This window comes from Lathyrus oleraceus, chromosome 5, assembly GCF_024323335.1.
Source record: "Lathyrus oleraceus cultivar Zhongwan6 chromosome 5, CAAS_Psat_ZW6_1.0, whole genome shotgun sequence".
Taxonomy (NCBI): Eukaryota; Viridiplantae; Streptophyta; class Magnoliopsida; order Fabales; family Fabaceae; genus Lathyrus; species Lathyrus oleraceus.
Window position 1 is genome coordinate 95,256,815 of NC_066583.1, and position 60,948 is coordinate 95,317,762.

Genomic DNA, 60,948 nt, shown 5'->3' on the forward strand with positions numbered 1-60,948 from the left:
TGGGTGAAACTTCCATTATCCATCTTGTAAACCCCATTATGTGAGCTTCCATTCTTCTTTGAAACTCATAAGCTTTTTAGCCTTGGATTTATTGTTGTTTTTGTACTTGTGGTTGGTATAATCCTTCATTATTTCAAGCTTGATTGTCTTCTCGATCATTTTGAGCAGCTTCTCCTTTATGCATGTTTTGCAGCCTCCTTATGGCCGAAGCGTTGGGAGGTGCTTTCGGATTGATCATCTCATTGTAAGAGTAAACTGGCACACCTGCTCTCCTGCACAATTCATTTATAAAACAAAAAGACCCACAAGCTTTTTGTGCAACCTTAGCCATACATTTGATATTTTCAGCAATTAAACACTCCAAATTAATAGGTTCCCCCTCAAAAGAGCTAAAAGCCCTAAACACCATTTCATAATGAATTGTGATTGGTTAGACGTGGCCTCTAAAGTTTTCACAAAAAAATGAGGCCCAAGCCCTCGAAATTTGGAGGGATTCAACGGTTTTGAGTTGTAGTACTAAGCCACGCTCTACCACCCATTCTGCCCCTGGCCTACAAAAAGTTTCTAACTTTACCTGGGACATTTCCTTATTTATTACTTTGTGCTCATGTCTATAATTCATAAGAGCACACACAGGAGGAGGTTGAAAATTAAAAAGAGAATTTGTAGCAGAAGGAGAATAGTCAATATACTTACCTCACACATAAGAGGTGTATGTGCTTACCTTGCCAAATGCCACATTTGCATAAAATTCTAGGCCGGTGTTTTTATTTGTTTCATGAATCATATTTTTGAAACTTACCCAACGAATTTGTTGCAAAACCTCAACCACTTCGCCAAAACCTTGCAAATCACCACAAGCGAAGGCTTTCTCCCTCACAATATGGTAATCCACCAATTTGAGATATTTTTCAGCATGAGCCTCAGAGAGAAATTTGAGATTGGGGAAGGTAGGGGCGTTAGACTTTGCTCATCGAACACATTATACATCCATTGTGCGTGATGGAAACCGTCCTCTCCAACGTTTTTCTCTAACATTCATATCGTGCGCGTCATGCCCTCATCACGCATGGGCTATTTCAACGATAATCAGATTCTCCCCAACGTTTCTAACATGCGTGTTATGTACATATAACGTGTGTAATGTATACCTATCATGCACGTGATAACCTACATGATTATTCTAGGGGCGGAAGCTTTTTTTCTTCTCTCTTTTTCCTTTTTTCTTCTCCTTTGCTTTTTCTGTCTTTTCTTATTTTACCTGTTTTCTCTTATAGAAAAATAACACACAAATTTAACATGTTTAAAAATTACAAACTAATGCACAATTAAAATAAATTACTATTGATGGGTTGCCTCCCATGAAGTGTTTCTTTTCCGTCATTAGCTTGAAGATTCAGGCCTAAGGAACATCAGGAGCAATGGATACCCTCACGCCGGGCAACTCACTTATTTCTTTTCCTTTGTCAACCTTAATACATTTTTCCTCTAGATGATAGAAAGTATCCAAGTCCTCCATATACGGTTTTTAGTCATACACCTTGAAAACCACTTTCTCTTTATTGAACTTCAAGACAAGTTCACTCGTTTCCACATCTATCTTTGCGTTCCAGATTGCCAAGAATGGGCGTCCGAGAATAACCAACCCTCCTGAATCTCATTTTGTATCAAGTACCACAAAATCTGCAAGAAACACTAAACCATTGACATGTACTAACACGTCCTGTAAGATACCAAGCAGATGAGTGACAGATGAATCAGCTAAAGTAAGAGTCATATTAATCAGTATGATCTCTCCCAAGTTAAATTATTTAACTCTATTCAATGGCATAACATTATACTAGATCCTAAACCACATAATTCATGTGGGATATTTACTCCACCAATATTACAATAAAGAGAAAACTTACATGAGTCCTTTAGCTTTGGTGGCAATGTATGAGGCATTGTCGTCCCATCCTTCTCAGTCATGTTCACTTGTTCTTTGACCACTTTATCTTTCATTCCCTTTAGTAATGACTTCATAAATTTAGCAAAATTAGGCATTAGTTATAAAATCTCATGGAATAAAATACTTACCTGAAGTGTAGTCAACATCTCCTTGAACTTTGCAAACATCACTGCCTCATCATCCTGAACCGATTTCTTCTTAATTATGGGATACGACGGTTTGATGTAATATGGTAGTTCCGGATTTAGATCATTCAGATTTGGTTCTTTGTTCTTCTCCAAGGGGAGTTTTTCTCTATTAGTTTCTCAATGGTGACTCATATTTCCTCTTGGTCACCCTGATTATTACTCTCCTCTTTTTCAATCCTCACTTCTCCTTTTTCCATCACATCCTCTTCAACATTTCATCTTCACCCTTATTGTTGGCCACCACAAAACCTGTTTCTACAGCCTTGTAAGATTCATTCTTAGGATTATCTACAATGTTACCTGTAAATACTTCACTTGAGCTTGGTAAAGTAGTTATTTGTCTAGATAACTGACCAATCTGCATCTCCAAATTTTTTATAGACGCATAATGGTTTATACTAATTATGTCATGGTTCTTATTCACCTGATTAAAACTACTTTGAGTGACTTTAATGAAATTTGGAAAGGTCTCTTCACCTGTGAAGGTTTCATTTATATTGGAGCTTGGTTGCCTTGTTGCATACCTTTATTAGCACTTGAATTTAGGCTATTGCTCCAATAGAAATTTGGGTGATACTTCCATCCTAGATTATAGGTGTTGGAGTAAGGGTAATTCTTATAAAAATTAGAGAATTGGGCTTATTCACTTGACCCAATGCAGTGTGAGTAGCAACAGATAACGTACCTTTGGGTGTGCCGACTGTTTCAATTTTTACCGACCTTTCACTTTTTGAACGATACTGTTAGCTGGAAATTTCTGACCTTGATAGCATGAAGCCAGGTCGACCAATTGGAGGTCGGAAGTAGAATCTATGAAGGGGGAAACCAAGAGAGCTGGGTCGACGAAGGTGGTGATTCTGTCGAAGTCGAAGGTAAGCTTACCATAATGGGAACTGATCGTGGGAAGTTACCAGCAACGTGGGTGACAGGCTCTGACACGTGGCGCAATGTGAATGGATCATAACCTCATAGTAGTTATTTCTTATTACTATTTAAGTAGATGTAATTTTCATTTCATGAGGGGGAATTTGTAACATTGCAATAGGAAAACACTTACTTCCATCTTTATTTTCAAACTATTTAACTTATTAAGTTATTCTCATTTGCTTTGTTCATTTACATATTTATTTTGTTTTTATCCTTTCTTACTCTTACTGCATTTCTCTATTTTACAAACATTTCGCTTATTTATCTAGTGTTCCAAACACTTTACAAACACAACCACCATATACTCAACACTTATCAGTCTAGGACTTTGTAGCCTGTCCGGAAAGTAAACCTCGATAGGAAGGCTAGAGATTGTTGTGAAAACACATTGGCATACCTAGTAGGACCCGTTGTGTTTAGTATATGCAACTACGTAGTGACAAGATGGTGTCACCACGACCAGACGAAGAAACATCTTCGGGGGGAGACACAATTGCGTCACAAACAACCGATGTTGGTTTCGGCGCTATACCTGCGGTTTCGACTGTATATAATGGGCCAATTCTAACACCGCATCAGCCTTAAACGTTGATGCCGATGACGATGGGAACTTCTGGGAAATATATGCCCAGTTTTCTGTTGAAAGAAGCTAGTGGTATGGTTGACAAAGAAGATTGGAATGCTTTCAATGTTGTTCTAGCTTGTTGTATTTATGGGATTGTGTTATTTCCTAATGAAGTTAATTTTGTTGATGAGAATGTTGTTGCTATCTTCATTCAAAGGAACCCTATGCCAACTCTCTTAGGAGATGTTTACCATTACATACACTCTAGGAGTTTTAAGGGGAAAGGTGGTGTCGTTCATTGTTGTGCACCGCTTTTGTACCATTGGTTTAGAAGTCATCTCCCATGCCAAGGTGCTTTTGTTGATACCCAAGACACCTTGAAGTGATCCCAAAGGATGACGGGACTCACCTCCAAGGACATTGACTGGTACAAGCGTAGTTTGAGAGGGATGGAAAGAAAAGAAGTGAGCTTTAGCTGTGGGGAGTTTCCCAATGTGCCTCTCATGGGGATGAGGGGTGTCATTAATTACAACCCAACTCTTTCCCGAAGACAATTAGGGTATGCTTTGAAAGATCCCCCTGAGGACAGAGATATGCAAGAATACTTGTTTTATAATGTGCCTGATAGTATTGGATGGATGGAAATAGCTTCTAAAGCATGGGGAAGTATTCGTATGAAAGAAGGGACATATTTTGGGAAGAAAGATTTTGCAGTCTATTCACCTTATGTTAAGTGGATTGAGGATAGGAACAAAGATCGTCACTAGCCTTTCTCTCTAAAGGCTCCTTTGTATCCGCAAGAGCCTGATCAACCAGATGTCGTGCCTAAGGGATCCTATGACCAAATTCAAGCTCAGAATCTCCGACTACTTGCAAAGAATGAAGAGTTAGGGGTAAATCTTCTTGTGGCCAGCCAAGGGAAAGCTCAATTGTCTCACAATCTTAAGAAGGTTCAAAGAGAAATTACTGGGGTTGAGAAAGTTAAGAAGAGATCAAGGTTTGAAGATGGTAGAGGAAGCATGTATGTTTCTATTGAAGTTCATAAGAAGGTTCTTGAAGAAGCTGAAGAGAAGATCGAGCGAAAGCGCTGAGCTTATGAAGTCCTTAAAGCATCCAAATCTAATATGGAGAAAAGATATAGAACCAAGATTGAAGAGCTAGATAAGCAACTCCGAGCTAATGATGTCCGGTTTGAAGAAGAGAACACTCAGAGGCTAGGGGTGGAAACTCAACTCAAAGGAAGCAACATTCAGTTGGGAAAAGTTGTAGAAGAGGTTGCAAGTCTCAAGGTTCAGTTGGAGGGAAAAGATGATGATCAGATTCCGCTTCCAAAATGCAATGAATGTGAGAAGTTGATTGAGCAGTGTCAATACTTGGATGGTATGATCTTCCGAAAGGATGTGGTTATTCAAAGTCTTGTTCTAAGGCGTGATAAAGAAGCAACAAGGAAGCTATTCAAGGAGTCCAAGAGGTGGAGTTTGAAGTACTTCAGGAATGGAGGGCATTTCACCTATGTAGAGTGGGAAAAGTAGATTCTTGTCTTATATTTTTCATGTAGTGATCACCATCAGGGTTGATGGGGTCTATTTATTTTGTAATGTTTCCTTTGGCTAGTTGTTTCTTTTGTGTGAATTGTTTGTATTACACTTTATTTTGTTTTAATGAGTATGGTGGTTGATTTACCAGTGTTCACTATTATCTTCTTTTCTCTTGCTTAAATAACTCGAATCGAAGTTCTAGATCCTTGGAAATATTTGAACATGTCATTACATACATTGCATGCATCACACATTCATGTCCTATGCATAACAGGTCTTTTGGTCGGTCTTCTTATCTTGATTTTGCTTTTCTTAGCAGAGACTGAAAATCCAACTTTCCACTGATATTCCACTAGAAGTAACCAGTGTCACCAGATGAAGCAGATTTAGGATGACCTTTCAGATATGAGGACTCAAGTAGACACCAGAATGACCCAGTTTATGGAGGTTATCACCAACTTGGCTCGTGGTCAAGAGGAGTTGAGGGCTCTTGTTTAGAGACCTCGAGTGGTTCAGAATGAGAATGAACATCATGAGTTTATGTTTGAATATATTTATGTGGGGAAGCCTCATCCCAATGCCACTGTGAATTTCCTAGAGCAACATGCCAATGGTTATTAGAATGTCATCCGTAATCAAGGTTTTCACGGCAACCAAGGCCATTTTCCACCACCTCCACCATATAATCATGGACCACATCTTATTGCTGGAGAGATGCTGGAACATCCAAATGGAAGAGGGAATCCTCAGGTACAAGAATTGGAGATGGATCATAATGAAGACATGTACTCTATGCACAACAATGATTTGGGTTTCCCTGCTGAAAATAGGAAGTACCGCATGATGGAAGAGAGGTTGAAATTAGTAGAAGGCCAGTGAGTTTTGGGGATGGATGTCAATGACCTGGGGCTGGTACCAGGAGTAAGATTTCCACAAAAATTCAAAGTTCATGTTCTTGACAAGTACAATGGCACAACTTGTCCTAAAACTCATGTGAAAGCTTACTACCGCAAGATGTCCGTGTATTCGGAAGATGAAAGGTTGTTGATGCATTTCTTCCAAGATAACCTATCTAGGGAATCCCTGGAGAGGTATATGCATTTGGAAAGAACCTATATCCGGAATTGGAGAGATTTGGTCGAGGCATTTGTGAGGCATTATCAATACAACATCGACATGGCTCCTAATATGACCCAACTACAAAGCCTGCCCCAGGGCCCAAATGAGTCTTTCAAAGAGTACGCCCAAAAATGACGTGAATTAGCTTCTCGAGTTCAAACTTTGATGATGGAGAGAGAACTTATTAATATGTTCATGTGAACTCTTCAAGGTCCATATTATGATATAGTGGTGGGAAGTACCTCCATTAGGTTTTCTGAATTAGTGGTGGCGGGGGAAAGAATTGAAGTTGGTTTGAAGATGGGCAAAATCAAGTCTGTAAATGTTGATAGGACTGCAGGCGAAAGTGGTAAGAAACCATTCAGTGGGTATCCTAAGAATAATGAGGGTGATTCTAGCGCTATGTACTCAGAGGGGTCGAGGAAGAACTCAACAACAACAATAACAAGTGAATGTTTATCCTGGTTGTTTTCAAGAATGTTATAAATGCATGAGTTAGCCAGAAGGTTGCGAAGATCTGAAAGCAGGAATTCAGAGTTTGATTACTGAAGGATTCTTACAGTTTAACAGAATTGTGAAAGATGAGAAGATTGAGGAGACAAATGTTGTTGTGGTCTCTATCCTGTATACTCCGATTAATATTCCATCTCCGACTAGACCAACTCCCTTGACTATTACTTTGCCTGGTCCTATTCCCTACTCCAGTGAGAAGGTTGTACCATGAAATTATGGTTCTGATATTTACTATCATAGGGTGAAGCAAAAGGAAAAACCTTCTGAAGAGAAGCCGTGTGTGGATTATATTTTGAATGTTGATAATCTTGCTGGTACAGGTAAAATTACAAGAAGCGGTAGGGTCTTCCCTTCACCAAATACTCAAGATAACGATGATGCATTGGCGAAAGCTAAGGGTAAACAAGTGATGGCAGATAACCAAGAACATGTGAAGATTAATATTCCTCAACAGAATGCAGCTCCCGGTGCTTCCTCCTCCCAGGAAGTTGAGGAGTTGTTGAGAATAATCAGAAAGGGTTATTATAACCTGGTGGATCATTTAAGTCAAACACCGTCCAAGATTTCAATTTTGTCTTTACTGTTATGTTCCGAGACCTATAGAAATTCTCTCATGAAGTTGTTGAGTTCTGCTTTTGTCCCTCAATACATTATAGTTAACCAGTTATAAGGAGTTATGGCTAGTATATCAGTAGATAATGGTTTGGGTTTCACAGATTTCGATCTCCCCCCTGAAGGGAGAAACCATAACAAAGCTCTACACATTTCCATGGAATGTAAAGGTACTACTTTATCCCGTATGCTTGTGGAAATTGGGTTATCTCTGATGTGCTACCAAAGTTAGCTTTGATGAAGATAGATTATGCGGGTGTTGAATTACGCCTGAGTGACTTGACAGTCAGGGCTTTTGATGGATCCCGAAGAGCAGTGTTTGGTGAGGTGGACTTACTTGTCAAGATTGGATCTCAGATTTTCGGTACAACATTCTTTGTCATGGATATTCAACCTGCTTATTGTTGTTTGCTTGGTCGACCCTGGATTCATGGGGCAGGGGCTGTAGCATTTACTCTACATCAGAAGATAAAGTTCCCAATAGGTGGTAAGGTGATTACTATTTGCGGTGAAGAAGAGTATATGGTTAGTCATCTGGCGTCTTTCCGTTATGTGGAGGTTGAAGGAGAGTTCCATGAAACTCCTTTCCAAGATTTCGAAGATGTTCAAGTGATCAAGACTCCTCGTCCTGAGGAAAAGAAGCCTGCAGTTTCCATGTCGTCTCTAAAGGATGCTAGAGCAGTTGTTGAAGCTGGTCACCCCGAAGGTTGGGGCCGTGTATTGGATCTCCCTCCCAAATTTGACAAGTTTGGTCTCGGTTTCAGTCCCGCCGGTCAAGGTCCAGCTCCCAGAGCTCCAATTGCTTCAACTCTGGTGAAGTTTTCAAGTGCTGGTTTTGTTAAGGATGGTCAAACTAATGTTGTTGGTGACGACGTCGATAATGATTATGATATTGACAATTGGATCCGCCTAAGTGTTCCAGGGGAGGAGCTCGGAAACTGGACTTCCGAGGATATCATCCAAGTCACACTCAATCAGAAGTAAATTTCTGTTTTGTTTTCTTTAAATCATGCAATAATTCATACGCTATGCCTAAGGCGTAGTGAATCATGTAGGGCCACCATATTTTTATTTTCAATCTTTATCATTAAATAAAGGACGTTTTGCATTCAAATATTTTGCTCTTTGTCTTTCTTTTTATTTTGTTTTTCTTTTAAAAAAATGGCAATATTTTCTTTTTTATCACACACTTCCTAAAAAACATAAAAACATCATTAATGAAGATCCACATCCACCCTAGATTCTATTGATAACGATTTTGCTATTGCTTATTATGACTTTGATAATCCGATCTACCAAGCCAAAGAAGAAAGTGAGGAACACTGTGAACTCCCTAAAGAGTTAGCAAGGTTATTAAGGCAAGAAGAAAAGGTCATCCAGCCGCATCAAGAGTCGATTGAGGTTGTGAATCTCGAAACTGAGGACGAAGTGAAAAAGGTCAGGATAGGGTCCGCTTTAGAAGAAAATGTGAAGACAAGGTTGATAGAAATGTTTGTTGATATCTTTGCTTGGTCTTATCAAGACATGCATGGGCTCGATACAGATATTATGGTGCATAGGCTACCTTTGAAAGAAGAGTGTTCCCCTGTCAAGAAGAAGCTTCAAAGGACGCGCCCAGATATGTCCAAGAATATTAAAGATGAGGTTTAAAAATAGTTTGACGCAGGTTTTCTGGCTGTTACTTCTTACCCTCTGTGGGTAGCTAATATCGTTCCTGTGCCTAAGAAGGATGGCAAGGTAAGGATGTGTTTGACTATCGGGATTTGAATATAGTGAGTCCCAAGGATGATTTCCCTCTTCCTCATATTGATGTATTGGTAGATAACACTGCTCAATTCTCGATATTTTGTTTCATGGATGGATTCTTCGGTTACAATCAGATCAAAATGGCTCCAGAAGATATGGAGAAGGCCACATTTATCACGCCTTGGGGAACCTTTTGTTATAAGGTAATGCCTTTCGGTTTGAAGAACGCAGAGGCAACCTACCAGCGCGCTATGGTGACCCTTTTCCATGACATGATCCATAAAGAGATTGAGTGCTATGTGGATAATATGATTGCAAAGTCCCATACGGAGGAAGAACATCTAGTCAACTTGCAGAAATTGTTTGAGAGATTGAGGAAATTTAGACTGAGGTTGAATCCCAACAAATGTACCTTCAGGGTAAGATCCGGTAAATTACTTGGCTTTCTGATAAGAGAAAGAGGAATTAAGGTTGATCCTGCGAAGATAAAAGCAATTCAAGAGGTGCCTGAACCAAAGACAGAAAAAGAAGTGTGTGGTTTCTTAGGGAGGTTGAACTACATTTCTAGGTTTATCTCTAATCTAACAGCCACTTGTGAATCAACGTTCAAGTTACTAAGAAAAGATCAGGCCGACAGGTGGAACGAAAATTGTCAAGCATTCAAAAGGATAAAAGAATACTTGCAAGAACCTCCAATTCGTATGCCTTCAGTGGAAGGAATACCGTTAATCATTTACCTCATTGTTCTCGATGAGTCAATGGGGTATGTATTAGGCCAACATGACAAGTCTGGCCGAAAAGAGCATGAAATATACTACCTGAGCAAAAAGTTTACCAGTTGTGAAATCAAATATTCACTGCTCGAGAAAACTTGTTGCGCTCTGGCATGGGCTGCTTGTCGGCTGAGACAATATATGTTGACCCATACTACCTTGTTGATCTCAAAGATGGACCCGATCAAGTATATTTTTGAAAAGCCTGCTCTCACAGGAAGGGTTGGCAAATGATTTTAACAGATTATGATATACACTATACGACTCAAAAAGCCATCAAGAGTAGTATAGTTGTTGATTATTTGGCTCGTCAACCTATAGGGGAATATCAATCAATGAAGTTTGAATTTCCTGATGAAGATGTGTTATTCCTAAAAAATTATTATAATAGACCAGACCCAGATGAAGGCCCAGAACCAGGATTGTGATGGACGCTCGTGTTCGACGGTGCTTCAAATGCTTTGGGAAATGGTGTTGGAGCTATCATTACTTCTCCCACGGGTTTTCATATTCCCATCACCGCCAAAATCTGTTTTGATTGCACAAACAACATGGCCGAGTATGAAGCTTGCATCTACGGGATTGAAGCAACTATTGACTTAAGAATTAAATTTCTGAAGGTGTATAGGGACTCCGCTCTGGTTATCAGCCAAACCAAAGGAGAATGGGAGATAAGGAACCCATATTTGATTCCATATCGGGAGCGTGTATTGAAGTTGATTCCATATTTTGAGAAGATCATGTTTGACCATATCCCGAGGGAAGAGAACCAATTAGCATATGCATTGGCTACTCTAGCATCCATGTTTAAGGTTAAATGGGTGAACGATCCCCCCTTCATCAGCATTATGAGGTTGGATAAGCCAGCATTTTGCTATGCTAATAATGAAGTGCAAGATGATAAGCCTTGGTTTTATTATATCAAAATATACCTCGAGAAACAAGAGTACCTTGAGGGTGCATCTATCCCATATAAGAAAACACTGAGGAAGTTGTTTTCCAGGTTTTTCTTGAGTGGGGATGTGCTGTATAAGAGGAATCATGATTCTGTTCTGCTCATATGCGTGGATAGACATGAAGCAGAAAGAATTACTGAGGAGATTCATGAAGGTTCATTTTGAACCCATCCCAATGGTTATACCATGGCTAAAAAGATTCTGAGAGCAAGTTATTACTGGATGACCATGGACACCGATTGTCATCTCCATGATAGATCGTGTCACAAGTGCCAAATTTATGCTAATAAAGTGCATGTTCCTCCCGTGCCTTTAAATGTGTTGACTTCTCCATGACCCTTTGCAATGTGGGGCATTGACATGATCGGACGCATTGGGCCCAACACTTTGAACGGACACCGTTTCATCTTAGTAGCAATTGATTATTTCACCAATTGGGTGGAAGTTGCTTCCAATGCAACGTGACTGGGCAGGTGGTTGCCCGCTTCATCAAGTAAATTATAATTTTTCGTTATGGGATCCCCGAAAAGATTATTACAGACAATGGGTCCAATCTCAACAACAAAATAATGATAGAACTATGTTAGAATTTCAAAATTCAGCATCATAATTCCTCCCTGTATCGCTCGAAGATGAATGGAGCTATTGAGGTGGACAATAAGAATATTAATAAGATTGTACAAAAGATGGTTGTAACCTACAAGGAATGGCACGAGATGCTCCCATTTTCTTTGCATGGTTACCGTTCTTCGATGCGTACCTCGACTGGGGCAACCCCATTCTCGTTAGTATACAGCATGGAAGCAGTTTTTCCTGTTGAAGTTGAATTCCCTTCTTTAAGGTTGATGACAGATATGAAACTCGACGAGGCTAAGTGGGTTCAAAATAGATTCAATCAGTTGAACCTCATCGAAGAAAAGAGAATGACTATTATATGTCATGGGCAGTTATATCAATAGTTTATGAAGAAGGTATTTGATCAAAAGGTCTTTCCTTAGAGTTATAAGGCTGGTGACCTCATTTTGAAAAGGATTATTCTTCCTCAGTCTGATCCTAGGGGCAAGTGGACTCCGAATTATGAAGGGTCATATGTCGTAAATAAAGTTTCTCTGGCGGAGCCATGATGCTTGCAACTATGGATGGTGAATATGTTCCACTCCGTGTGAACACAGACGTAGTCAAAAGACACTTCGCATGAAAAGGACTCACTAAGTCGACGACTTAGGCAAAAATGGGAATCCCGATGAACCCAAAAAATGAATAAAAGGTTCAGGAAAAAATTAGGGATACAAATAAAAAAATAAGTGAAATTCTAGTAACAGACTATCGATGTCACACTGGATGTTATGACATCCAATTCTGCGCAGACAGGTAATTTATGCAGAAAGTAAATGTAAAAAGCAGTAAATGACACAGAGAATTGTTTACCCAGTTCGGTGACAAACACACCTACTCTGGGGGCTACCAGGCTAGGGAGGAAATCCTCTATAAGAGGTATTAATTCAGGACTTAAACCACCAGTTTAATCCTATCACGTAAGACCTACCCAATGCAATTTCAATCTAAACTAAGACCTGAGTACCTACTCACTCCCCCTCAATCACAACAGTGATTACAACCATTAAGAATTTTAAAGTTAGTGGTGAAGATATACTTCAAACAACTCTTGATTGTGCTTAAAAGCTTTAATCAAGAAACACAACACTCACGCTTAAAAGCTTAGAGTGACACAACAATTACAACTCAATAAACACCCTAGTCCAATGCAATCATCTAGGTGATAATTGCTTGGCTCACAAGTAAAACCTAATTCAAGACACAATGAAAGTACATCAAGGATATATAATGATATATTAAATTCTTCATGCTTCAAATCCCTGAATTGCTGAAAGTAGGATTGCCATCCTTTTATAATGTAGTACTTGGGCCTTGAACTTGAATTTCATAAAATTAGGGTTAAGCAAGTTAACCTAATTTCCACACATTATGGTGCTAACAAATAGGCTATATGCTAGGTCTCTTAATTTTAGCACAGCTGTTAGTTTCCTGAAAATCAGCCTGAGATAAATACTGAAACAAAACAGAAAAATTAGCCTATACTTTAGCATCTGCTGTCAGGGATGAATGTCATAACATTCAGTTTGACATCTAGAAAATGCTGTCATGAATGAATGTCATAACATTCAGTTTGACATCCAGTAAATCCTGTATTAGCTAATCCTGCAGCATACTACTTAAGCATGTCATGACATCAGTCAAGACATCTAAGTACAGTAAGTGTTTTAACATAAAATGCAGCCAATCAAAAACATCTACAATAAGTACACCCGCTAAGTTAAAAACCCGAAAGGGCAGCTTAGGAAAAAAAGGGTATCCCGGTGGATTGAAAACCTGAAAGAGCGATCCAGGCAAAAGTTAGGGATTAAAAGCGAAAGGCTACGTCTTGCGAAAGATATTTGATTTCATCTTGTTGTTACAGTTGGAAACCTCGAAGTGAAGGAATCAATCCAATCATCTTCTTCAGAAAGAAAAAGGGATGAGAGCGTTGAGGTCATAAGAGTTATAGCAAAATCGGAACCTGATGGAAATCCATGTTCGCATTGCCATTCTTGTAGTACTCTTTTGTTTTTGTTTTTGCAATTAACTTTTTATAGGAATTGCTTCCCAGTGTAAATGCCTATTTACGGACCAACTTTCAATCAATAAAAATTTCTTTTCACTCAAAACCTTGCTCTTTGTTTTTATTTTACTTTACTATTTTGTTTGCAAAAATGTTCGAATTTCTGATAATCATTGCATCTAAAAATTCGAAAGGCTTTACATAACATGATTAGAAACATTGGAAGTTGCTTGCGATTTTTTGTATGGTTTGGTTGGTAGACAAAGTAGTCATGTTATACCTGGGGCACTTTGGTGTGTTTTGTTTTGCATGAGCCTTTATTCACTCGCAGATGTACGACATACCTGATTGTTTTCCCAACAAAGAATCCTTGGCTTTCGATTGACGAGATTTCTCGATAAAGAATCCTTGTTCCCCAACAGATATTGTTAAAGTTATGCTTATTGGAGAACGTTTATGCCTGAAGCAGAGTTTCATCCCCAGATTATGAGATCTATCTTATTTCCCATATGAGGGCATTTGTGTGATGGCTATTGTAAAGGGAATTGTAATGTTTAGTTGCTTCAGAAGTTCAACAAATTTCCTAAATTGCCCTGCAGTTTTAGAATTTGCGAGTCTTTGAGGATACGAAATGGGTGGTTTATAAGGTGGTGGAGGCACATAAGGTTTTTCTTTCTCTTCAGCCTCTTGGGTATTATCTCCCTTCTCTTTCGATTCACTTACCTTCTCAATTGTTGTTCTTGTCTGGTTTTTGGTACATGGCAGGATTTTGGAGTCTTGGGTCTACGGGTCCGTCTAGTTCTTTTCCACTCCTCAGTATAACGGCATTTGCATGTCCTTTTGGATTAGGTTGTGGTTGTCCAGGAAATGTGCCAGCGGGAGCGGCAGTAGATGCTTGTTATTGAGCCACTTATGAAATATGTGTTTCAAGCATTTTGTTGTGGGTGGCTAAGGCGTCTACTTTGCTCGCTAATTGTTTAAGTTGCTCGCTAGTATGTATGTTTTGGTTCAAGAAGTCTTTGTTTGTCTGAGCTTGGGTAGATATGAAGCTTTCCATCATTAGTTCAAGGTTGGACTTCCTAGGCATGTTAGGAGCATTATTAGTTGGCTTTTGATATCCAGGCGGAACAGCGGGTGCTTGGCCAGGTGCATACAGAGCGTTGTTATTCTTATAGGAAAAGTTAGGATGATTTTTCCAACCTGGGTTATAGGTATTCGAATAAGGATTTCCTTGTGCGTAATTCACTTGATCGGCTGGGACTCCTACTAATATCTAACATTCTGGTGCAGTGTGTCCAAGAGTTCCACATAACTCACAGTTTGGAGTCACGGCAGCCACAATGGCTGCGGGTGGTATGGTCAAGTTGTCTAACTTTTGAACAAGGGCATCTACCTTTGCATGGACGTGGTCAAGGCTACTGATTTCGTACATTCCACTTTTTGTTTGGGACTTTTCTACTGGAGTTCTTTCACCTCCCCATTGGCAATGATTTTGGGCCATGTTTTCAATGAGTTGACAGGCTTCGTTGTATGGCTTGTCCATAAGTGCACCGCCCGCAGCAGCGTTTATTGTCAGTCTTGTGTTATACAGAAGCCCATTGTAAAATGTGTGAATGATCACCCAGTCTTCGAGACCGTGATGTGGACATATCCTCATCATATCTTTGTATCTCTCCCACGAGTCGTAGAGAGATTCTACATCCTTTTGTCGAAATCCGTTGATTTGAGCTCTCAGCATAGCAGTTTTGCTTGGCGGAAAATATCGGGATAAGAAAATGTTCTTCAGTTCTTCCCATGTTGTAACTGAGTTGGATGGCAAGGATTGCAACCAAGCCCAAGCTCTGTCCCTTAGAGAGAAAGGAAAAAGACGTAGTCTTATCACATCTTGAGATGCACCATTCGCCTTCACAGTGTCTGCGTACTGCACAAACTTGGTCAAATGTTCATTAGGACCGTCCGTAGGATTTCCAACAAATTGATGTTGTTGGACGGCTGATAATAATTAGGGTTTCAGCTCGAAATCGTTTTGATTGATAGCAGGGGCGGCAATGTTGCTGTGAGGTTCTTGTTGGGACGGGGTAGCGTAGAACTTAAGAGGCTGATTATGTGGATCTACTGCAGCCATGGTTGGTTTTTCAACTAGTTCAACAATAGGAAAGAAGATATCGGGAATATTGTACCTTTGTTGGTACTCTAGTATTCAGCATCTTAAATATAAGAAACACTCTAATTCAGCGATTGGTGGTGCTAAGTTATCGCCTTGTGAGCGAGCACTTGACATACAATCGGGGGAAATAAGGGAAAAAAGATTAATTTTTACCTTAGTCTATACTGTGCAATGAAAGAATTGCACTATTTGACTAAATCAGGTCCCCGACAACGGCGCCAAAAACTTGATATGTCTCATGACTGTATATAGAATATAGTCTATCAGGTACTTGACTACAAGTGCATAATCCAGTCGTTTTAGTTTTAAAAGATATCGAACTCACAAGGACCGATGGTCAAACTGATGCTACCGACATTACTATGTTTAGCTAAGGGAATGATTTTTAGAAGTTTGGTTGAAGAAAATTAAATCCAAGGGAAGTTAAGTCTTAAGAAAATATTAATAGAAGGATATCAGTATGCAACGCATTAATCGTCAGGGATTCGATAAGTCACCGGTGTATAATTTAAGTACCAAATATCTTTCAGTAGAAAATACTTATTTAAAAGGCTTTATCTCACACTCTCGTGATTGTTGATTTGGACTATACCTTTAAGTCAGAATGTACGCTCTCGCTGTCCCATTTGAAGTTAAAAATACTTTTTGAAAATAAATAAGTTCTAATTGCTTTTAAAGTGCTCTCGCTGTTTTTAAAATTAATGCCTAGTTTTTACTTCCAGTTCGACCCTCACGCTCTCGCGATTGTCGGTTCTCACCTTAGTTAATTTCCCACTCTCGTGGCAAAATCGTATTAAATAGCTTCTCACTCTTGTGACAAATTTAATTAAATTTAAATTAAAAACCACAGCCAAAAAGATTGTTTGAGGAAAGAAGTTGTACACCAATTATTATTAAATCCTGTCTAATTAAATTGTTACATAGCGATACCGGTAGTTTAGCCGGACATGTTAAACAACGCAAACACATACGAACATAAACAGATCAACAATAAAGCAAACATGATTACAATAATAATAAAGCAATAATAATTGAATAAAAACCTAGAAATTTGATTAATAGAATACGCCGAATCTTGAAGTACTCGAGCAGTCCTCCACAGGTCGGCAGGATCCTGCCTCTTCGAAATAATAGCTTAAACTAAATTAAATAAATTGTAGTAGTTCCCCGGTGTAGGAAACTACTACTTTGGCTAAATGAAAAGCGGAAAGGAAAAAGGGAAAATCAAAGCTCTGAACGGTAAAAGAAAATAATGTTGCTGCAGAAAAGTAAATGACAAAATAGAATTGCTGTGAAAAAATGCAGAGAGAAAAAGGTCTTCAAGGCTAGCTTCAGAGAGAAAAATTCAGTGTCCCCGTAGGTTTCCAACTTCCATCCTTTTATATCCCCCATTAGGTCATGGCAGTTAAGAGAAACAAGGATGACTTGGTTGAGTGAGGAATCCACGAGAAAGTGGCTGAGGAACGAGAATTCAGGGCATGTTGGATCACTTCTGTTGACAGTTTCAAAACGCTGATTCTGGCCGCGTGGCGTTCGTGATGGGCCTGTGACGGTCGTGACAGGTTGGATGTGACGGTCGTGACATGCTTTGTGACGGTCGTCACATTCACAAAGTTTGTATTCTCTGTTTTTCTGTTTTTATGCTGCTTTCTCTTCTGTTTCTTCTTCTTTTCCTTCCTTTTCTATACTTTGTTCATTTATGCATGGGGATTGAAATACCTGCAAAAATAACTCGAACACTTGCGGAATAATCGGAATATAAATGAAAGTGGTACAATTTTTTAGTGTAAATCAAGGAAAATATACGATGTATTTTCGCGTTATCAGGAGTATGTGAGTGCAACTTCCCATTATATGTATTTTGTATGTGTTAGCTGGGATTTTCGACATGAGTAAAAATCTCAGCAAAGGCCGAAGGTGAAGGTACACTTATGACGTGTATGTTAGAGTCTTGGTTCGACTAGATTCGAGATTTAGTTTTTTGGGATGTTGTAAGAACATTTCAATCGTATGGTATTATCGACAGCAGCAGATGGGTCAAAAAGGCGGTTATTTAAGCATGAAGATGTTACGTTCAAATATGAATAACTGCCTATGAGTTTCTTTCCGAAGGGCGCATGGGGAGAGCATAAAGATGGGATGCATGGAAAGATTTACGTGGCAAACTCTAAAGATAGGAACGTTAGAAGTAGTTATTTTCGTACTTGTATATATAGGAGTTCATTTGTTAGATTTAGGTGTGTTTATTTTACTACAAAAACCTCAAATAAAACTCGAAGTACCAGCGTCCAAAGAAAAGAGTCATGGCTGAGAGAATGTATGAACAATGAAACACCATTCTTTACTTTTAATGCAAAGTCTTTAAATTCCCTTTTTATTTTGCTTCATCAATTTACCTTCGATCCTGTTCAAGTTACATTACTTTACACTTTTACTCTTTGTTACATTTTCTTTACATTTTTAAAGTAGCTAAAGTCGACATCTTTTACATTCTTTTGGTCACTTAAATCACTATTTTGACTAAGTAGAAAATAGGTTGTCCATCAATAGAGAATTAAAACAAGGTTCTTGGCACTATGTCCTGGGATTCAGTAGTTGATCCCGCAAGTAACCTTTAATTAAGAGACTAAAGATTGTATATCGATTTTCAGCATAAACCGTATGATGTCAAAACTAGGATACTTTAGCGTTTATGTATATTGGATGGTATCCTCTGAGTCTTAATGTGCATCTTAGCATTAGGAAGCATAAAAATATTTTGGAAATGATTTAGAAAAGGTTTCATGCATTAAAAGTATATTTTTATGTGAAAAACATATCTATGAGTCGACACATATGGATCATTTTTAAAGGTTGTAGCTTCTGTTTGATGAGTCGACTCATAAAGCATTTCAGGTCGACACATAAAAGATAAATTCTTCTATGAATCAACACATACAAGTTATGTGTCAACATATGTAGGTCATTTTTAAAGCCTGTAGCTTTTGTTTGATGTTCTGCATGTATGAGTCAACAAATGCATCGAATGTGTCGACACATGACTTACATAGGTCGGCACATGCATTAAAAATCTTGAAATTTTACATTTTTTATAAACCTCTTACATTCCTTTTTGCCTCCAATTTGCACACACAAACACACACACACGCACACACACACACACACACACACACACACACACACATATATATATATATATATATATATATATATATATATATATATATATATATATATATATATATATATATATATATATATATATATATATATATATATATATATATATATACATGCATCATTTCAATATACGAAACCAGGAATATACAAAGAGTTCTCCTTATCTTCAACTTACGTTCAATGCATACACACAAACAAACTACACATAATCATTTTTTGTTTCGGTGCCATCTAGAATCAGTGTTGATAACGTCCAAGTTAGGTTGTTGAATTATAAATTAGGTTGAGAATCTTTGGGGGTTTCAAATAAGAAAACAAAGTTGAGGTTTTCCTTTAAGATCAATTGAGGATTTGAAGGTTTTGGACAAGATTACGCAAGTTGGATTCGATCAAGTGAAAGTTTTGAAGGACAGGGGTTTCTTGCAAAGGAGTAGCGTGAGACAGTGGATCATCTTGGTAAATCTTGGATAACAATAATTTGCAATTTGAATTCAATTGAGTGAAAGCTTTGAAGAACGAGTTTTTTTTGCAAAAGAGTGGTGTGAGACGGTGAATCAAATTGGTATTGTTGGGTGACTTGATCAAGCTCAGATCAAGGGAAGAGAAAGTGTTAGAATCAACATCAAACATAGGATTTGTGGGGTTGTATTGCAACATTTCTCTTGTAAAAATACAATTACAAAGGTTAATATTTATTATCTCAATTCGAGTCTGAATTGAGGGCAGACATACCCATAGCGAGGTCGATTGGGGAACTGCCTAAATAAATCCTTGTGTACTCTATCTCTATCTCTTTTACTTTTCATTTACAAATTGCTGAATTCGTCGGTTATGCGATCAATACGTTTGGTTAAAACTTTTGATAACATTTTGAAAAAGGTTTTGTTAAGTTGATCACAATCTATTAGATTATGGTTGGATTTCCAAATCAACAAAAACATACAAAATTTTAAACGAAATTGATTGCACACAATGTGTTCGATAATTTGTCTCAATTGCATTTTGTGTATTTGGTCATTGGAAATATACTTTACTTTTAGTAAAGCATTCAAGTGATTATGGTTAAAAGTATTTTGATCAATTTATTCTTATTATCATAACTTGATTCTATATATGCATATCTGAACTTTTCGATAGCACTTCGGTTTAGACGATTCGATTCGAGTCACTTCTGCTAGTCGTTAAAATTTTCAAAAAAAAATTTGTAAAGTTTTTTAACTTGGGATCTATTCGCCCCGTCCTCCTCTTGATAAGTCGCCTTCGTCTAACACGACTACATTTTGAGGATTGTTCTGTAAACTGACATTATCTATAGGAGGACGCGTCATTTTTGGTAAAGATTTTCCACTTCTTAAACGCTTACAAACTTATCAGAATAATTCATATATGTAGAACAATTTTATAAGAAAAAACTATGAATATTTATAAAAGACGAAGAGTTTATCACAGGTCCCACTGGGCGTGCCAATTTGTTTACTGTGAAATTTGGTAAACAAGCACTAGTCTCTTATTGAAGGCTATTTACAGGATCGACCAGAGAATCGTAGGAAATATTGGTGCAAAGGTAGAATAAATGATAAACGGAAATATTCTATTCAGAGAATGACGGCTACAAAAAACATGATAAAAGTTACAATGATTGCCACCCTATTTATAAGCTAAAACTGGGGTTACTAGAATATGATAAAATACTAAAATACCCTCTAACAAACTTAGGGGCTAAGAAAATAGTACAACTAATAAATATGAATTACTTCTAATAACATCCCTTAATTCATATTCCATCAAAACTTGTAACACCAATTCCATCCCTTAATCTGAGAAATTGATCAGTCTTGATAGCTTTCGTCAGAACATCTGCCAACTGTTTCTGAGTGCTGCAGTGTACAACGTCTAACACTCCCCTCTGAACTTGATGTCTCAGAAAATGATACTTGGTCTCAATGTGCTTGCTTCTCCCATGCAACACTGGGTTTCTGGCAAGATTGATTGCAGACTTGTTGTCAATCATCAGCTTTAGAGGTTTGTTTACTTTAATCTTCAGATCCTGCAATAGATTCAGAATCCACACAGCTTGGCATGCAGTAACAGCATCTGCAATGTATTCAGCTTCACAAGTTGACAACGCCACAACAGGTTGCTTCTTGGAACACCAAGAAATGGGACCTCCCAGAAATTTGAATAAGTACCCAGACGTACTTCTTTTGTCAACTCTGTCTCCACACCAATCAGAATCTGAATAACTCAGAAGTTCTAACTCATCCTTTCTTCCAGAAGGAAATAATACTCCATACTTCAGAGTTCCCTTGATATACCTCAGAATCCTGACAGCAGCTTGGTAATGGGACCACTTAGGTTTACTCATGAACCTACTAACCATCCCAACTGAATAGCAAATATCATGTCTGGTATTGCACAAATACCTCAGAGAACCAACCAACTGTTTGAAGGTTGTAGCGTCCACATCCTTTCCATCAAAGTCAGAATCCAGTTTCTGATTTGTATCAGAAGGTGTGACAGCAATCTTACAATTCTTCAGATTAAATCTCTTCAGAATTTCTAATTCATACTTGAGCTGATGCAAAATAATACCTTTCTCAGAGTATCTGAATTCCATCCCTAGAAAGTATGTCATTTTGCCTAGATCAGTCATTTCGAATTCATTCATCAGAACTTTCTTGAACTTGGCTATCTCCTGTTCAGAACTTCCAGTCAGCAGTATATCATCAACATATAAACATACCAGAGTCATATTTCCTTCAGAAGTATGCTGAACATAGACACCGTACTCCATCTCACATTTCTGAAAGCCTTGCTTCTTGAAAAATGAATCAATCTTCTGATTCCAAGCTATGGGCGCTTGTTTCAATCCATATAGAGCTTTGTATAATTTGTACATCATCCCTTCCTGATTCTTTTTCACAAATCCAGGAGGTTGTGACACGTAAACTTCTTCTTCTAATGGACCGTTCAGAAATGCAGATTTTACATCTAAATGCATCAGAGGCCAATTCCTGTTAGCAGCTATTGCAATCATCATTCTGATTGTTTCATGTCTTGCTACAGGTGCAAACACTTCAGAGTAATCCAGCCCAGGTTTCTGTAGAAATCCTCTGGCTACCAACCTTGCTTTATGTTTGCCAATTGAACCATCTGGCTTTAACTTCTGCTTGAAAACCCATCTGACGCTGATGGCTTTCTTGTCTTTTGGAAGTTCTGTCAGCTTCCAAGTCTTGTTTCTCTCTATAGCATCAAGTTCTTCTTTCATGGCCTTCAGCCAGAGCTTCTGCTTAAGAGCCTCTTCTGTAATTATGGGTTCAGAGTCTACTAACATGGCACACTGAATAACTTCTCCTTCAGAGTCTACTTCAGTGTCTTGCAGCATGTCAAATTCTGCATATCTTCTAGGGATGTTTCTGATTCTTTGTGGTCTCTGAACTTGTTCAGAGTCTTGAGCTTCAGAGTTTCTAGCTTCAGATGGTTGACTTCCTCCAGAGCTTTGATCATCTTCAGGGGCTGACATATTTCCAGAGTCTGAATTGCCACCAGAATCTAGATTACCATCAGAGTCTGGGTCATCAGAGTCTGGATCATCAGAGTCACCTTCATCTTCTGAGTCTTCTCCAGAGTCAGAATCACTATCAGAATCAGAATCAACGTCAGAGTTTACTCCAACTTCAGAAATTCTTAACTCTGACCTTTCTTCAGAAGTTCTAACATCAGAATCAGATTGAGACTTATCCCAATTCCAAAATTCTGATTCCTTCACAATCACATCTCTGCTGAATTCAATTTTGTTGGTTTATGGACAATAGAGCTTGTATGCACCTGTACTGTGGTACCCTATCAGAATCATCAGTTTGCTTCTATCATCCAACTTCTGTCTTCTGGCTTCTGGAACATGTTTATAGCAAACAGAACCAAACACCTTCAGATGACTAACACTTTGCTTATCTCCAGTCCACTTCTGTATTGGAACTATTTCCTTCAACTTCTTCGTAGGACATCGGTTGAGTACATACGTTGCAGTGGCAACAGCTTCTCCCTAGAGCTTCTGAGGAAGTTTCTTCTCCTTTAGCATGCTTCTCACCATATCAAGCAAAGTGCGGTTTCTTCTTTCAGCAAGACCATTGTGTTGAGGGGTATAAGGAGCAGTAACCTCATGCTCAATTCCATTATCCTCACAGAACTTCTGGAACTCTTTGGAGTTATACTCACCTCCACCGTCAGTTCTAAGAATCTTCAACTTCTGACCACTCTGATTCTCAGCCTTCATTCTGAACTTCTTGAATTCATCAAACACCTCGTGTTTAAACTTAATAAGGGATACCCATGTCATTCTTGTGAATTCATCAACAAATAACACAAAGTATTTATTCCCTCCAATCGATGCTACTGGAAATGGACCACACACATCAGAATGTACAACTCCCAAGGCATGTTTTGCTCTTGGAGCAATTTCTGACGCAAATGGCAATCGTGGTTGTTTTCCTTCCATGCAAACTTTGCATGACTTTTCAGGCTTCTTAATTGCAGGAATTCCATGTACCAACTTCTTTGAATTCAGATGTTTTAAGCTTCTGAAATTCAAATTACCAAATCTTCTATGCCACAACTCACTCTCCTTCTCAGCACTTGTTGCACTAAGACATTCTGAGTCTATAGTTCTGACATTCACCTTGAATGTTCTATTCCTTCCCTGTTCTGACTCCATAATCAACTTCTGATTGCAGTCATACAGCTCCAGAAGATTGTCCTTCATGGTAACTGAAAAACCTTTCTCAATTAATTGTCCCACACTCATCAGATTGCTTCTGATGGCAGGTACATACCACACGTTTTGAATCAATGCTGTTTTCCCATTGTTCAGAATCACACTGACATTTCCCATACCTTCTGCATTAAGATATTTGTCATCAGCACATCTGATCTTTGTCCTCTTTTCAGAGTCAAAGTCAACCAGCCATTTCTTATTTCCAGTAAGATGATTTGAACAACCAGTGTCCATATACCACCAGTCTATCAGATCCATGTCATCAGATTCAGAGGCCATCAATAGCACAGATTCGTCATCAGAACTTCTGGCTATATTTGCTTCTTCTGATTTTCTCTCCTTGTTTGACCAACAGTCTCTAGCAAAGTGACCAAACTTCTTACAACAGTAACATTGGATCTTCTTCTTGTCATACTTCTCTTTTCCCTTCTGAGCATTCTTTTGTCTATCAGAGGTTGAGCTTTCTGACTTCTGACCACCATCAGATCTTCTCCTGGCTTCTGACTGCTTCTGATACCTCCTATCAGAAGTTGCTTTCAGAGCCTGCTGCTCTACTTCCCTTTCAGAAGTTCTCTCAGTCAAACGCAACTCTTGCGCTTCTAGACTGCTCTGCAGCTCTTCAATTCTCATGGTGCTCAGATCTTTGGAATGTTCTATTGCTACCACAATGTAATCAAATTGACAGGTAAGGGATCTCAATACCTTCTCCATGATTGTTTCTTCAGAAAGAGTTTCTCCACACGCTTTCATCTCATTAGTGATCAGAATCACTCTGGAGATGTATTCAGAAACTTTCTCATTATTCTTCATGTTGAGATTCTCATATTGCTTTCTCAAGGACTGAAGCTTCACCTTCTTCACTGATGCGTCACCACCATAACATCTAACCAGTGTGTCCCACGCAGTCTTTGTTATCGTTGAATCTGCAATCTTCTCAAACACATTTACATCAACACATTGATAAATGAAGAACAATGCTTTCTGATCCTTCTTCCTTACTTCCTTCTGCGCGTTTTTCTGTTCATCCGTCGCATCTGCTGCTACCGGAACATAACCATCAGTGACAAGATCTAGAACATCTTGAGCACCGAACAGTACACGCATTTGGATCATCCAACGATTCCAGTTTTTACCGTCAAATACTGGAAGTTTGGTGTTCATGTTGCCGTTTCCGTTCATCTTTCTACCTTGCACAGTACACTCAGATTTCTCACAGTGTTTCCCAACCCACAGAATTAAAATTCTGATCAGATTTTGTTCAAGATTCAACACGAATCTAAGAATCAAAATCAAACACACAAGACCTCACGTTCACTCGTGTTTCCTGTGTTTCCCAATGAATCCGAACCGGAGCTCTAGATACCAATTATTGGTGCAAAGGTAGAATAAATGATAAACGGAAATATTCTATTCAGAGAATGACGGCTACAAAAAACATGATAAAAGTTACAATGATTGCCACCCTATTTATAAGCTAAAACTAGGGTTACTAGAATAGGATAAAATACTAAAATACCCTCTAACAAACTTAGGGACTAAGAAAATAGTACAACTAATAAATATGAATTACTTCTAATAGGACATAGTGCTAAAAGCTTTTGTTTATAGTCTTATGTAGAAACATGAAGTATTTCGTCTTGGTCATAATCTTTGAGACAAAGTAATGTAAAAAGTAGAGTGTTTGGAAATGTAAGTGTTTGTAACAATGTTAAAAGGCACGACTTTGTAAAAGCAAATGTAAAGTGACAATGGAATTAAAAGAAGAATGAAAGTAGATTGACAAAGAACATAAAATGAAATGAAAAACTTTGCATTTTAATATAAATGGTGTTTCAAGATTCATACATTTTCTCAGTGAAACTCGTTTCTCTCTACGCTGGATATTCTAAGTCTTTTTGAGTTTTTTTGTAGTGAAATCAAAGGAACACCTCCAAATCCTAATACTAGAACTCCTATTTATACAAGTGTAAAATAACTTTTTCATAACGTTTGTCTCATCGGCATTTGCCACGTAGATTTCTGCATGCTTCTCCCTTTTGAATGTATTCCATGTGTTCCTTGGGATAAGACTGAGAAGTAGTTATTCGTTTTGAACAAAACGCTTCTTCACGCCCAAATAACTGTTGATCGATGCAACGTCGAAAATCTGAGCAACCATGTCGTCAAAATGCCAGAGGAAATACTTCTTTCTTCTAAAAAATACTAAGTCCCACTTTTTATCTCTCATATTGAGAGATCGACTTCTGTAACATGACATGCCGACAAAATCCCTTTAAACCCTTAACTTTTCAAGTCTTCTTATTATGCTGAGATATTTGCCCTTGTTGAAAATCTCAGTTAACACATGTGCTTAAGGTCAAAAATTTGTGTATACATTCTTAAAACCAATCAAATATTTGTATATACTCTCAAAATATCTCTCAAAAATTTGTATATCCATTGCTTTTTTGGCTTTCCAAAAAAATAATGGACATTCCAATCAATATCACTCGTCACATATCCAATCAATATCCCTCGTCACATATCCAATCAATATCACCCGTCACACGATCATTTACTATGGAGATTGAGAAACTAACTTTCTTATCAAAAATATATACTTTCTCAACTCCTATTTATAAAAAAGTTAATTTTTTAAAATAATTAAATAATTATTATATTTAATCTATTATAAATACAAGATATATTGATTATTTAATAAATTTAAAAAATATTTTTAAAAAAAATAGTATACACCAATATATCTTAATAGTAGAAAACTTTATAGAAAATGAGTAACTAAATTTTTTAATATGTTTTTCATAACAAACTTTTTAAAAGATTGATTCAATTCAAAGAAAGAAGTTTAATTTGTATGTGGCCGACGATGACAAAACTGGTTTATCTCGATCCGCTATTATTTCACGGAGAGTGAATTGAACAGTGAAAAACAAAAGCAGGCAGAAAGAGACTTTTGGCTCCACATAGTAATGGAAAACCAACCCAACCTAACAAACTTTCTTAAGTCAACAAAAAAACACTACTATCTTTACCTATATTCCAATAAAAAAATATTTTCTCAAACAAAAAATCTTTGCAACATTCTCCTACCAAGCTGACTCATCCATACGTCACACCTTTCAATACAAACACTGTACAAATACATCACACTTTCTCTTTTCTTCATTTCTCCAACTCTCGTCATTATGATGATCCAATAATTAACCAACCAACACCATGCCTCCGTCGTTTGTGAGTTTCTCCGGCTTATACAGCGGCTACCTCCGTCGCTGTTTCACCGGAGCGGGTCTATTCTCTCAAAAAATCGACATAGACGACGAAACAACTCTCCATGTTTGGGGACCAACAAATCAAGCCACAGAAAAACCATCTCTGGTTCTGATTCACGGATTCGGTCCTACGGCGATATGGCAATGGCGTCAACAAGTTCAATTTCTCGCTCCTCATTTCAATATCTATGTTCCCGATCTAATCTTCTTCGGTGAATCAACAACGAGATCGAAGGAAAGAAGCGAGAAATTCCAAGCAGAGTCGGTTGGGAAATTGTTGGAGAAATTAGGGTTGAAAAAATGCCACGTGGTGGGGACGAGTTATGGAGGTATTGTTGCTTATAATATGGCGAAAATGTTAGGGGAAGAGAAAATTGAGAAAGTGGTTATTTGTAGCTCTGGTGTTAATATGACGAAGAATCATAACGTGAAGTTGTTGGAAAGAGCTGGAATGGATAAAATTGAGGATCTAATGTTGCCTTCATCTACTCAAAATTTGAGGAAATTGATGACCCTTGCGGTGGCTAAAAGAATCCCTTTCATGCCTGAGTTTCTCTTGAAAGACTTTTTAAAGGTAAGTTCTGCATTTTTTTTTCTTATTCCAATTTTTCATTCATATGCCACTATCTTCTTTTATAGTTTTCTTTGCTTTTAAAAAATGGTTTGTGACCTTGAAAATCAAAGCGACAAAACATAATTGGTATATGCTGGTATCGATAATTTTATGTTAAATAGTTGCTCGATTAAGTATTACTTTCTTGGCAAATTTTTTATTTTTTTTAATTGTCAATTTTCAGTTTAATTATTATTCATAAATTTTAAGTTAATATTAAATATATTTTATCAAAATTATCATTAAATAAAATAAATATAATAAATAGTTAAAGATATTATATATATTTAGATAATAGGATATATAGATATTGTAATTACATTATAAATCAATCACCCATCTATATTTCCCTATGGGATATGAGATGATTGAATAAATAATTTTTATTGAATAAATAATTTTTATTGAATAATAGAATAAAATTTTATATTGTGGTTGCTTATTCATTAAACTCTTGAATTTTTTTACAGAAATAACCCACTTTTTCATGAAAATTTTCAAAATATCTCTGATTTTAAAAAAAATCCCAAACTACCTCACTTTTAGGAGAAGTCACCAATTGAATTGGCGACTCCTCTTAAAAATTGAATGCAAACGCCAATTGGATTGGCTAGGGCAGGTGCCATAGCCAATTGGATTGACGTCCCTGTGTATACCTTGAGAGGAGGCGCCAATTGGATTGGCGCCTCAGTGTAAAATGCAATTTTTTTGCTAAATGGTATATATGATAGATAAATTTGAAATATGACCAATTGATATTAATAAAAAATTTCGTTTACACAAAAAAGCCTAATAGTGATGATCGGGATCACCTAACCGACATCCGGTCCCACATCCCCTAACTACCTTAACCCGTGGCCCTAACCCACGTTGGTGATTCACCACTGGTGTTTGAGCATCTGAGGGGCCAAGAGCGTCACTACCAACTACATGAGATGGTCTGTTGAGGTAGTCGGACAAGTCGACATAGTCTTCAGTATGCATCGATGGTGTACCGCCGTAGCTGAGCTCATGACCCATGCCAGAGAAGTTGGGTTGTGGATGACTCATTGATGGGCGACCGGGACGGTTGAAGGGAGACATGGGTGTGAATGATGCGTCGAGGAAAGGTTGGAAAGGTTGTTGGGGTGTTTGGTAGAGATAGGGTTGTTGGATGTTTAGGTTTTGTGAGGTTTGGGCTTCTTGGCTATGGTTATACAGAAAATACAAGGGTACTTTGCTCATGGCGGTTGCACAAGACGGCAACAGCAATGTCTTTCCCATTGCCTTTGCTCTGGTTGAAGGTGAAACGGCTGGTGGATGGGGTTTCTTTCTTCGACATCTCAGAACGCATGTGGCTCAACAAGTCAATCTCTGTTTGATTTCTGATAGACATGTTGTCATTGAGAGTGCTTACAACAACCATGACAACGGATGATATGATCCTCCTTCTACCCATATCTATTGCATCAGACACATTGCACAAAACTTCATGCGTGCTATAAAAGATAAGAATCTTCGCAAGAAGGTGGTGAATGTTGGGTATGCTCTAACTCAACCGTCATTTCAATATTATCGTGATGAAATTAGTCTGTCTAATAAAGACGCAGAGAGATGGCTAAATAACATACCAGTAGAGCAGTGGACAAGGGAATTTGACAGAGGTTGTCGATGGGGCCACATGACAACAAATCTTGTGGAATGCATGAACGGGGTATTCAAAGGAATTCGAAATCTGCCGATAACTGCCTTGGTAAGATCGACCTATTATAGGTTGTCTTCTACGTTCGCAACCAGATGTGAAAGATGGAATGCAGTGTTAATGTTCGGGCAAGTATTCAATGAGTGTTGCATGAAGGTCATGAAAGAGGAGAGCATCAAAGCTAGCACAGACGCTGTAACAATCTTTGATCGTCATAGGCAAAATTTCAGGATCCAGGAAACAATGGATCAAAACGAGGGGATACCAAATTTAGCCTATGCTGTTAGACTAAACAGAAGTTGGTGCGATTGTGGAAAATTTCAGGCCTTCCGCATTCATTGCTCCCATGTCATTGTAGCATGCGCTTATACTCGTCAAGACGCTTACATCCATTTATCTGATGTGTACAAGGCCATCACCGTCATGAATGTATATAATTAAAGCTTCGGTACTACCAATGGAGGAATACTGACCTCCATATAAAGGTGATATAGTTTGGCATAACGACGAGATGCGTAGAAAGAAAAAAGGAAGACCAAACAACACACGTATCAGGACAGAAATGGATTCCACAGATAAAATGATAAGATTATGTAGTATCTGTCGTCAACCAGGACACAACAAGAACAACTGTCCCAATCGAGGAGCATCATCTGGGTCTTAAGCTTTTTGTAACATTGTATTTCTGTAACCTTCAATCATTAAGTTTTTGTTACAACGAGGTTCACAACAAACATCAGTACAAAATAAGCTATCTGAAAACAAAAATATTTTTAACTGATTACAACAATCAAATTGATGTCATCTCGACCGAACATCATTTCCCTAGCATCCTTATTAGTCTTCATTCGCACTCAATCAAAGATACTGTCGAGTCTCTCAGTACTTCTAATTTTTTCCCTTCTGGTATTTTCCCATCTAACCAACGAACCAACTCCCTTTTTAGTTGATCGAACGTAGTGATGTTCCATAACAGCATCAGCATCTGAGGTTTGTCTCTCGCATAAATCACCTTTCCGTATCGGCAACGAACATCAAACATGATTGTCAAATGATTAATTGAGATGTGGAACACTGACTCAGACAACACATCTATTTATAACACAAAAATTATATTTTACACTGAGGCGCCAATCCAATTGGCACCTCCTCTCAAGGTATACACAAGGGCGTCAATCCAATTGACGCCTGCATTCAATTTTTAAGAGGAGTCGCCAATTCAATTGACGACTCCTCCTAAAAGTGGGGTAGTTTGGGAATTTTTTTGAAATCAGGGATATTTGGGAAATTTCCTTGAAAAAGTGAGTTATTTTTGTAAAAATTTATAAACTCTTTTTGAAAAGAAAATAAACTAAAAGTATTTATTATTGGATTTACTTTTTTGTGAGAAAAAATTTGGTAGGATTTTTTTTAATTAGAAATTCAAATTTAGATAATTTAATATTTTGATTTTTTTTTTCAATAGAGTAATTTTCAACTAATATTTTGGATCAAGTTTTAAAAAGTTGAGATTAATTTTTATAATTGAATAAAAGAGATTAATTTGAGAAGTATTTAAATTTAAGAACCAATTTGTTAAGTTTAAAAACTATAAGGACCGTTTTGCAATAGTTTGAAATTTTTTAACAATTTTTAATTCTTAAAATTTATAGAAATTATTTTGCAAACTATGAAAAACATAGGGGTCAATTGATAAGATTTAAAAGAGATAAAAATGTAGTTAGACTTCACATTTTTTTCTGGTTTTTAAAATTTCTCAAATTGTGTGTTAGTTTTGTGGTATTTTTAATAGGTATGTATAGAAATTTTAGCAGTTATATGTGTATATCTACTTTTTGTTTCACAAGACAATTTGTTAGAGTGGAGACGGTTTTTATCTTTTTTAAATTTAAATTTGAATTTTTAATTGTTAAATATGTTGAGTTTTTTTTGGAGATAAAAAATTAAATCTAAAAGAGATTAATTGTTATGCACGGTAAAAAAACTTTACACTGTCAATACATCACAATCATCCATTTGTGTTACTTTACATGTGATTATAGAAAAAGTCAAACTTCTCTAAAATAATCAATGATTTTGATTAACTGAGAGTGTAAAATATCTTTACACTGACAGTGCATTTCAATTAAACTCAATCCAAAATCTATTTTAAATGAATTTGAATTGGATTCAGATATTTTCACGTCACTCTCATGTGTAATTAAATTTTTTTAATAGAGATAATTATTTTTCTTAATATTTAATTATATTATAAATAAAAAAGTAAAATAATATCGAATTTTCAAACATATATTTTAAATAATAAAGTAAAAATTAAAATACAAAAATATTGATGATATAATTAATATTCTAAATTATCAAAACTAAATAATAAAGAATAAATAGATATAAACATCACGAGAATATTGAGGAACATTCGAATGCGAATCCAAAACCTAATCAAAATGATTTTTTTTTTAAAGTTTAAAACAAATTCGAGTGAGCATCGTCGAATTCGAGTTCTAGAGTCATATCTAAAATAAACTATAATGTAGCGAAGAGATAAATAGCTTTTCTTTTTTATTAAAGAGTGAGATTTGAGCTTTCAACCAGCGAACCGGTTCATCAGACTCTATCACAACATTTAATATTAGAATATATTTCTAAACCTACATTGTAGTCTTCCAAATAATGTACTCTAGCTCCGAGAGTGTTACATACTATGTCAATGTTTGATTTTGAGATAAAAAAAATTATTTTGTAAAAGTGATTTATATTTAAATAATTTTATAAAATATTTAATTCAATAATATATTTCAATATAAAAATCACGTTTAAATTCAACGATTATAATTGTAATTTCAACTAAAATTAGTTGCGGAGGCAGAATAAATTCTATTTTATAACAATTAAACATTTTAAAATTATTTCAAAATCAGTTCTTCACCGTTTCCTTTTTCTCTTCTAAAGTTAAACCAAAGATACATTATATTTTGCTTGAATTGTAATATCAATAGTTGGCATAACGATACACAATGAAAAAAAAATTGAAATGTAAAGATACTTCACCGGTCTCGCTTTCCAATATGAGGTCAATGTCACTCCCCTACTGTTGGACGACCCATCCGTAAGCATTATACATGATGCATTTGGCTCTAGAGTGATAGTGACCAGATTCATTTTTGCTAGGTAGTTTACAAACACTTAGAGCCTTCAATTCCTTCCTTAGTTGGAGGGAGATGTCAAATTCGGAGATCTCGATAAAGTATTTTGTCATCCACCCTATGAAATCTGGTATGTGAAGAACCTACTTAAGGGGATAAGTTGAGACTGTTATTAATGCTAATGCAATATTTTCTATCTTTTGGTGGCGTGTCTCAAGTCCTACCAGTGTTTTAGATACAAAGTAAACTTGGTTTGAACAAAGCCTATTTCTCAAATGAGGGCGGCCCTAACAACTTTAGAAAATACAACTAGGTAGAGATATAAGGTTTCCCCAATCGACGGTTTGGATAAGACTAGTAGGGTAGAGATGGGCACTTTTAGTGACGTGAACACACATTCACATTCAAGGTTCTGCTCAAAGTGTGCTTCTTTCTTTTACAACATATAGAATGGTAAAGCATATTGAGTTGACCTCGAGATGAATCTATTTAGGGTTGTGAGCATCCTGTTTAGTTTCGTTATTCCTTTCTTCATCGTTTGCACATCAATTTTGATCACTGCTTCACACTTGTCTAGGCTAGCTTCGATGCCTTTCTATGTTAAGTAAAAAGCTAAGAACTTGCATGCTATAACTCCGAAGATGCCTTTCTCAGGGTTAAGTCTCATGTTATACTATCAGACCCGTCTGAACACACTAGCGAGGTGTTCGTTGTGTTGTTCTTCTTTGATGGACTTTATAATCATGTCGTCCATATATACCTCCAAATTTTTCGTTAATCTCTTCCTCGGAGATCTTGTTCATCATCTTTTGATATATTGCATTTGCATTCTTCAAGTCGATGGGCATGACATTGTATTGATAGTTGGCATGTTCAATCATGAAGGTGTTGTTGTCCATGTCTTCTTTGTGTATATGAACTTTGTTATACCCAAAATATGCGTCCATGAATGAAAATAATTTGTAGCCAACAGAGTTGTCTACCAGCTTATCGTTGTTGCGAACCAGATAAGAATCTTTGGGACAAGCTCAGTTGAGATTGGTGTAGTATATGTACATTCTTCATTTCCTGGGCGCCTTTTTAACTAGGATAACATTGGATAACCATTTTATGTATTTTACCTCAGAAATAAAGTTGGCATGGAGTAAGCCCTTATTGAATTTATGCTAGGTTAAGTTAAACTTTATGTTTGTTGTAACTCTCGAAATTGACAATTGTCAGATTATATAACTTTTACCTGCTATAGTAGGTCATCTTGTTCGCTCTATAAAAGGCAAACAATTGATAGCCTTGTAACTAAAATTTCATAATAATGAAATTTAGTTACAACAAAAATATAAATTCACATTCTACTTTCTAATATGGTATCAGATTGTTGAGTCAACCATGACAACTATTACTACACTGGTATCACCTCCCTCCCCTATTTAATTTTCCACTGCTTCGACACCAGTAATGTCGTCTGCTACTGATGAATCATGGAGTTTGCACTTTTCGCTCATGATCACACAAAAGTTAGATGAAAAGAACTTCAATCTTTGGTGCTAACAAGTGGAACCTTACATTAACATACATTATCTTACAAATCTGATAGTTTGCACTTAAATTCCTCCTCAATTCATAGACGATGAAGCTCATCGCACTAGTACGATCAATCCTGCTCATTCTATTTTGATCCTGAAGGAGCATATATTGTTATCATGGCCTTAATCTACATTATCTAGTGAGATTATCTCACGTGTGCTTGGATGTTCTCATGCAAATCGACTCTGGGAATGCCTTTTCAGTTTCTTCCAAAAACAAATGTGTGTTATAGAATGCCTTCTTAGAGTTAAATTGAGTGCGATTACACTTGATACACTGCCTGTTCATATTATCTTTTGAAAATTCACACAACTTTTTATGTTTTATCCTCCATTGGAGATCCTATTCCGACTTCTTATCATATTGATGTTATTCTTGAAGACTTAACTACTGAATATGCATTTGTGGTTCAGTTGTTGAAAGAAAATGTTGTGTTATGAACATTGACTAAGTTGATATTCTACTTCTTGCTCATGAACTTAAACTTGCCAAGTTCAAGTAATAACCGGTTCCTGACCTAATCACTCTTAACCTCACTCGGGATGATCTTAAAACTATAATTGTTGATTCCTCATTAACTCAAACTAGTTCTCACGATTTAGAGCAAGATTATCATTATTTTTCGTGGTGGCAAGACTAGACGTGGTGGTGGATTTGGTAGAGGCAAAGTTGGCAGGTACTGTAACAATAACGTTCAGTGCCAAGTGTGTCCAAAATTTGATCACTCTGCACTTAACTGTTGGCATGGGTTCAACTATCAGTTTCAACCTGCTTCTAGTGGAAGTAGCTGTAATTGGAATCAATGGCATGGTGCTTCCAACTACTATAATCAGGTTTCTGCCAATGTGTGGCCAAAACCTCCTTCACTTTCAAGGCTTGCTCATTCCTTCACAAGTCCTCCTAGCATATTTGTTGCAAACACTTTTCCTTTCGCCATCCTACTCCAGGTTTCTTGACTCAAGGGCTTCATATCATGTCACTAGTGATGTTAAGACTCTCTAATAAGTTACTCCTTTTGAAGGCCATGACCATATCTATATCGACAATGGCAAAGTTTGAATATTCATTATGTTGGCTTTAGTTCCTTTACTTCACCTCTTCACCCTCACACACAACTCATTCTCAATAATTTGCTCTTAGTGCATACTATAACTAAAAACCTGATGAGTGTTAGTCAGTTTTCTAAAGATAACAATGTCTACTTCTTGTTCACAACTAACAAATGTCTTGTAAAATCTCAGGTCTCTGATGTTGTCTTACTTGTTAGGTCTAATATGTAGTGATAAGCTGCATTTTGGAAAAACAAGTTTTATTTAAAAATGTCGAACAAGATGTCTTGACATGTTGGCTCAACATTGGAGTCTGGCCTATTTTTAGTATCTTGTGAGATTTATTTTGTTTAATGATATATCTGAAGATTCTCTGAAGATTTAGTTCACGAATTATGTAGAGCATTTTCTAAAAAGCAAAAGACTATTTTGTCTTGACTTACTTATGAAGTAACGATGTCAAAACATTTTAGGAAACATCTGATTTGATTGAGATCAAATCTGCAGAAGATTGAGCAGAGATCTTGGATATGTTGTAAATCAAGCCCGAAGCCCATGTCTTTCCACTACTATTTATAGATCGTATCTAAACCTAAGAAGGAATCGAAGCAGTGTAGAATATTGTCTATATTAGGATTTCGTGTCCGTGTATCGTGTAAGCCATTTGAGTATCTCCTCGATACTTGAATTGGACCTAGTTTATTGAATTGTAACTAACAATCCTCATAAACTTTTAAGCAATAGTGGATTGTGTTTTTCTGTTATAAGTGGTTGTATGGTTGAAGGGAAGTGAGAGAGGTCTCATATCTAGGAGAGTCTTAGATAGAAACATCCACGTGTAGAGATTAGGTGAGAAGTTTGTAAAACCCGAGGTTGTTCAGGACTTCAAACTAATTCTATGATAGTGGATTTCCTTCCTGGCTTGGTAGCCCTCAGATGTAGGTGACTTTGCACTGAACTAGGTTAACAACTGATTGTGTTATTTCCTGTCATACTGTTATTTAAATCCTAATTTTGTTTGTGGTGTGATAATGTGTTGACCTTGGTGTCGTGACATCGTGTACGACATTCAGGATCTTCTTACTAGATTTTCAATTGGTATCAGAGCATGCATCATGCTCTATTTTTGGGTGAGATCCGGGGAAGATACTTTCTTGTACCATGGACAAGGAAGTATGATTTATCAACAGACCCCATCATCTTAGATGGATCCAACTATGACTATTGGAAGATCCGGTGGGCCACCTACTATGGTTTCCGCTATCGGGCCACCCACCATTTATTTCCACGCTCCAGATGTTCAGTCCTGGGCGTGAGGGGCTGTGTTAAGAGTCCCACATCGGACAATATATGGCATGGACATGTGTTTATAAGTGGGGGCAGTCCTCACTCTACCAACCGGTTTTGTAGGGTTGAGTTAGGCCCAACCACATTTCTTAACAGAAGGCAAGGATGGTGGCATTCTTAAAATCCATGGATAACAAGACATGGAAAGCTGTCATCAATGGATGGGAACATCATGTAGTGAATGACAAAGATGGGAACACTACTACTGATCTGAAGCATGAAGAGGACTGGTCTAAGGAAGAACGTGAATTGGATCTTAGAAATTCCAAAGCTTTGAATGCCCTATTCAATGGTGTTGAGGAAAATATATTCAGGTTGATAATTACCTGTACTGTAGCTTACGAAGCATGAGAGATCCTCAGAACTACTTATGAAGGCACATCCAAAGTGAAGATGTCTAGACTTTAGCTTCTCACTACCAGATTTGAGAATCTAAATATGAAAGATGATGAGAGTATTCATGATTTTCACATGAGTATTCTTGAAATAGATAATTCATCTAGTGCCTTGGGAGAAAAGATGTCAGAAGAAAAATTGGTGAGAAAAATTCTTAGGTCTCTACCTAAGAAAATTGACATGAAGGTCAGAGCCATTGAAGAAGCTCAAGACATCATCAACATGAGAGTAGATGAACTTATTGGGTCCCTCTAAACCTTTGAATTGGGTATTAGTGACAAATCTAAAAAGAATAGCAAGAGTATAGCTTTTGTATCCAACACCAAAGATGAAGAAAACCAATGTGACTTGGATACTGATGAAGGAATGAATAATGTTATTGTTCTTCTAGGAAGACAATTCAATAAGGTTCTAAAGAGAATCGACAAGAAGTCAAGACCAAATGTCAAGAACATCGCTTTTGACATCAGGAATAATAATGAATTTCAGAAAAGAACAAGAACTGAAGAGAGATCCAATCAAGGTAAAGGAATTTTGTGTCATGAGTGTGAATGATTTGGACACATTAGAGCAGAATGTCCTACCTATATTAAGAAATTAAAAAATAGGTTGTCTGCCTCTTGGTCTGATGATGATAACTCTGAAAGCGAACTTGAGGGTGGAGCTGCTAAACATGTTGCTGCTCTAACTGAAAGATATGAATCTGATGAAGATTCATGTGATGAAGAATTATCCTATGAGGATCTGGCTGCATCCTACAGAGAACTATGCATCAGAAGTGAAGAAGTATGTCAGTTGGGAGAAAAATAGAAGAAAATTATATCTCAATTGTAGGCTGAAAAAGAAAGATTTCAATCCACCATCTCTGATCTTCAAAATGAGGTGGTACTGTTGACTTCCAAACTTGACAATGTGATAAAGACTGTAAGAATGTTGAACAAGGGATCTAATGTGTTAGATGAAGTTTTGCAAATTAGAAAAGTGGCTGGAGATCTGAGGGGGATTGTCTTTAAACATCAATCTCTGGATAAACAATGAGAGAGCTCTATGGCCAACTTTATTCTTCCAAAAGGGAGTCTAAGCCTGTAATGTCTAAACATCTGACTCAACATCATGCCAGACATCAGAACTCTCAAACTAAAGGCAAGTTAGTACGCTGGAGATGTCATTACTGTGGAAAATATGATCATATAAAGCCCTTCTATTTCAAATTGTATGGCTATCCCAAGTATCCAACACAATCCAGGTCTAATCAAAAGAAAGAGTGAATACCCAAACATGTCAACACTAGTCTTATAGCTCACACCTCTCTTAGAGCCTTAGCTCGAGAAGACTGGTATTTTGACAGTGGATGTTCTAGACACATGATAGGTGTCAAGAAGTTCCTTGAAAACATCACGTCCTACTCAACCGGTTATGTCACGTTTGGAGATAGGGCTAAAAGTGAAATTAAAGGAGTTGGAAGACTAGCCTGTACAGGACTCCCAAGTCTTGATAATGTCATGTTGGTAAAAGGTCTGACTTCTAATTTGATTAGTATCAGTCACCTATGTGATGAAGGTCTTAAAGTTAACTTCACAAAATCAGAGTGTTTAGTCACTGATTAGAAAAATGAATTTCTAATGAGGGAATCAGGTCTAAGGACAACTGTTACTTATGGTCATCTCAAGAAACTAACTGCACTTCCACATGTTGATATTCAAAGAAAACGAAGTTAACCTGTGGCACCAGAAACTTGGACATCTACATCTGAAAGGCATGAAAAAGATTGTGTCAAAAGAAGCCATCAAAGGTATTCCAAGGCTCAAGATTGAAGAAAGTTTGTGGTGAGTGTCAAATTGGAAAGCAAACCAAGATGTCACATCCAAATTTATAACATCAGACTACTTCAAAAGTTCTGGTACTTCTTCATATGGACTTAATGAGGCCTATGCAGGTCGAAAGCCTTGGAGGGAAAAGATAAGCCTATGTAGTTGTTGACGATTTTTCAAGATTCACTTGGGTGAACTTCATCAAGGAAAAATCAAATGTCTTTGAGGTGTTCAAAGATCTATGTCAAAAGATTCAAAGAGTGAAGGAAAGTGGAATTGTCAGGATTCAAAGTGACCATGGGAAGGAATTTGAAAATAACAAATTTGCTGAATTTTGCTCCTCTTAAGGTATTGGTCACGAGTTCTCCTCTCTCATCACCCCTCAGCAAAATGGCATTGTTGAGCGCAAGAACATGACTCTACAAGAATCAGCTAGAGTCATGCTTCATGCCAAGCAACTATCCTACCATTTTTGGGATGAAGCAATGAATATTGCTTGTCATATTCATAATAGAGTCACTCTAAGAACTGGTACATCATATACACTTTATGAACTATGGAAAGGAAGGAAGCCCACTGTCAAATACTTTAACGTATTTGGAAGAAATTGCTACATTCAGGCTGACCGTGAACAATGAAAAAAGATAAATCCCAAGAGTGATAAAGATATATTTATGGGATACTCTATAAACAACATAGCCTATAGAGTTTTTAATTCCAAAACCAAAGTCATGATGGAATCCATCAATGTTGTAGTGGATGATAATATCGCAAAAAAAGAGACTGATGTTGATGAAGATGTTGGCATATCATCTCAGCAGATTGACACATCTGAAAATGAGGAAGTTATTGAGTAAGATAGTGAACCTGGAGGCATTGAACCTGAAAACCAACAAGTCAACAAAGGTCCCTCCATCAAAATTCAGAAAGATCATCCAATAGATCTCATTATTGGAAACCTTAATGAAGGGGTCACCATTGGGTCTAGAGATGTGATTTCAAATACTTGTTTTGTCTCTAAGTTTGAACCTAAAAATGTAAAGGAAGCCTTGACTGATGAATTTTGGATCAATGTTATGCAAGAAGAATTAGGCCAGTCTATAAGAAATGAAGTATAAGACTTAGTTCATAGGCCTAAAGGAATGAATGTTATTGGCACAAAATGGATCTACAAGAACAAATCTAATGAAAAAGGAATTGTAAGAAAAAACAAGGCTAGACTTGTTGCTCAAGGATACACTCAAATTGAAGGTGTTAATTTTGATGAGACTTTTGCCCCTATTTCTTGCCTTGAGTCAATAAGACTATTGTTAGGAGTGACTTGTTTGCTTAAGTTCAAGTTATTTCAAATGGATGTGAAAAGTGTCTTCTTAAACGGGTACTTGAATGAAGCAGTCAATGTTGAACAACCCAAGGGGTTCATAAATCCCAACTTTCCAGATCATGTTTACAAACTAAGTAAAGCTCTCTATGAATTAAAGCAAGCACCTAGGACCTAGTATGAAAAAAGGCTCACTAAGTATCTTGTTAACAATGGATACAGGAAGTGAGGAATAAACAAGACACGGTTTGTTAAAGAAGAGCATAGTAAACTCATGATAGCTCAAATATATGTTGATGACATTGTGTTTGGAGGGATGTCGAACCAGATGGTGCAACATTTTGTCAGGCAGATGCAATCTGAATTTGAAATGAGTCTTGTTGGTGAATTGACGTACTTTCTTGGGCTCCAAGTCAAACAAATGGATGACACCATCTTCATCTCTCAAAGCAAGTATGTCAAGAGTATAGTAAAGAAGTTTGGCATGGAAAATGCTAGTCATAAAAGGACACATGCGCACATTCACTTGAAATTGACAAAAGATAAAAAAGGTGTAAATGTGGATCGAAGTTTATACAGAAGTATGATTGGTAGTTTGTTGTATCTTACAGCTAGCAGACCTGACATTAAATTTGTTGTAGAAGTTTGTGTTAGATATCAATCTCAATCCAAAATGAGTCATATCACTCAAGTGAAAAGGATCCTGAAGCATATCAATGGAAATAATGACTATGGAATATTGTATTCTCATAATGCAAACTCCTTGCTTACAGGATATTGTGATGCAGATTGGGCAGGCAGTGCTGATGATAGAAATAACACTTCTAGAGGATGTTTCTTCTTAGGAAATAATTTTATATCTTGGTTCAACAAGAAACAAAATAGTGTGTCCTTATCTACGACTGAGGTTGAATATATTGCAGCAGGAAGTAGTTGCTCTCAATTAATTTGGATGAAACAAATGTTAGAAGAATACAATGTCCAGCAAGATGTCTTGACATTGTACTATGATAACCTAAGTGCTATTAACATTTCCAAGAATCCTATTTAGCATAGCATAACTAAGCATATTGATATTTGTCATCACTTTATTAGGGATCTTGTGGAAGATAAAATTGTTACTCTTGAGCATGTAACCACTGAGAAGCAACTGACAAATATTTTTACTAAAGCCTTAGATGCAAATCAGTTTGAAAAATTAAGGGGCGAATTGGGCATTTACATGCTTGAAGAATTATAGCAATTACTGAAATGGAGATATGGAAATCAATTTTTCTCTTCCCTCCACTTAATGGTGCATAAAACTCAAGGACTATCATTACAACTTTTCCTTATTTTTTCAATGATGCACCCTAGCCACTCTACCAACATCATTCACGCTACCTCCTTTATTCTCTCTCTCAACTTACTCTCAATAACTCTCATCTCTCTATCTTCTCTTTGCAGTCCATACCAAAAACCTCAAAAATGTCTCAACCTTCAGTCTCCACTCCGAGCAAGCACTCCAAAGAGCAATCAAACCCTAAAAATATTGGTGCTGAGATAGATCTCTCTGATGTCATTACTGATGTCGTTCCCCTCTCGATAGTTCATGTCCATGCAACTTCTATGAGAAAGGATAGAACTTATGCTTCGAGGAAAGACAACCCCTCTAAAGTAAATACCTCTTCCTTTCCTTCCATGACTGCTAGAAATGTAAAAACTCTTGAACCCTCTATTGCAGTAAAGAAATCCCAGTCAATGACTAGTATGTATCTTGATCCCATTAGTGTTGAACCTAATGTTCGTATTTCTAAAGATTGTCATGTTATGAAAAATGTTATGGAAGATGTTGAAGCCTATGAAACCAGTAATAGACCTAGATCTATAACTACTTTGAGTAAATCCAGTATGATCATTGCGGACAGAGACAACGTAGACAAGAATATTCGTGTGCTGATCTCTCAAGTGTTAGGTATTGACCCAAAGACTAATGTCGTACCAGATGTTTCCACATCCTTGGCCCAACCTGATAACACTACTGAGACCCCCATGGATAAATCTGATGTGAATTTATCTACTCTGTCTCCTGAAAAGTCGAAAGACAGAGAAAGGTATGAAGGGATGATTGGTGATCTGGATGACAAAGATGAAAACTCTGTTGAGATAAAAGATCAACCCACTGACATAGTAAATATTGAGGATCTGGACTCTGATGATTTTCCCATCGGCCAAAGGCTGGCTCCAGGTATAGCTAAAAGATTGAAGAACAGAAAAGGTCAAGCTATTGAATCCTCCAGCACACCCTGTAAATCTATCAGGAAAATAGCTAGTGTTGGTCTTACAAAAAGATGGAGTAAGGTTGTTACCCCTGTGTTTAAGAAAAAATCCCTGAAGAGGAAGGAAGTTTGTTATGAGTCTAGTGAGTATGACCATGATGTCGAACACAATGTTCAGAACATCATTTCTACTGCCAGAAAGCAAGCATCTGGGAAGAAGATTCCAGCAAATATCCCTGAAGTTCCAATTGACAACATTTCCTTTCACTCTATGGAGAATGTTGAAAAATGGAAATTTGTGTATCAAAGAAGATTAGCTCTAGAAAGGGAACTAGGTAAAGATGCTTTTGAATGAAAGGAGGTGATGAGTCTAATTCGAGAGGTTGGATTAATGAAAACTATAACTGATTTTGGTAAGTGCTATGAAATGCTTGTTAAAGAATTTATTGTGAACATCTCTAAGGAATGTGACAGCAAGAGGAACAAGGAGTTTAGAAAAGTGTATGTCAGAGGAAGATGTGTGGATTTTTCTCCTGAAATAATCAATAGGTTCTTTGATAGAAATGAAGAAGAACAAGCTGAAAAGAAGTCTCTGACAATGTCATCTGCATAGAGATTACTGTTAAACAAGGGAAGGAATGGCCAATGAAAGGGAAATTGTCTGCAAGTGCCTTAAGTGTGAAGTATGTTGTACTCTACAGAATTGGAGATGCTAATTGGGTACTAACCAATCACACTTCCAACATTGCTATAGGACTAGGTAAGTTTATTTATATTGTTGGGACCAAGTCAAGTTTTGACTTTGGATCCTATGTCTTTGACCAAACTATGAAGCATGTTGCCTCTTATGATGCGAAGATGCCAATAGCTTTTCCATCATTGGTCTGTGGTGTTATTCTTAGTCAACACCCAAGTATCTTAATTAGTTCTAACAGTACCTGCAAAAGGGACCCTCCTATCTCATTACATTATAGGTTGTTCACTGGGAAACATGTTCTAGGCATTGTCATGACATCTGAACAGACACCTTCCAGACCTACTCATAGAACAAACATCCTTGTTGAGCTAAAAGATACCTGCAAGACTTTGTATGTAACTATCAAAAGTTGTACGGAGAGGAAAATCAAGATTGAAATGTTGATAAAGGCCTTGTCTGAAGAAGAATGAAGTTTGAAAGGTGTGGAACAAATGAAGAAGAAGAAAATGAAAAAGGCTCTAATGCAAGTGATGGTGAAGATGCTACCAACAGTGACGAGGACTGAAGCACTCTGGTTCTTTTTGTGTGTTGGTTACTCTTTTGTTTTTATATGGGATGTGCCCTGAATATTTTTACACTTTAAAGTGCTCTTGGTTGTGTTTGGTTTGTAAACTCTCTTTTGATTGTTCTGCTAACTTTGTTGTTTTGGTTAGTTTTGTCAACTTTGTGGCTAAAAAGGGGGAGTAGTTATATGTGATGATGATGTTTGTTGTTTGCTCTGATTATTGGTAAGATTAGTTCCATGTATTCGTTAGCCCTCTTGCCCTCTGAGGGGGAGCATGTATGGAGGGGGAGTAAGGGTAGCTCTGCCCCTGAATCTGCTACTCAAGGGGAATGTTTGTTTCTTTTGCTGTTATGAAGGTGTTGTTGATGTTAATAATGTCAAGAACAATGTCCTGACATCATGACTAAAGATAATTTTTTTCTCTTAGGTAGGGTCTTTGTGTGAGATAATATGAGGCAACTTTTTTTCGTTGCGCCTGCCTCTGGTGTTCTTTGGGGGGAAAAGGATTTCGATTGTTTACATGATGGTTTGTTACTATGATCCTTCCCTCATTCCTGTTGGTCAATGCAAAGATTGTTTTAGACAAAATTTGCCAAAGGGGGAGATTGTTAGGTCTGATATATAGTGATTGGCTGCATTTTGGAAAAATAAGTTTTATTGACAGATATTGAACAAGATATCTTGACATGTTGGTTCAACATTGGAGTGTGATCTATTTTTAGTATCTTGTGAGATTTGTTTTCTTTAATGATATATCTAAAGATTCTCTGAAGATTTAGTTCACGAATTATGTAGAGCGTTTTCTAAAAAGCAAAAGACTATTTTGTCTTGACTTATTTACAAAGTAATGATGTCAAAACATTTTAGGAAACATCTGATTTGATTGAGATCAAATCTGCAAAAGATTGAGCAGAGATCTTGGATCTGCTGTAAATCAAGCCCGAAGCCCATGTCTTTCCATTACTATTTATAGATCGTATCTAAACCCAAGAAGGTATCGAAGTAGTGCATAATATTGTCTATATTAGGATTTTGTGTCTGCGTATTGTGCGAGCCATTCGAGTATCTCCTCGATACTTGAATTGAACCTAGTTTATTGAATTGTAACTAACAATCCTCAAAAGCTTTTAAGCAAGAATGGATTGTGTTTTTCTGTTATAAGTGATTGTATGGTTGAAGGGAAGTGAAATAGGTATCATATCTAGGAGAGTCTTAGATAGAAACATCCACGTGTAGAGATTAGGTGAGAAGTCTGTAAAATCTGAGGTTGTTTAGGACTTCAAACTAATTCTGTGATATTGGATTTCCTTCCTGGCATGATAGTCCCCATATGTAGGCGATGTTACATTGAACTGGTTAACAACTTATTATGTTATTTCATGTCATACTGTTATTTAAATCCTAGTATTGTTTGTAGTGTGATAATATGATGAACCTGGTGTCATGACATCGTGTACGACATCCGAGATCTGCTTACCAAAATTTACCAGAAGGTTATGTGGGAAGTGATGGTCTCTATGAGTTTCCATTAATAGATGTTTCTAATTTTGCTAAGTCTTCATTTATGTATTCCTTACTCTATAAATAATATGGTACCTAGTGGCGATTATGCCTGTGTAACCTCTAGTTTGCCTAATGTTTGGCACCTTAGGTTAGGACATCATAATATCTAATCTTTGTGACTTATTATGCATAGTTATAATATTCTTTTCAATAATAAATATAGTAATTTGTTTTTCTCTTCCTGATGTATGGGAAAAGCACATATACTTCACTTGTCCACTTCAAACACCACTTACACTAAACCTTTAGAACTAATCTATACTGATTTGTGGGGGCATCCTTTAGCGCATCTGCCTCAGGGTTTCTTTACTACATGTCATTCGTAGATGCCTATTACAAGTTCACTTGGATTTATCTTCTTAAGTCCAAATTTGAGGCTCTCACAATGTTTAAATAATTTAAAACAATGGTTGAGTTACACCATGACCTTCCTATTAATGTTGTTCAGTCTGATTGGGGTGGTGAGTTTAAACCTTTTGCTAAATTTTTCACTGAATTAGAGATCATCCATATGATAATATTTCCTCACACACACCACAAAAATGGTGTGATTGAGAGAAAACATATGCATATAATAGAACTTGACCTTAATCTGTTGAGTCAAGTATCCTTACCCCTAACATATTGGGATTATGCCTTTTCCACAATTGTCCATCTTATAAATAGATTGCAAACCTCTTCTCTCAATTTTAAAGTTCCTTATACTCTCTTATTTAACCCAAAAAATTGATTGTAAGTTCTTGAAAGTGTTTGGTTATGCTTGTTTCCCTCTCCTTAGACCCTATACTGCTTACAAACTTGGCCTTAGGTCCCTAGAGTGCCTTTTTCATAGCTACTCAACTTCTCATAAAGGTTATAGATGTCTAGCTTCTACTGGAAGACTATACATCTCAAAGGATATTCTTTTCAATGAATCTAGGTATCCACTCTTATACTTAAATACCCCTACCCTGACCTTTTTCCCAATTCCACTACCATTCAACCTCCCAACAAAAGCATCAATTTCTCCCAATTATGCTTTAGTCCTCTCATCAAATAAATTTCACAAGACCACATTCCTTCTTCTTCACATAACTCTGCTTCCTTAGAACCTAATATTCATTCTACTTCTGAACCTGTGGACTCTCCTTCTATGCCTAGTTCCGAGTCTTCTACTCTTGAGGAAATCTCACCTAGTAACTCTTCGTTGAAGTCAACATCACCAAATGCCTCTTCTAGTTTGTCTCCAACTGTGTCTTCTAGTAAATCTAATTCCATATATCAATCTAATAATACTATTATCCCTTCTCCAACAGAGAATATTCCACTTAGACCACATACGGTCATACTTGTCCCAAAAAGGTCCGATAACTTGCACAACATGCAAAACAAGGCTAAATCTTGGTTTTCACAACCTAGACTTAAACCAAGGTTTCTCCTAACTCACTTTGAGCCAAAATCAACCAAACAAGCACTTCCTCGCTTGCAATGCAAGGAGACTATGCAAGCAAAGTATGATGTGTTGCTTAAGAACAATACTTGGACACCTATTCCTTTTCCTTCTCATAAACATGCTATTGGATGTAAATGTGTTTTAGGGTTAAGGAAAACCCTGATGGAAATGTTAACAGGTAAAAGGCTAGACTTGTTGCAAAAGGCTTCAATCAAAGTCATGGTTTTGATTTTACTCAAACATTCTCTCTAGTTGTTAGACCCATCTCAATTAGGCTATTCAACAACTTGATGTTAATAATGCATTCCTTAATGGTTTGCTTGATAGAGAAGTTTATATGGAGTAACCTTAAAGGTTTGTTAGCTCAAATCCCTCTTTAGTGTGCAAGTTGAACAAAGCATTCTATGGCCTTAAACAGACCCCTAAGTAATGTTTAAGAGGCTTCAAGATACCTTACTCAAGCATCACTTTAAGGTAAGAAAATATGACCCTTCTCTCTTCATATTTTTCTCCAATGGACACTATTTATCTACTTGTATATGTAGATGATATTATTCTAACTGATAGCACCAAGCCACTTCTAAAGAGATTATCACAAAAGTCCATTCAACTTTCTCTCTCAAGCACCATGGTGACCTTGACTGTTTTCTTGGTATTGAGGTTAAGCAAATACCTCATGGATCTATTATCCAAACACAAGGCCAAGTATCTTAGAGACTTACTTCCAAAAACTAATATGCTTGATTCTTTCTCTATGAACACTCACATGCACTCCACTTGCAAGCTCACAAAATTGGTTTTGCAACTTTGCCTGATCCTTACATGTATAGGTCAGTGGTAGGGGGCTTGCAATATGTCACAATCACAAGGCCTGGCATTACCCATGCAGTCAATAAGGTGGTCAATTTATGGCACATCCTCTTGAAATTCACTAGGTTGTAGTGAAGAGATTCCTCAGATATCTCAAAAGTACCATTTGACATGATCTACTTCTCTCCCCTATTTCTCCTAATGTACCCCATTCTCTTCATATTTTTTGTGATGAAAATTGGGAATTTTGACCTTGATAACAGAAGAAGCACTTTTGGTGCAACCATTTACTTTGGCACTAATATGATATCTTGGTGATCCAAAAAGCAACCAGTTGCTGCTAGGTCTAGCACTGAGTTTGAATACAAAATTTTAGCTCAAGCAACTACTGACCTACTCTAGACTCAAACACTTCTTCAAGACCACATCTCCTAATATTTTCATCAACAACTTCTTTCATTGTCTCAATAAATTATAGAATACGACTTTGAGATTTCTCCACAAAATTCACTTCAAAAGAGATAAATTTTTTTCCCGATAGTTATATTAAATTCACTTCTTTCATTAGCCATTAGTTATATGTTTACAAATAGTTATACTAAACATATAAAGATGAAGTAACATAAAGGCTAAACCTATAAAATTGGTAATTGTTTCAACTATATTAACTAATGTTTATTAGTTTTAAAGTTTAGTATAACTATTTGTCATATAGTATGTCATTGATGTTGCCACATATATTTAATTTAAATACAAAATTATAATATGTCGTTGTCACGTCATTAAAACGGATGACTGAATCTAATGAAGAACTGAAAATATAAAATTTTCATAGAAGAAAATATGTGTTACTTAAATGGGATTTTTCAAATTTGTTGGTGCACACAAGATGAAGAAGATGAAGATGGAATAAGAGAGATAAGAGAGAATAACAAACTTCCATTATTCTGCTAAAACGGTTAAAACAAAATGGTTGCACACACACTGCTGCACACATACTGCACTTACAACTATTGACATCTACACTAGTTTATATACACAAACAATAATGCAACGTAGGCAACATACTAAAAATACTGAATTACCCTTCAGCATCATTCCTTAATTCAGAATTTAACTAATCAAAACTAATAACCCCAATTCCATCCCCCAAGTGAAGAAATTGACCAGTCTTAATCGCTTTCGTCAAAACATCTGCCATCTGATTCTGGGTGCTACAGTGCATAACTTCTAGCACTTAATTATGAACCTGACTTCTCAGAAAATGATACTTAGTCTCGATATGCTTGTTTTTCCCATGCAACACTGGATTCTGGGCAAGATTGATCGCATACTTGTTATCAATCATCAACTTCAGAGACTTGTTTACCTTGATCTTCAGATCCGGCAATAAATTCATAAGTCAAACAACTTGACATGTAGTCACAACACCTGCAATATATTCAGTTTCACAGGTTGACAAAGCAACAATTGTTTGTTTCTTGGAGCACCAAGAAATAAGACCTCCCAAATACTTAAACAAATAGCCAGAAGTACTTCTTCTATCAACTTTGTCTCCACACCCATCAGAGCCTGAGTAACACATCAAGTCTGAATTAGTCTTTTCTCCAGAAGGGAACAAAACTCCATACTTCAGAGTCTTTTTAATATACCTCAGAATCCTGACAACAACTTGGCAATGAAACCACTTCGATTTACTTATGAACCTATTAACCATTCCAACTGCATATAAAATGTCAGGTATGATATTACACAAATACCTCAAAGATCCAACTAACTGCTTGAAAGTTGTAGCATCTACATCATCATCTTCAGAATCAGAATCCAATTTGTGATTTGTTTATGCAGGTGTGACAACAACCTTATAATTCAACACCTCAAATCTCTTCAAAAGCTCAAGTTCATATTTCAGCTGATGCAAAATGATACCCTTCTCAGAGTACATAAACTCCATCCCTAAGAAATATGTCATATTTTCTATATCAGTTATCTCAAACTCATTCATCAATACCTTTTTGAACTTAGTTATCTCATGTTCACAACTTTCTGTTAGCAATATGTCATCAACATACAAACATACCAGAATTATATTGCCTTCAAAAGTATGGTGAACATAAACGTCATACTCCATCTCACACTTTTTAAATCCTTGAAGTTTGAAAAATGAATCAATTTTCAAATTCAAGGCTCTAGGAGCATGTTTGAGTCCATACAACGCTTTATGTAACATGTACATCATCTCTTCGTAATTCTTTTACACGTCACAACAACATTTTCGAAAATTTTAAAATTCCCTCATGTGAAAACCTAACGGTCATTATTTTTTTATTTTAAATACTTTTCGTCGTGAATATCAAGTCACAACTGTCCTTTTTAACGACGTGCGTTTCACATCACAAAATCACATTGTTAGATATCTCTTTTCTTGTAGTGTGAGTAACTCAAGTGCTATTTGTTAGTTGAGCTAAATGAATTTGACCTTTTCAAACTTTAGATCAACAGTTTTAAAAAAAAATCTAACAATTAATGGTATTAAGTTACTGAATATTAAAATTATATTTATAACAAATAAACTTAAATTAAATTCTATTATTTTTAAATAAATTCACATAGAAATTAAATTTTAAAAATCAATTTTAATTATAGAAATGATCCATATTACTTGATTTGAATTTGCATGAAAAAGATAGGAAGAAATTAATGTAAATCTGTCATATTTCAGAAATTATACATGGAAAATAGGAAGGAAAAGATGGAGCTTTTACGTGGCTTGTCCCTCGGAAAGATTGATACTTCAAACATTTCACCTCTTCAACAAGTAACTCTCTTTACTTACTATTTTGATTACATGCAACTCTCTATAATTGAGCATTATTGTGGGTGATTAATAAACAATTACTCGTAATTATCAGGAAGTTCTCATAATTTGGGGGGAAGATGACAAAATATTTCCTGTGCAGATGGCCCATGAACTGAAACAGTATGTATCCAAATCCTTCACAATAATTTGTTTGTACCTTTTTAAAGGCTTAGCTTAATGCTTGAAAACATGACTAGCACGAGATGTTGGCTTCTCACTGTTAACTATTGCAGGATAATCAGTAAAAATGCAAGAATAGAGTTGATGAAGGAGGCATCCCATGTGCCTCAAACTGAAAAGCCAGAGGAATTCAACAATATTATCTTTAATTTCTTACGTTCCAGCTCTTAAATACTTTTTATGGTTCTGTTTTATATAAATATTATTTTTTATGAAAAACTATTATTTTAATTGATGTCTAAAAGTCACTATGTGCTTCAATGTCCACTTTTTCTAACACATATTTCTTTCATGAGGTTTTTGTTGTACATAATATTAAAAATAAATACAAATTATCCGTTGAAGTGTAATTCAAATTTATTTTAAATTTTATTAGATTTAATTTGAGTTTATTTAGTTGTTTTTATGGTGTAAATATTGAACTCAAGTTTCAGTTTGTAACATAATTCATCTTGTAATCGTTTTCAGTTGAGAGTAAAAGTTAATTAGAATTCTCTCTCTTCCATCATCTTCATCTTCATCATTCTTGTGCATCGATAATTGGTATTTAGAGCTCCGATTCAGATTTAGGAACGAGAAACACTAGTGTACATAAGACGCATGTGATTGATTATGTTCATTCAATTCATAGTGTATTGAAGATCTGAATCGAAACAAAATCACATTTCTTGATTATGTGGGATTGGAAAACACGAGTGTTGTTGACATCTAAGTGAATTTGGACAAGAACGAAGATGAACGGCGTAAATGGTAGCTTGAACACAAAGCTTCAAGTATTTGATGAAAAGAATTGGAATCAAGGGATGATTCAGATGTGTGTGTTGTTTGACACTCAAGATGTTCTTGATCTCGTCAATGACGATTACATGACGGTTACGACAGATGCAACAGAAGCATAGAGAAATGTGCATAGAGAAACGAGGAAGAAGGATCAAAAGACGTTGTTCTATATCCATCAGTGTGTGGATACAAATGTGTTTGAGAAGATCGTTGATTCAATGACGACGAAGATTGCATGAGATACACTGTACGGTGCTATAACGACAATGCATCAGTGAAGAAGGTGAAGCTTTAGTCTCTATATAAGCAGTATGAGAATCTTAACATAAAGAATAGTGAGAAGGTACATGATTACATCTCCACAGTGACTTTGATCACAAATGAGATGAAATCTTGTGGAGAAACTCTCTCTGAACAAGTAATCATTGAAAAGGTATTGAGATCACTTACTCCTCAGTTTGATTACATTGTTGTAGCAATTGAACACTCTAAGGACCTCAGCACCATGAGAATTGAAGAGTTGCATAGTAGTCTAGAGGCACAAGAGTTGTGTCTTATTGAGAGAAACTCTAAAAAAGAGGTAGAGCAGGCTCTGAAAGCGTCTTCTTGTAAGAATAATCAGAAGCAGTCTTAGTCAGAGGCTAAGAAGAGACATGGTGGTGGTTATCAGAAGTCAGCAACCTCCAACTCTGGTGAGAAGAAACATCAGAAGGGAAATGAGAAACTTGACAAGAAAAAGGTTCAATGTTGTTGGCGTAAGAAGTTTGGCCACTTTGCTGTTGACTGTTGGTCAAACAAGGAAAGGAAATCATAAGAAGCAAACATAAACATGTGTTATTGATGACTTCTAAATCTGATGGTGGATATTTGGTAGACTGGTGGTATACGGACACTGCTTGCTCAAATCACCTAACTAGAAACAAACAATGGAGGATTGATTTTGACTCTAGAAAGAGGACAAAGATCAGATGTGCTAATGATAAGTACCTCAATACTGAGGAATGGGAAAAGTCAAGTCAGAGTGAAGAATGGCAAAATTGTTCTTATCAAGGATGTATGGTATGTTCCTAGCATGAAAAGCAATCTGATAAGTGTATGTAAGCTAATTGAGAAAAGTTTCTCAGTTACCATGAAGGACAATATCTTGAAGTTGTATGATTCTGACCAAAAGCTGATTATGCAATCTATACCGGGAAGCAACAGAACATTCAAAGTGAATGTGGAAACAACTAAAACTAAACGCCTTAATGCATAAGGTGTTAAAGGTGATAGTGAGTTGTGGCACAAGAGATTGGGGCATCTGAAATTCAGAAGCTTAGGCCATTTGAGTTCTAAGAAGTTGGTGCATGACATTCATAAGACCGTGAAGCCTAAGAAGTCATGTGAGATATGCATGAAAGGTAAGCTACCTAGATTTCCAATTGTATCAGAAGTGGCTCAAAGAGTAAAACGTGCTTTGGGAGTAATGCATTCTGATGTATGTGGACCATTTGGAGTACCTCCACTAGGAGGAAACAAGTACTTTGTGTCATTTATGGACGAGTTCATAAGAATGACATGGGTAAAACTCATCAAGTTTAAGCATGAGGTGTTTGTTGAGTTTCATAAGTTCAAGGTGAATATTGAAAACATAATGATCAGAAGCTGAAAGTTCTCAGAACTGATGGTGGAGTTGAGTACAACTCGTCAAAGTTTAGAAGGTTATGTGAAGAGAATGAAGTTGAACATGAGGTGACTGCTCCATATACTCCACAACACAATGGTCTTGCTAAAAGAAGAAACAAAACTTTACTTGATATGACAAGAAGCATGTTGAAGGAGTAGAATCTTCATCACACCTTGTAGGGAGAAGTTATTACCACTGCAACATGTGTGCTCAACAGGTGTCCAACTAAGAAGCTGAAGGAAATTCTTCCTTTTGAGAAGTGGACAGGAGATAAGAAAAGTGTGAGTCATTTCAGAGTATTTTGTTATATTTGTTACAAAAATGTTCCACTGCTACTAGAAAGAAGTTGGATGATAGAAGAAAAGTAATGTTACTGATTGGGTACCATAGTACAGATGCCTATAAGCTCTATTGTCCAGTCACTAACAAGGTGGAAAAGTCAGCAAAGATGTCATTGTGAAGAAAACAAAAGCATGGGATTGGAAAAAGTATCAATCCAACTCTAGTGCAGTGTTAACACCTGAGTTAACTTCTGAAGATATTTTAGATTCTGAAGAAAAATCTGCCTCTGATGGAGATTTTGTCTCTAAAGATGAGTCTGAAGAAGAATCTAAAGATGAGCCTGAAGAAGACTTTGAAGGTGAATCTGATTCTGATCCAAACTCTAGTGATAATCATGCCTCTGAAGGTGGTCATGCTTCTGAAGGTGGTCCAACCTCTAAAGGTAGTCGAGCATTTGATATTGTTCCAACATCTGAAGAAGATTCTGAAAAAGTTCAAAGACCACAAAGAGAATCAGACAAATACTAAGAAGATTTGCAGAGTTTGACATGTTGCAAGATACCGAGATAGACTCTGAAGTTCAAGTCATTCAGTGTTCCATATTGGTAGACTCTGAACTAGTTAGTGCTGAAGAAGCTCTCAAGAAGAAAGTGTGGTTGAAGGCCATGAAAGAAGAACTTGAGGATATAGAAAGAAAAAAGACTTGGGAGATAGCTGAGCTTCCAAAGAACAAGAAATCCATCACCGTGAAATATTTTTTTGAGCAAAATATTTGTTTGGCTTAGAGACTAACTGCTTGAAGCATTGCTCATTATTTGGTTTGAAGACTAACTGTTTCATTTCTCAGTACGTTGTTTAGTTGTAAGTTAGCCTAAAACTTCATTGCCTTATATAAAAGGGTTCGTGGGCTTAAGTTTCAAAAAACTCTCAAGAAATAGTGGACACTCTCAAGATTAGTTCTCGGGGAGATGAGTAAGTAACTTCTTTAGGATCGAACCTCTATAAATTTATGGTTTTGTTCTCCCTTCCCTTGTCTCTTTTACTATCCACTAAATTTCTTTACTTTGAATTTTTGCTACTTATTCAAACGTTTTTGATAAAGTGTTGTCAAACTCTGATTTAAAAAATGATTTTATTTTAAATCAACAATTTTCTAAACCTCCACAATTCATCCCCCCCCCCCCCCCCTGTGTGTATGGAGTCACATGTCCACCAGGTGCAACAAATGCAAACTACATCATCTATTATGTCTATTGCAAATAATAGTCATGTTATTGTCGTTGTTACAAAGTATTATTCACTTGGACCTCAGATACTTAACTCATAAGCCTTTGAAATTATGTATGGTACCAATTTCTTTTCTCATATTTGACTTATATAAACACACTTACAAGTATTACTCTGGCTACCGGATCAGAAACCAAATGTCAAGGCATGGGCCAGACTAATCTCATGCACATCCTTTCTTTAAATTTTGTGCTTTATGTCTCTAGTTTTCCATTTAATTTAATATTCATCTGTAAACTCACATCTACCCTACCTTATTGTCACATTTTTTAATGATGTAGTCTTATGTAAGATTAGAGTATTGGGACAACGATTGAAATATATCATAAGTTTCAAGGTTTATATTGTTGATCAATGAGCTTACATGTATGGCGTATGCAACAACCTGTTTAGTTTTGATGTTGACAATAGTCTAAGATGAAGTAATTATATGATGTGGTGATCAAATTGTGGAGCTTAGAGATCAAGATATCAAAGCCTATCTTTAGAGGATAACACCTAATGTCAAGTGACATTCGGTGGAGTCAATGAAAATATCTGAACAACTAGTATACCTAATGATGGTGTATATCATGAAGATTTATCTCAAGCCTCGTCACAAAAATATTCAAGGTTCCAATGAATGATAAAGCCAACGATGATTTAGCAAAGAGCTTGAAGATTCAGAGTTGTGAAAGAGAGGAAGTGTCAAAGATCTTCGAGTTTGTGTCGAGTGATATGTGTCAGTAAAGGTATAAGACTAGCTCTCAAATTTATTAAGGCAAATCACACAAGCACTTTCGAATGATTGGAATACCTCTCTCTTTTTATTTAAATAACCAAAAATTGTTTTTGTGCCTAACTAGTTGGCTAATAGCTCAAAAAGCTCTCCATGAGAGAAATTTACACTATAGAATTGATTAACCCTTAGGCCTAATCGATTATCTCCTTTTGTAATTATTTATTAGTGATTTTATTAAACAATCACAGATTTAGTTCACTTAAAAGATTAACTCGAAAAATCTCAAAGACAATTTGTGTAAAGAAAATATATAATAAAAAATGTGTGATTTAGATTTAAAACGCTTGGATAATAAATCAATTGAATGCAAACAATAAACTTTGGATAAAGATACAAAAACAATAATCAAAGTAAACAAAGTAAATGACATTTTAATTGTAAATGCTTGAAATACAAAGAATTTGCAGCAAATATAATGAGTGTACGCAGACTCACATTTCTCATAAACTATTTCACTCGATGATTTGGGTACTCTAGTTCTATAGAGAATGAATGAGATTTTTGCAACCTCAATTACAATGCGTAAGCCTGCATTATATAGTAGTCCTAAAATAACCGTCGACAACAGTTGTTGAGTACATGTCTGACACATGTCATACTATGTGGGGTTGCTTTGCTCTAACTTTCTTCCACACGACTTCAAAGAGAAAATGTTGAATACCACACAAAACATGGTGACAGGCATCTCAACATCACATAGTTTTTGGACTTGAAAATATTCTAAGTCCTTAACACTAAAAAATGTCGACTTCGACGTCGTGTCTAAGAGTTACTATGTGATCTTTAAAGATTTTGAACATGTTTAGGAGACTCCTCCAAATCATTCTTGACCTCGACTCCACTTCCAAGTCAGTTGAACCAACGGGTCGATACAATCAATATGTCAAAACTTTTTGACTTAAGATTAAAACACATAGTAATGTCAACGTAGTTATGATTATCAATTCGTTTCACTCGACTAAAAATCTCAGACTAATAATAACGCCTTATAATAAACTATTAGGATTTATAATCGATTAATAACGACTCTTTTAAAACCTTCCATTTTTATACAAGATAATTGATTAAATGATTAGTTTAATCAATTTTTAAGCAACATTTTTTTATAAATAGAGAGAACTTCCATTCACTTTATTTCACACTAGATAACGTATTCTCTCTCCTGTAATATTTTTTATTTAATTATTTGAATGGTGAATTATTCGTATATAGTAATTTTTATTAATATTTTTTATTTAATTATTTATTTGGATGGTAAAATTTGTTATGTAATAATTTTTATATAAAATATGTAATAACTGTGACTACAAATTTATAATAATCATATATGCTTAGTTTTACTTATAATTATACAAATTAATAATACGATAGATGAACCGTATAATAACTTCACCGAAAAGTATCACTGATTTCATATCTGCATTTTTTATTTTTTATTTTTTTAAGACATACTCATTTTTATTGAGATAGAGTTGCAACCCTTTAAAACATCATCTAAAAGAAAATTCTCGACCTATTCATAAATACAAAAATATAATTTTATTTTGGTTAAATTGAAATAGAAACTGCTATGAAGTTATGAAATATATATATATATATATATATATATATATATATATATAACAATTTTCAAATGTCTTGATTTTATCCGGTCAAATAAAAATTTCAACCCAAAAAAACTGTAATTGACATTGACACTCTTATGCCATCTTTTCCACTCCATTTATTCAAACAATGTTCATCCGATTAATGAATATTAGATATGAAGAAGACAAAACATCTCACAATTACCTACCTATAGGATGCATAACTAAATTACCATGAATATATTCATTACAATTACAATAAAAAATAAGACGGAAATAAGAAATTAAAAAGGAAACAACAAACACAGTTAAAAATTGTTTCTATTATGAAAGTTTATACCAAATACTTGAACATTTTATTGTGTGCTTATACAGACAAAACACAAATGAGTATTATTATTAAGGAATGAAATTCAATATAAAAAAAAAGTAAAGAGTGAAAGTTATAGTAGTAATAAGTAGTTTTTTAAAACAAAAGGAAGATATAGATCCCGTTTGTTTTGGCTTTTTAAAAAAATGATTTTTATAGTGTTACAAATTTTAGTGTAAAAAAAATTTACAAAGCAACTTTTCATAAAAGCTTCAAATGAAAATTTGGTTTAAATAATTATTATTAAAATGTTATTTTAGGTATTTCATCATTTTATCGAAACTTTTTTTGGATATCAAATTTTCAAAAAATCACTTAATTTGAAGCTATTTCAAATAGTTTTTCATAAAAATCATTTTTAAGATACAACTTTTTGAAAAAATTGTGATTTTAACTATGTTTTGATCTTCAATAATGTATATTTATGTTATAGAATGAACAATTCAATCTTTTAATTTATAAAAAACAAATTTTGAAAAACTTATAATATTTTGAAAAATATTTTTGTAGAATCCATTTTCAAAAATACACAGAAAATATCCATTTTCTTAAAACTAAAACAAACTGGCCCATGATTTCATATAAAATAGGGCAGTAGAAAATTCATCTTTCCGATGTCGTTGCCTGAATTGCTTGCCCTTCACAATACTTTAGAACATAAAGTCTCTCCACTTTTCGCATGATTCTTTTTCCCTGAAAGTTTCAACCATAAATATATCTTCTTTTACTCTCTGACTTTCCTTTCTCACGAACTTCTGCAAGTTGTTTGCAGATGGAATTAAAAGAAAACATGATGAAGAAGAAGGAGATAGAGTAATAGTGAGATATAATGATTTACATTAAAAATGAGAACTTAGTTACATAAAAGTATATATAGTCATAGAGGCTTCTAACTAACTTGTAACAAATTGTTATGAAGATGGTAAGTTAACAACATTACTAACTACTCATAACAATTTGGATAAATGCCTAACTACTCAAGTAATCGATTACAAGAGGTTAGAATACAATTACTTGATTTGTAAGGCATTGTTACTTGATGAGTAAGACATAATTTCAACATCCCCTGCAAGCTAAACATGATAAATGTCAAGCATGTAGAACTTGGAAATGAAAATTTGGAACATCTTAGGTGACAAAGGCTTTGTGAAGAAGTTAGCAAGTTGAGTTTTGGTATAGACCGGTAGGAGCTTACACATCCCTCTTTAAATCCTCTCAGGAATAAAGTGGCAATCAATTTAAAAATGTTTTGTCCTCTCATGAAAAATAGGATTTGTTATTATGTGTATGCCACTTTGATTGTCACAATACAAATCCAGAAGTTTTGTTGTTTTGACATCTAATTCTTCAAGTAAGTTGATCAACCATTGAAGTTCACATGAAGAAAAAGATAAAGTCCTATATTCCACTTCAGAGGAGCTCCTTGAAACTGTGTGTTATTTCTTAGCTCTCCACGAAATAAATGAGGAACCAAGAAAGAAACAATAACCACTAGTAGATCTGTAATTATATATGCATCAACCAGACTGCATAAGCAAAGCCAAGCAGCTGAAGTTGAACATCTGTTATGAATAATAGACCATGATGTGGTGATCCCTTCAGGTATTTTATTACTCTACATGTCGTGTCACAATGAGCCTTAATAGGTGCATGGAGAAATTGACTTAACTATTGTGTCATAATTGCAATGTCGGGTCTTATAAAGGTTAAGTATTGAAGTTTTTCTACAAGCCTTCTACAGCAAGCAAAGTCTTCAAACAAATTTGAAGATTCTTGATTCAACTTTGTTGAGGGATCAAGTTACGTCTTGATAGGTTTGGCTCCAAGGAAACATGTGTCATAAATCAAGTTAAGACAATATTTCCTCTAGTAGATTGTAATCCCTACTTTGGAACGATCAACTTCAACGCCAAGGAAATATTTCAACTAGCTAAGAGCTTTGATTTTGAATTGATAATTCAAAACTTGCTTGATTACTTTAAATTCATCAAGGGTACCTCCTGCAAGGATCACATCATCCACATAAATCAAAAGATTTGTGAAAGAGGAATCCTTGGTGAGTGTGCACAATTAATGGTCAGACGAATATTACTTGTACCCTTGACTTAGTAAAACTCCAGTTAACTTCTAATACCACTTCCTACTTGCTTGTTTCAATCCATAAAGAGGCTTTAGAAGTTTTCATACTTGATTAGGTTTGGGGCTTTGAACACCTTGAGGAACTGTCATGTAAATTTCTTCTTGTAAATCACCATGAAAAATGCATTATTCACATTTTGTTGATGTAAATGTCCTGACTTAACAACTGCTACTGCAAGACGTGTCCTCACAATTGTGATCTTGGCTACAGGAGAAAAAGTTTCAAAAAAATCAATACCCTCCACTTGATTATAACCCTTGGTCACCAATCTTGCTTTATATCTTTCAATTGTATCATCTGCTTTGTGTTTTATCTTATAGAGCCACATGCTTCTTATAGTTTTGGCATGTTTTGGAGTGTCAACAAATATCCATATCTTGTTCTGTTGAAGAGCTAGCAATTCATAGTTTATGGATTGAATATAACGCTTTTGGTTTCTAGCTTTATCGTATTCAATAGGTTCTTTATTAGCAATGATAGACAAAGCAAAAACCTGGTGTGATTTTGAATTATTAGCATATGAATGATAATGATATATAGGATCATCTATACCTGAAGAATTTGATGTAGCTGAAGTCAATGAAAGATTGTATATGTAATCTTTTAAATAGTTTGGTTGGTGTTTGGTTCTATTTTATTTTCTGATATTTTGGTCAAGATTGATACAAGGTTCAGTATGAACAATGTCATCAGAGTCAATGGAAGTTGATGTGTCAAAGTCTATGTTTGGTGAAGGCTGGTTAGTTTCAGTTTTAGTTTTAATGTTAGTTGAGATGTCAGGAGTGGATGGAACATGAGTTCAATGGTAATTCCAAGGGAAAGTTGTATTAGAATTATGGTAGGGTAAAACTTGTTCATGATAGGTGACATGTATAGAGATGAAAATGGTTTTAGTATTGAGATCAAGTAGGAATGCCTCTTTGATATCTTGCTTGTGTCCTAAGTAAACATATTTCCTTGCTCTCGAGTCAAGTTTTGATATATGATTTTGAATGGTTGAGGCATAATACAAAGAACCAAACATTCTGATATCATTAAGGTTGAGATTATGTTCTTAAGGGGACAAATGTTGGACCAGATATCTAAGTCACTGTGTTCAACATTTTAAACCAGAATTGACAAATAATATAAAACAAGATGATAAATCATAAATCATAAATCAATTAAAGAACACAAACAATTGTTAACCCAGTTCGATGCGACATCACCTACGTCTGGGGAGCTTTCAACCCAAGAAAGGAAATATGCTCTTAATATAATTAGTACAAAGTGTCTTAGATGAACAACCTTTGTTCAATGTCAGGATTAATCATATGATCTCTGCTCAAAATGAGAATCATTACCATTATTCTCAATTCTACCGAAAAATGTGTGATTTCTTGGATCATCATTTTGGTAATGATGGACAAATATGGCATCGTGGAGTGAGGTCAATTCCTAGGGGCCATGGAGGGAGATGAAGTGTTGAGTTGTTGTGTCTTTCGGTCACATTTCTCGTGGAGCATTTCTTTTATGGAGTTCATATTTTGAGTCATCATGCATTATTTTTTATTGGTTTGTTTTGCTTTTAGTTATGTCTTGACAATGTTACTACTTGTTTAATGTGCGACAATGATTTTTCTATGTGTATTACCTTTGATGATAATATTGTAATATTGATTTCTATTTATGTTGTGTTAAACTCTATTTGTGTTACTTCATGTATGTAGTGTATGTGAGTGCATGTTCTTTCTTTGCAAACACCTATGTATGGTATATGGTATATGTGATATGTTGTATCTATATGATACTGCTAATGACTTACTTTGTCTCTTTTTGATGTTGTCAAAGGGGGATAAGCATATGCAT

General features: G+C 36.0%; 2 protein-coding genes and 1 non-coding gene across 3 annotated transcripts; all 3 read left to right on the top strand.

Annotated features, from left to right (window-relative positions):
• Positions 1 to 10,483: 10,483 nt before the first annotated feature.
• LOC127078938 (uncharacterized) lies at positions 10,484 to 11,053 on the top strand. Its single transcript, XM_051019349.1, has one exon. It carries the CDS (start codon positions 10,484 to 10,486, stop codon positions 11,051 to 11,053), a length of 570 nt encoding a protein of 189 aa, XP_050875306.1.
• A 4,086-nt stretch (positions 11,054 to 15,139) lies between these two features.
• Positions 15,140 to 15,246, top strand: LOC127089006 (small nucleolar RNA R71). The gene has a single exon (XR_007790788.1). It is a non-coding gene; the product is annotated as a small nucleolar RNA R71 (small nucleolar RNA).
• An 11,267-nt stretch (positions 15,247 to 26,513) lies between these two features.
• On the top strand, positions 26,514 to 50,590 carry LOC127087855 (uncharacterized). The gene is made up of 4 exons (XM_051028772.1): positions 26,514 to 27,472; positions 49,891 to 49,986; positions 50,081 to 50,148; positions 50,262 to 50,590. Exons 1-4 carry the CDS (start codon positions 26,846 to 26,848, stop codon positions 50,377 to 50,379), a joined length of 909 nt encoding a protein of 302 aa, XP_050884729.1. The 5' UTR covers positions 26,514 to 26,845; the 3' UTR covers positions 50,380 to 50,590.
• The last annotated feature ends 10,358 nt before the right edge of the window (positions 50,591 to 60,948 follow it).

Bases quoted from the DNA above. Each gene is read 5' to 3' on its own strand.
- LOC127087855 (XM_051028772.1), top strand. From the start codon at position 26,846: ATGCCTCCGTCGTTTGTGAGTTTCTCCGGCTTATACAGCGGCTACCTC. The intron at 27,473-49,890 runs GTAAGTTCTGCA...GTCATATTTCAG, and splicing joins TCTTGAAAGACTTTTTAAAG to AAATTATACATGGAAAATAG. The intron at 49,987-50,080 runs GTAACTCTCTTT...CGTAATTATCAG, and splicing joins ACATTTCACCTCTTCAACAA to GAAGTTCTCATAATTTGGGG.
- LOC127078938 (XM_051019349.1), top strand. From the start codon at position 10,484: ATGGCCGAGTATGAAGCTTGCATCTACGGGATTGAAGCAACTATTGAC.